We start from the raw sequence: 70,783 nt of genomic DNA, 5'->3' as shown, positions 1-70,783 counted from the left end.
GATTGAAAGACAATTTTAGATGGTAGGGTGTCTCACCATTGATTAAGGTGTGAGAAGATAATCATTGAAAATAAATTGAAATCTTCTCTCTTTTCTTTGAAGTTTATTTTAAAAAAATTCAAATTTATCCTAATAGACTTAATCTTTGTAGGAAGTTTTTAGTTGGTATCTTTCAATTAAAAATGTTTTGATTTATTTTAAATTGTTTCTCTTTTTATGAGCAAGAATGTGAGAATTTACAAACAAAATAAACTGAAAATTAAGGGAGGGAAGTTTAAAGGACACATGACACTCCTAGATTTTTTTTTGCCTTTTAAATTGACTCAAAGAAATTAACCCATCTAAGGGGCACCCTCCCATCTATCCATCTATTCTCTTTCACATCTTTATCTCATTTCTCATATCTCTTATCATAATATCATCTCTCAATTTATTTGTTCAACTTTGAATTGTTAGAAGAAAATCAAGAAATGATATGTGCTATAAAGAGAAATGAGAATTCAAAAGGAATCAATGTACAAATATTTGTTAGGTTTAACATCTTTTTTTCTTCTTATAATTTATTAATAACAAGAGATGAAAGAGTACTTGCTTGCATGTTAAAGAATAATAATAGTAGGGGAGTAAGTAGTGTAATTGAGTAAATTCGGACATTTTTAATTTATTTTTTTAATATGAGAGGAAATAAAAGAATATTATGAAAGTTGATTGTTAATATAAGAATAAGTAGGATTACTAGCTTGAAATGATTACAAGTGTTATTTCCTTAAACATCAAATGAGTAAAAATTGATACAATGATAAGGTTGTGAGCATTGCATGAGCATGAAATGAATGTGTGGTACTTCATGTGATTATGAGAATTGTGTGGAGCAAGTAGGACATATGCCCTTGGTTGCAAAACCCTAAAGCCTTCAAGGAAGGCCCTGGAATGGGGTAGTTGCGGTTTCGCCAAATCAGGGATAAAATGGCCGAATTGAATATGGTGGTTTAGCCAAATTAAAGGTAAAATGGTTAAAATTAATGATAAGAAAATTGTTATGTGATTTTGTTATTTATAAAGTGTTAAATTAATTGTTTTGTATTAATTGTTATTATATCATGTGCTCTTAATTTTATATTATTATTGAATCATTGGAAGAAGAATGTTATGTTTTCCTATTAGGCTTTGTGGCTCATCCTTTCAATATTCCAGATTTAATTAAATGAAGGCAGCAAGGATTAGAGAACCCAAATCAAAGGAAACTTTACATTTTTCAATTTTAGAAGATATTCACGATTTTACTGTGGATGTATGAGGATTAAAAAAGAGATTATATGATTAATTATTATTATTATTTTTTTTTTTTTTTTGTAAGAAAAAAAATAAACTCTTACATTTGATGAGCATAGATGTTGTATTAATGAAAAAAAACTTCAATTTATTTAGTATTTTTAATTTTACTTTCACACTCCGGATTTTGGACCACGGGTGGATAATGGATAATAGACTAGTTCATGGATTCCAAAAATCGGGGTGTGACATATATCATTTTTGAGTCGTGATTATCTGACTTAGGCATGTGGCATAATCAATCGACTTACCTGACGTGACAAGCTCGGAAACCGTAGATTTGCTCTCTTTGAGATACAAAACTGCACCTTTTTATGGGAAACCGTAGTTTTGTATCCGAAGGAAAGCACATCTACGGTTCCCGAGCCTGTCACGTCAAATAAGTCGATTGAATTACCACGTGCCTAAGTCAAACTATCAACACTCATCATTTTTTGTAATAAAAGTTTAAGTAAAAATGGATAAATCATCCTTCAAAGTTAAGATTTTTAAAATGTATCCGAATATGTAAATGAATGAAGTTTTATACACGTTTTCATAATTCTTCCTAGAAGAATTTCATGAACTGGTTATATCCTTGCATTAACCTTTTAGCAAGAGTAAGAAGAATGGTTTATAATAATAATAATAATAATAAAAGATGAGGAAAAAAATTAAATCAATCAAATGCATCTACTTAGTACTTCGAGGGAAATTTATGGTTTACCTGTACACCATGATTTGGGCTCCGAAAGTACACTTGTTGCCCTCTTCCTTTTCCTCTCTTAAGCCTCTCTTAAGCTTGGTAGTCTTCACTCGTACCGGTGAGATATCTTCCAAAGATCCTCTAAATCTCAAGTCAAATAGAAGATTTAATCATGTACGTAATCGAATTTTATATGTTTTTTCAAAGGTGGATAGCTTAATGCACCCTTACTTCACGGATGTGGGCTGTTAAGGCCTAATGTCTTCTCACACATGCTCATAGAGTTTTTAGGTTATTAATGTTAGTTTGATTCATTCCCACCTGCAAATGGGTTTTGTGGGCAGTTAATGCCCATGTTTACTACCTTCACACACTCATGCTAACTTTTGGATAATTATTGTTTTCTAATCATGGGTCTTTTGTGTAGTTATGCCTCCATGATTCTTATGATCGTGGAGTTTTGTAGGCAATCAATACCTTCATGGTGTTTATCCGAGTTTCTTTTCTTATTAAAGAGTTTAATGGTTTTATCTAACTTTTCTTTAAAAACAACTTGTCATCCAAGATCGGATATATGCTCATGGGTATCTCTAAGTGATGTGGCAAAATTTGGGCAAAAGATCACGGTATCTATTATCAGTTAAAAGAAACGATACAAATGAAAAAAAGAAGTTTAAAAAATGAGAAAGAACAATAAAATGTAAATAATAAAAAAAGGCAGGAAAATGATGAAAAATAGGCCACACAAGAAAAGAAGAGCTTGCCATATATTATATAGAAAAGCCTAGTAAAAGTTTTATTTTTTATTTTTTTGATAAGAAGAAGATGAGCAGAATCTTCAAAAGAGGCAGATGATGAAGTTGTAGAAGCAAAGGTTGCCAAGGCGTCAGCAACAGAGTTTCCTTCCCTAAAAACATGCCAAATCTCCCAAACAATGAATAGAAGAATCTTCTTGATCTCATACCAAGTTGATTCAAGATTCCAAGGGATTTTGGAGCTCTTAAAGGTGTCAACAATAAAAGTTGAGTCTGATTCTATGATCAATTTTTTATCAACCGAAGGCATCAAAAGAAGGCCATGAAGAAGAACTTTAAGTTCAGCAAAATTATTAGTGGCTACACCAATAAACTCGCACCCAGCAGTAACCATGGACCCTTGATCGTCTTGAATAATGTAGCCTGTACCAGCTATGCCTGGATTTCCTCGGCTGTATCCATCAACATTAAATTTTAGTCAACCACTCCATGGTTTTTCCCAACTGATCTGAATGATCTTTTGGTTCATAGAAGGAGAAGGAAGTAAAGAATTAAGATCAAACAACAGCCCCCTTATTTTTGAAATAACTGAAGATGAATTCCAGAGAGATCCTTCAAAGATAATATGATTCCTTGTAATCCAAATAAACCAAAAGGCAACCCAAGGAAAAGCAGCCCAAGGAGTTTTGCTATATTTGCACCATAAGATATATAATGGAAGATAAGCATCGAAAATGGGAAATTGAAAGCCTCAACTCCCTACAAAGACTAATCCAAGCTTCCACAATTGAACCACATAAGAAGAAAAGATGCTTCAAGGCCTCCTCCTCCTTCTTACAGTTGCAACATATGGAAGAAAAAGTAAAACCCCATCTTCTTCGAACTGCATCAACCAGAATTGATTTATGCATGAGTTTCCAACAAAAGGTATGGTTCTTTAAATCGTCATTAATGAAGTCGAATTTGTAAGATTTGACTGAAATTCATCAAACTATGGTTTCTCAGATGTAAGAGAGTGTAAATTTTCTTGGTTTCGTACTTTATACTGCATTCTTAGTGTTCTTCCAACTGGACGTAGTTGCTACTGTCCTTCAACCTGAATTTGGCACCAAAGAAAGTTAAGTATACATCACCTACAAGAGGAACAAAAGAATTAGATAGGAAAAAATAAAGAAGGAAAACGAGGCATATATAGATAATTAAAAATTAAAGTTTAGAAGCCCATGTTTTTGTAATGATTCATCCAAATAGAAGATTAAAAATGAAAAAAAATTCAGAGTTTGCCGCTAAAGCAACCAAATTAGTCATACAACCCAAAGATAAATCAATTCTAATTAAATAAAGGCATAGACAACCTTGGAAAAGAAAGCATCATCGTCAAAGCCCTGTACCAATTATTTGGAATTTGCTATAAATGCATCATATTGATAATCCATTCATTCTATCTAAAGCTATATCCCTTTTCCTTACTGGTAAGCTGGGATTGTATGGCTGGCAAACCTTTTATTTTTTTGATGAGAATAATTATAAGTTACATCGTCATAAACTATCCTCACTAACTCTTGAGGAATAGCAATTGAATCCTCTATTTCAAAGAAAACCCTCTCAATAGCTCGGTTGGATTCCCTCCAATACAATTCTAAAAAGCAAGTGATAAAATAATTTGCCTCTTTCCGAATCTCCCTTGCAAGTTCATATTTATTTCCCTTTTTAATTCCAATGTCTTCATATTGCTCTTAATATTTCCATCTATATCATTTTTGTTGGCTTTCCTCCTCATCTTTTATAAACTTCCACTCATGCTTTCCTTTGTAAGAGAGTTGAAAGAAAAAGAATTCATGCATAAAATAAAACTCATTAATATGAACTGGTTATATCACATATTAATTAATTCTTAAGTTGAAAGAGTACGAACATGTTACAACAATGAAAGATGAGGAAGAACACTGAAATGTGAATAGGAATAGATTTTTTATTTTTATTTTTTTGAAAAAAAGGATCTAAGGAAAACTGCTTGACAAAAAAAAATGTATCTTATAATTAGTATGTGGGGGAAATTTTTGTTTACCTGTTACCACAAGATTTGGGTTCCAAACTATTGCATGCCGACCTCTTCCTCCCTTTAGTATGTGGCAGGTTGCTCTTGAACTAATGAGATACCAACGCTCAAGTCAAATGAGATTTAATTATTTAAATAACCGAGTTCTCTACTTTTCCCCCTTCTACATATATTTTTTCTTTGCGAGTGTGTGTGTGTGGGTGGGGGGGGTAATGTTATGCACCCTTGGTTCACAGTTGTGGGCTGTTAAGCCCTTTTAAGGTCTTCTCACATATGCTCATAGAGTTTTGTAGGTTTTAATGCCAGTTTGATTCATTTTCACCTTACAGTCTAGTTTTATGGGAAATTTTTAATGCCCATTTAATTTACTTCCTTCCTGCATGGTAATTTTTGGACAAATAATTTCTTCCCACCATGGAGTTTTATGGGTAATGCTAGTTTGATGCATTCTTAGCTTAAGCTCCCAGTGTTTTCTAGGCAATTAATGCCTACTTAGTGCCTTCATACGCTCATGGTGTTAAAAGAACAACTTGTCCAACCTCACAACGATTGGATGCTAATGTCTATCTCAAAGTGAAACGTCAAAATTTGCCCGAAAGCCAAATTTTGTTCCCATATTATCTATTATAGGTTAAAGGAAAAGAAAGTACAAGAAAAATAAGAAATGAACAACAAAATGGAAAAAAAGGCCAGAAAATAATTGAGCATGGTGAAAAGTAGGCAGCACAAGAGCTTGTCATCTATTCTTTTGGGGAAAAAATTGTAGGAGAAAAACCTAGCTATTACTCAGGTTATGATTCTTTAGTTCATCATTGAAGTCCAGTTTTCTAAGATTTAACTATGAAAGTGATAAAATTATCATTGCCCATCATGCGTAAGAAATGATAAATTTTCTTACCTAATACTGGATTTTTCGACAAGTTGATATGGTCTTCCAACTGGTCTTAGTTGCTGCTGCTCTTCTTCAACCTGAATTTGCCAATCAACAAACTCAAGTATATCAGCTGCATGAGGAAATCGTGCCATTTTAAAGTGTCCCTGCACCATAACCTCATTCAAATTAAAACCTCATGTTAAAAACCATCTTATATTGTAAATTGGAATAGTTGGTTGTTCGTTTTAACAAGTATTGTCGTCCACCGCAGCATAACGGGCAAAACTACATATGCAGACAGGGCCAACATCGAAGATTGCTAGACAATCCTTTTCAAGAAGCAATTTCCACTAATCTGCAAGTTGTTGCGTTAACAAATCTAAAAAAGCATAAGTCTTCCTTCAAAATACCTTATTAAGGTTTTTGTATTTGTGGATACCTATCGAATTCGAAGAAGACAAACCTTTTGATATCTTAAGGTGAGTTTCACATGAAAGAGATATGTCACCCAATGAATCATCATTGTTGATCGTCATCAAAACCTCATCCCAAAGTATTCCACTAAAACATAATAGGAAGGATGGAAAAGGAAAGTGCCTTTATGCAATTTTTATGTTAGAATAATTAAGAAGCTGTACATATGTCTTAACAGTCTCTTCTCACCGTCGTTATTATTTTTAATTATTACTTCTATCATTTGTGATTTGTGTTCTTAAAGTTACTCACAGAAGATACACACTAGAGCATGATGGTTTAAGATACAAATTAACAACACTCAAAAGAAAATACATTTGATAAAATTCAAGGTGCATAATGTTAAAACTCAAAAGAAAATACATTTGGAATTTACTCAGACCTACATTTTCTGATGATACATGTAAATGGTTTTTTTATTCGATCTCTATGCATCTGATGGGCCATCGCTGTTCAGAACCCTAAAAATGTAAAACTTTCTTTGAGACAAGCCATCACTTCCTCAAGTTTTCCAAACCGAGCTTCCATTTCAATCCCTGCCCTAAAAATGCAAAACTTTCTTTGAGACTAGTCATCACTTCCTCAAGTTTGCCAAGCCGAGCTTCCGATTCAATCCCCGGCAGCGGAACAATTTCATCCACATTATTATCTGTTGGATTTGTAGGTATCTCCTTTAAACCATTTTCTTTTTCTATATCTGAAGACAAAGGACGAGTGTTGGAAGCTGATGTTCAGAGAGTGGTGGCATCTTGGTCTTTGAAGTGCTTCAACCTTTTTGAGAGGGTGATACGATCATCATCATCCCTCAAATTTTTACACTCCCAGCGTTTCAGAGAAATTCCTGAAGGAGGAGAAAAATGGCCCTCAGATTCATTTTCATCTGTATCATCTGGTAATTTTTCAAGATCTATCGACCTTTTCTTATGTTTCAATAAGACATTTTGATGAATCAAATCTTGTCTTGCCAGTGAGCATTGATTCCACCATTCGAAATATCGATGAGTGACCTTCGGCTCAACATCACTAGCTTGGCGATAGTAAAGGACATCAGTGTTAGGCTTGATATATGTCATCCAAGCAGCTTTCCAGTTTGCGTTGGCTCGGGTGAAATGGCCCGGAAGATCTTGGTCCATTCCGAATTGCATTCACACGCGGTGTGGGAGATACTGTTCAATACAGTTTAGACCAACAAGCTCACAAGTCATCATGCTACGACAAAATGATTGTAATTCCTCGCTAAGATTTTTGCTAGCCAAAACCCATCCTCCTTGCTCTTCACAATAGTATGAAGGTCGTGTTCAATTATCCACATCGCAGGAGTAAGGGCGAAATACAAAATTTTCAATTGAGCTCATAGTCGACCTGACTAACTCAATTTTCAATTTGGAACTGATTTTGTTGATTTGGTGCCACCGAGCAGCTCTTGGCACATCGTGATCTAGGAAATTCGGTTCCAGTCGTAAATTGGGAAAATGCTCCCAAGCCCATAACTGCATAATTTGGAATGGTGCCCATAGACTAAGACGTGGATCATTAGTACTACTGCTGCTTCCTGTAGTATTGACTGAAGCAACTACAAAATGTTGCTTCAACACACGAAAGTCTCTATAAAGACTTCCGAGAACCGCTGGCGCTAGAGCAATTTGAGTTGCATGAGATAATTGGATTGCGATCAGAAAATTTTCCTTACATACAGTTTCATTTGGGTAGGTGGGGAGGACAAACCTTGACAACCACAAGCAAAGAAAGGCAATATGTTCCAACTCACTATTGCTATTCCTGAAGCGCTTGATCCATTCCGACTGGCATGGCTTCGCCACTTTGTATTTCCAGAATTTGCTATGCTCTTCCGTTATTTTTTCTTCAATTTCCAATAATTCTCCTGTGAGAGGACGAGTCACTGGTTCTCGAATCACTGAAAAACCTCCAAGAATCAACATATCTTCGAGCGTAATCGTTGCTTCTCCCCATGGAAATACAAAGGTGTTGGTCTCAGGACACCAATACTCCGTTAACCCGAATACTAATTCCTTATCTTTTCGGATTTCATACGTTGTAGAGATGATGGCATCGTAAATGCCAGCTTGCTTCCAAATGGGTTGGTAAAGTAGAGTCATCTGATCGACCCATTCCTTCCATTTTCTCTGTTGGAATTTCCACCCATTGAAGTTAACTTTAGATGGCCAGTTAAAGATCTGTTTGTGAGCAGAGAAATGGACTCCATCGGCTTGATCTATGCAGGTTACAGAGGGTTTAATAAATCTAGCAATTCTGAGCATTGGGTTTTTACCTGAAGGAGTTACCATCTTCTCCTCTCTCTCCTCTACAATTTGTTCTACGACTTGAACCATAGTTTTTGTTTTGGAGAAGACTGAAGAGAGGAAGTGAGAAGATTGAAAACCAAAACCTAAAGTTTTCTTTTAGGGTTAAGCTTAGAATCGCTTGCTTTATGCGGATGCCATTGCAAAACCACGTCCAAAGGATGAGAATCCACTCTGTTGGTACTGTGTACTGTGTAATGTGACAGGTCACTAAGTATTCCAAAATTTACTGTCTTAAATGTAATATTTAATTTAGTGAATCAAAACTGACATAAGCCAACCTATCCTGACTAACTTAGTAGGATTTCAAATCATACTAAGGGTGGTGAGCTCACATTTTGAATCCAAAAACATGATCAAATGCCACATGGATGTAGAGGAAATATTTTTAATAACTTTGAAAAGAAAAAATTTGGAGGAAATTTTTTCTTTTATTTCATCGTTGTATTTTAATTTTAAATTTAGGAGTTCAGTAGCCATCTTTTTTCAACACTTTCGATTGATCTCAAAATATAATTTTTTTTATATGAGCTTTTTTATAAAATCTAGAAGGCTGCTGTGGTTGATTGCCAAAGTGGTAATCCATGTGAGCCCAACAACCCTTAGTAAGATTTGAAATGTTACTAAGTTAGTAATGAAAAGCTTTTTCCATTTGATATTTCTCAGCTCTTTGGCAAATTTGGAAAGTATTAGGTAAGAGCGTGAGGTTCGATGAGGATTATCAATGGGTCCCACCGATTTTTTATTTACTAATTACATAATGCACCCTGTTGGAGGGACTTATTTCTATATCCCCCATAATTTTTCCAAAGAAACTTGATGGTCCACTTTTAATTAATGTCCCTCTCAATAGGTGAGATGGATGATTCAAATTGTCCACATTGACAACTCAAATCATTGAGATCTACCTTTGTTCTTTGTCAAGATCAGTCAAAGATTTTAATATGCCAATCTCGACATTTGCCAATGAATCATTGAGATCAGTATTCAAATCATTAAGAGCAACCTTGTTAAAAACGTCAATCTCCATGTTTCAAGATAAATCATTGAGATCAATGATTAAAATTTGTGAGATCAACAATTTTGAATTGTTGATCTGAATGATTTGAATTGTCAATCTCGATAATTTGAGTTCAACGTGAGATGCATTAAGAGAAAAAGACCTTATTAGCTGGGTTTCTAATATATCACCCCAAAACTCAAATGTTCATTTAGAAAGACGTTCATCTCATAGGTCTATTAAGTAATTTTTCCTCTCTTTTTTTCAACGTGAGTCATCTCTATGAGTGTTGATCCAATACTCCCGAGGCTAGAGTACGTTACCTGACTCACTGGTCCCACATGCCAACAATAAAATCTGATTGGCTGTTTCAAACGACTGGATTTGAAGGATTCGAGGTGGCACTTCAAGTTAGATTGTAGCGATCCAATTAAATTAAATGGGTTTCTAAGGATATTAGTCACTTTGTCCCTAGTCTTCTAATGAGAGGCAAGGTGTTCGTTGACCTTTCCAACAAAGACCATCTCAACAAACCTGCTAGGTAGGTGAGATCTATAATGTGTGCCATATTACAAATTTTATAGTGAAATTTACCAAAATGGAGCACCGATTTGGATAAAATATTCCCAAATAATGATGTACGACAACATCCAAATTAACAATAACAGTTAGTTATATTGAAGAAAAAATAAATTATTTTCTATTTTTTGCTAAGGAAATGAAGATTTATTAATTTAAAGAGAAGAATTACAGAATTCTGTATTTGGGAGACCCAATTGATCACCAACAAACGCCCTCTTGACTAAAAATAGATGATTATGTACAGAATCAAAAATTTCAGAAGAACCCGAGAGGATGCATAAACAACTAAATCGTCCGCAAAGTTGTTTCCTTCTCTAAAAATTAATTTGATTCTTGTCATCAACCACTCTATTTTATTGTTTTTGTTTACAATTATAAGCTTCGAATCGTTTGTGCCACTTCATCAATGGTAGGAAGGATCTTTTGCAGTGTAGGTAACTATGGTGTATGAACCCATCTTTTGAACATTGGATGGATTTTCAGGGTTACCATTACAATTGTGTGCTCATGGAATTTGTAGAGAGGAGATTAGTTCTTGCAATATGCCATCATCTTCGTCATCAAAGCCTTATGTTATATTTTGTGTATTGTGATCGTGCTGATCTACACAAGGATATATGTACTGTTAATTTAGAGTTTTAATAATTTTATGTAGGTAGGATTCTAACCATAGTTTGTTAGGTGTATTTATAATTGTTTTCTAAAGGAGAAAGATTTGGATTATTTTGTCCTTTTTGAGCATATTGAATATTGGTGTGGATCCATATTTTTTCCAATTTAGCATTTTTCAAATAAGTTGTGTGTTGTGATTGATTTCTTTTCCAGAAATTCCAACATGATACTCCAAAAACCTAAGATACTATTTAATTTGAGATCACGCACACTTTGTTCTTGTCAATCGTGAATTTTTAGTCATAGAAAGGAAAAAAAGGAAAGAAAAAAAGCATATATAAAATAAAACTGATCATGAGGTGATTATATCCGTACATATAGTAATTTTCTAGTTGAAGGAATAAGGAGAAATTTTTGAAAAATAAAATGATCTTATAAAAATAGTTTGATAAAAAAACATGTAATGCTTTGTGAAGGCTGATGGTACCAGTCAACTAGGAGTTAGTTGGTCGGCAAAATCATAATTTTGCATTTGTAGGTTATTAACCCTAATTCATTAGAGGTATTTATAGTAATTTCCCCTGGGGAAACATTGTATTCTTCTTTTTATTGCTAAAAGGGCAACATTGTTTTCTATAAGTCATGTTTGCATCTTTGGTCTCTTTATTTTATTTTTTAGTTCATGCTTTTCTCTTTTATTATTTTTGTGATCGTTTCGTTATATAATAAAATGTATCTTATTAACATCGGCAGTGATCTATAAAAAAATAAAAATAAAAGCATTTTGGTTTATCTCATTACTTGAGATTTGGACTTTGAACTATTTCACATTGACCTCTTCCACTTCTTCAAACTAACTGAATTATCTACTTTTTCTTGCATATCCTCTTTTGGCTAATTAAGGCCATTCTAATGCCTTCTCGCATACTCTCTTGGATTCTTGTGGGCTAGTAATGCTCATTTGATTCAGACTCACCTTATGCTCGTGGGTTTTGTGGTTGTTGGTGCCATTTAGTGCATTGGGCACTTGTGTATTTTGTGGATAACTAATGTCTTCTCTTCATGAGGTTTTCTGGGCAATTAGTGCTCATTTAATACATTCTAATTTTACGCTATGGTAGTTGTGTGAGCAATTAATGATCATTTTATTACGAAAAAAAGTGCAACCAAACCAAGAAAACGAATCGAAAAATAAACATAAGACAAGATGCAATCACATAAAAAAAACACAAAGATTTTACATGATTCCTTCAAGATTGAGGTACATCCACGGATCACACCGATTCAACTACGAAGAAAAAACTTGTAGTTACGGATTACAACCTTTCACCAAAAACGAGAAATATAAATACTCCAAGAAACCTAGCTAGACTGACGTGAACACATGACTTGATTTACAGTACCTCCTTATTGATCAGAACCATTAGGCTCCACAAACCACACCACAACACATTTAGCGCCTTTGAGTATTCATGGTGTTGCCACCCCCCCCCCCCCCCTCTGTAATTATCAGTTAAAGGAAAATTAATAATCACAATAAAAAATATTAACAAAACCGTGACAATGGGAAAAAATTTTGAAAGGTTGAATAAGGTGAAATTTTGCAACACAGCAAATGAGAGCTTGTCTTCTATTATTTTAGGAAATATATATAAGAGGAAAACGTGACACAATCAGCTACAATGTTGTTGCTTCTTTTATCAAAGGGGTTTTAAGGAGACCTTGCCCTTCATTTAAAATCATGAAAAACCATTCTAATCAAATGTAATTGCAAGATACATCATCACTGAGAACAGATGAAAACTCAGAAGGAGCAAGCAGGTCGAAAAACAATCAAGATACCTCTAAATCTTGTCCTCATCTTTTGCCAAAAAAAATAAATGCCCGATTAGCTTGCCGCAAATAAAATTCAAAAGTGCACAAACTAAAACACCAGCCAAGTTCCCTCATCTGCACTTCATCCTAGCATAAAGACATATAATTTAGATGAAGTTTTTGACTCGACTCCGCATCAATGCTCTAGATAGTATAATATGAATCCGCATTGATAACCATTCAATTGATATTTTGTTACTTTACCAAATAAATTTATTTGGACTGTGCATGACCAGCACTCCACACCCCAATTAAAACAAAAACAAAAAAAATACTCAATTCTACCTGGAAAAAACGCAATAACCACATCAAAACTCCTCAAACATCCTCCAAAACCATTATCAACACAACTGTTTTATGGAACAAGTATAGATCGTATGCGCCCAAGGTGGAGGATTGAAACCCTCCTCCCACACCTCAACACATGCCATGTAAGCCAAAAGCCAAGGAAATTTAGTCATTATTTCCTTGTCTTATGGCTTACATGGCATGTTGTGCGTACGATCTTGACTCTGCATGGAGCATTTATTCTCAAATATCCGCCCATTCGTACCATATTTGGTAGATAGTAGCAACAAATGCCACACTCAACATGTCATGGACAGGCATCATAGAACACATCAAAAAGTTAAATGTAAACCTCTTTTATGTAAATTTTTCCCCATGAGCAACTTTCTATATACAGCCAACCAAGCTTTGAAAGAATGCAAGGAATTCAATGTCTTCCCATTCCAGATGACATTTTTCAAAGCCTCATTCTTTATCAGTCTTAATTAAGGACTTCCACGCGTTTTCAAGACTGAAATTGCCTTTAGGATTTGGAGTCCAAACACCTATATCTTCCACATCTCCACTTGGTAAGGGATGAGAATGAACAAGGCTAACGATCGCCTACATTGTATCGTTGTTTGCTCTATTATTTGTTAAAAGAAACGATACAAATGAAACAAAGAAGTATAAAAAATAAGAAAGAACAATAAAATGTATATATATATATTAAGAAAAAAAAGGCAGGAAAATGTTGAATATGGTGAAAAATAGGCCACAGAAGAAAAGAAGCGCTTGTCCTATATTATTTAGAAAAACCAAGTAAAAGTTATGGTTCTTTAAATCATCATCATTGAAGAAGTTGAATTTGTAAGATTTGGCTATGAAAGTCATCAAATTATGGTTGCTTAACATGTAAGAGAATGTAAATTTTCTTGGTTTCTTACTTTATACTGCATTCTTAGTGTTAATCTTCCAACTGGACTTAGTTGTTGCTGCTCTTCTTCAACCTGAATTTTGCACCAAAGAAAGTCAAATATATATCACCTACATGAGGAACAAAAGAATTAGATAGGAAAAAATAAAGAAGGAAAACTAGGCATAGATAATTAAAACTTAAAGTTTAGAAGCCCATGTTTTTGTAATGATTCATGCATGATTCATCCAAATAGAAGATTAAAAATGAAAAAAAAATTCAGAATTCACCGCTAGTGCAACCAAATTAGTCATACAAACAAAAGAAAAACCAATTCTAACTAAATAAAGGTATAGAAAACCTTGGAATAGAAAGCATTATCATCAAAGCCCTATACAAATTATTTGAAATTTTCTATAAATGTATCGTATTGATCCTCCATTCATTCTATCTAAAGCTATATCCCGTTTTTTTATCGGTAAGCTAGGATTGTATTGTCAACCACCCTTTTATTTGTTCAACGAGAATAATTACAATTTATATCATCATAAACTATCCTCCCTAACTCTTGAGGAATAAAAATTGAATCCTCTATTAAAAAGAAATCACTAAAAAATATGAGATTTTTTTAGGCGGTTTTAAACTACCACCAATTTCATGGAAACCACCTCCAATATATATAAGGGTAGTTTAGTCAAATGCCCACTATACGTCGCCAATTACTTTTAGCAATTAAGTAAAGGCGGTTTTAAAACAGTCTTTAAATAATGTGATTTAAGGGCGATTTTTATATTTTTGGAGGTGGTTTGAAAATCGTCTCTAATAATAGCAATTTAAGGGCGGTTTTAAAACCACCTCTAAATATTGTGATTTAAGGGTGATTTTTATATTTTTAAAGGCTGTTTAAAAATTGCCTCGAATTAATTTCTATAATTAAGTAGATGAACAATACCCGAAGGATTAAAATAACCCCTAATTACAATTTTTTTTAAATAAATATTATTTTAGACGGCTCAAAAATACCTCTAATGTTGTAAAAAAAAATTATTAAAATTTTCATTTCAAAATAAAACCTGCAATTATATAAAGAAAAAGAGTTTCTATTGGCACCCCAAATTTCACTTATCACACTTCAATTTCTTAAGAAATGCTATTGGCACCCCACATTTTACTTATTATACTTCAATTAATTATCACACCATAATTAAAATAAAATACAACATTCACATTACAAAACATACAAGGGCTAGTTCTTATAGTGACAAACCAAGTACTAATTGAACCACTAACATTGTAAACAAAGAAAATAAAAATAAAAAATCAACTACTCAAATGTAGTCCTTCAACATTGTTGTACTCCCATAGTAGTAATAGAGATAAAACTCTTGAAAATTCGGGTATCGACATTTCCTTGTCTCCATTCGCATTCCTTCAATCATGTCCTTGAAGGGCTACAACGCTCAAAATTCTAACTTTTTCAGTATAGAGTAAGCTTTGTACAATGAAAAAAGATATTAAATTAATTTTCTTAGTACCTTGATGAATAGGGGAATTGATAGACAGTATCAGTTAGTGTAGTATCAAGTATATCGTAAAAATGTTGGTTTCTTTGCTTCAACCTACAAAAGTGGCAAAACATAAATCCCTTATAAAATGCTTTCACCTTTGGTAACTCATTCATATGTTTAAGAATATGTAGAAGGTGAAAGAGCAAAGCACATAACCACCCAAACAAAGTCAATACTCATTCTGATTTTATTATTTATTACAAAAAAATCAATACTCATGTTGCAGCTAAACGTACACGAAGAAAAGCTGTGGTTAGCATGTTGTCTTGGTTGTGTTCACCAACTGAGATGCATGTGATATCAAGGCTTAGCATTTCGATCACCTGTTGCACTAGAACCAATGTTGCCATTGCCTTGTTGCAACTGATCTTCACCATGATCCTCTCTTTATCCAACATCTCACATTTTACCTACATATGTAGAATGATACTCAAACAACACACAAATAATTAATATGTTTCTTGTTAAGAGCTTTTCAAATAATTAAGGGTGTGTTAAAGGCATAACCAGATCAGACTCAAATATTAATACTCGTCGGTCCTGAAAGATGGATGACCACTTCAAGTATATTGGCAGTCAATAAATCTATTACCCATTGCACTAAAAATGTTGAATTGAAGTATTAAATTCATTGTATCTATGATATAGCTGGGAGAGCTGCAGAACCATCAAATTGTTGAGTTTGCACTGGTGGGGCTTCGTCCCTCACCAGGGAAGAAGTAGAATCTATGCAGGAGGAGTCATTGACCAAGGACAGCTTGTTTTTCTCTGTTTCCTTATCTATTTGGAGTGTAAATTGTAGCTAAGCAAGAACATCTATGAGTATCAATTGTCCATCAAAAATTACTATGGATACTTGACATAAAACACTCAATTACAGAAACAAAAATGGAGATGTAGAGCTTAACATCAACATCCGACAGTCAGAATTGTTTTTGCGCACTTTCATCCGATTGGAAGCTAGTCTGTATCTCAAAGTGAAATGTCAAAATTTGCCCGAAAGCCAAATTTTGTTCCATAATATCTATTATAGGGTAAAGGAAAAATAAGAAGAGAAAGTATAAGAAAAATAAGAAACGAACAACAAAATGGAAAAAAAGACTAGAAAATAATCGTGACATTATAACGTGTCCCTGTACCATAACCTCATTCAAATTAAAACCTCAAGTTAAAAACCATCTTACATTGTAAATTGGAATAGTTGGTTGTTCGTTTGTAACAGGAAGTATTGTCGTCCACCGCAGCATATCGGGCAAAACTACATATGCAGAAAGGGCCAACATTGAAGATTGCTAGACAATCCTTTTCCAGAAGCGATTTCCACTAATTGAAGTTGTTATTAAAAAACAAAATTAAACCAAAAAAGCAAAGTTTGTTCTAATACCTATTAAGGGTAGGAAAAATAAGAAGACAAACCTTTTGAATAAGAGTTTCACATGAAAAGATAGTCAAATAATCGTGATTATAACTCATCCCAAGTACCATAATAATCACTCAAAGGAAAATTCAAGAAAAACCAGGCCCAAGAATTGAAACTGAATAGCTGGACCGTCGTTTAAAAGAATTTTGACGGCTAGGACCGTCGAAATTCTAGATATTCCCAGATTTAACCGGCTTAGAGCTGTCGAATCTCTCATTTCATTAATTTGACAGTTTCTCTTCTCACCATTGTTATTATTTTTAATTGTTACTTCTATCATTTGTGATTTGTGTTCTTAAAGTTACTCACAGATACACACATGATGGTTTAAGATACAAATTAACAACACTCAAAATAAAATACATTTACTAAAATTAAAGGTGCATTAAAACTCAAAAGAAAATACATTTGGAATTAACTCAGACCCTACATTTTCTGATGATAAATGTAAATGGTTTTTTATTGCATCTCTGGCAGCGGAACAATTTAATCCACATGATTATCTGTTGGATTTGTTGGTATCTCCTTTAAAAGATTTTCTTTTTCTGTATCTGAAGACAAAGGACGAGTGTTGGAAGCTGATGCTGCAAAAGTGGTGGCGTCTTGGTCTTTGAAGTGCTTCAACCTTCGTGAGAAGGTGACACGATCATCATCATCATCCCCCAAATTTTTACACACCCACCAGCGTTTCCGAGAAATTCCTGAAGTAGGAGAGACATGGCCCTCAGATTCATTTCCATCTGTATCATCTGGTGATTTTTCAAGATCTAACGACCTTTTCTTCTGTTCCAATAAGACGTTTTGATGAATCAAATCTTGTCTTGCCAACAAGCATTGATTCCACCATTCGAAATATCGTTGAGTGACATTCGGCTCAACATGACTAGCTTGGAGATAGTAAAGGACATCTGTGTTAGGCTTGATATATGTCATCCAAGCAGCTTTCCAGTTTGCGTTGGCTCGGGTGAAATGGCCCGGAAGATCTTGGTCCATTCCGAATTGCATACACACTCGGTGTGGGAGATACTGTTCAATACAGTTTAGACCAAGAAGCTCACAAGTCGTCATGCTACGACAAAATGATTGTAATTCCTCGCTAAGATTTTTGCTATCCAAAACCCATCCTCCTTGCTCTTCACAATAGTATGAAGGTCGTCTCCAATTATCCACAACGCAGGAATAAGGGCAAAATACAAAATTTTCAATTGAGCTCATAGTTGACCTGACTAACTCGATTTTGGACTTGGAACTGATTTTGTTGATTTGGTGCCAACGAGCAGCTCTTGGCACGTCGTGATCTAGGAAGTTCGGTTCCAGTCGTAAATTTGGAAAATGCTCCCATACCCATAACTGCATAATTTGGAATGGTGCCCATAGACTAAGACACGGATCATTTGTACTACTGCTGCTTCCTGTAGTATTGATTGAAGCAAGTACAAAATGTTGCTTCAACACACGCAAGTCTCTATATAGACTTGCGAGAACCGCTGGTGCTAGAGCTATTTGAGTTGCCTTAGATAATTGGATCGCAATTGGAAAAATTTCCTTACATACATATTCATTTGGGTAGGTGGGGAGGACAAACCTTGACAACCACAAGCAAAGAAAGGCAATATGTTCCAACTCACTATTGCTATTCCTGAAGCGCTTGATCCATTCCGACTGGCATGGCTTCGCCACTTTGTATTTCCAGAATTTGCTATGCTCTTCCGTTATTTTTTCTTCAATCTCCAATAATTCTCCTGTGAGAGGACGAGTCACTGGTTCTCCGATCACCGAAAAACCTCCAAGAATCAACATATCTTCGAGCGTTAGCGTTGCTTCGCCCCATGGAAATACAAAGGTGTTGGTCTCTGGACACCAATACTCCGTTAACCCGAGTACTAATTCCTTATCTTTTCGGATTTCGTACTTTGTAGAGATGATGGCATCGTAAATCCCAGCTTGCTTCCAAATGGGTTCGTAAAGTAGAGTCATCTGATTGACCCATTCCTTCCATTTTCTCTGTTGGAATTTCCACCCATTGAAGTTAACTTTAGATGGCCAGATAAAAATCTGTTTGTGAGCAGAGAAATGGACTCCATCGGCTTGATCTATGCAGGTTACAGAGGGTTTAAGAAATCTAGCAATTCTGAGTGTTGGGTTTTTACCTGAAGGAGTCACCATCTTCTCCTCTCTCTCCTCTACAATTTGTTCTACGACTTGAACCATAGTTTTTGTTTTGGAGAAGACTGGAGAGGGGAAGTGAGAAGATTGAAAACCAAAACCTAAAGTTTTCTTTTAGGGTTAAGCTTTGAATCGCTTGCTTTATGCGGATGCCATTGCAAAACCACGTCCAAAGGATGAGAATCCACTCTGTTGGTACTGTGTACTGTGTAATATGACAGGTCACCAAGTATTCCAAAATTTACTGTCTTAAATGTAATATTTAATTCAGTGAATCAAAATTGATATGAGCTAGCCTATGCTGACTAACTTAGTAGGATTTCAAATCATACTAAGGGTTGTGAGCTCACATTTTCGCATCCAAAAACATGATCAGATACCAAATGACTGTAAAGGAAATATTTTTAATAACTTTGAAAAGAAAAAATTTCAAGGAAAATTTTTTTTGTCACCGTTGTATTTAAATTTTAAATTTAGGAGTTCAATAGCCATAAATTTTCAACACTTTCGATTGAGCTCAAAGTTTTTTTATTTTTTTTATTTTTAATATGAGTTTTTTCATAAAATCTAGAAGGCTTTTATGGTTGATTGCCATGGTTGTAATCCATATGGGCCCAACAATCCTTGGTAAGATTTGAAATCTTACTAAGTTAGTAACGAAAGTGTTTTTCATTTGATATTTCTCAGTTCATAGGCAAATTTGGAAAGTATTAGGATGGGCAAATTTGGAAAGTATCAGGTAAGAGCGTGAGGTTCGATGAGGATTATCAATGGGTCCCACCGACTTTTTTACTAAATTACATAATGCACCTTGTAAGAAGGACTTATTTCTAAATCTCCCATAATTTCTCCAAAGAAACTTGATGGTCCACTTTTAGTGAACTTTTTCTTTCTTAATATTCCTCTGAGTGGGTGAGATGGATGATTCAAATTGTCTAGATCGACCTTTGTTCCTATGTCAAGATCTGTCAAAGATTTTAATTCATCAATCTCGACTATTGCACATGAATTATTGAGATCAATATTCAAATCATTGAGATCAACCTTATTGGAAATGTCAATCTCAATCTTTCAAGACGAATCATTGAAATCAGTGATTAAAATTGGCAAGATTGACACTTTGAATTGTTGATCTGTATGAGTTGATTGTCAATCTCGATGATTTGAGTTCAACATGAGGGGCTTTCAGAGAGAAAGATTTTATTAGCTGGGTTGTTAATATATCACTCCAAAACTCACATTTAGAAAGACATCCCTCCCATTAATTTTTCCTTTTTTTTTTTCATCGTGAGTCATCTCTATGAGTGTTGATCCAATAAAATATGATTGGCTGTTTCAAATGACTGGATTTGTGGGATTGGAGGTGGCACATTAAGTTTGATTGTAGCAATCGGATTAAATTAAATGGGTCTCTATTAGGATAATAGTCACTTTGGCCCTACACTTGTGATGAGAGACAAGGTGTTTGTTGACCTTTCCAACAATCTCTTTGGATTAACTCTATTCAAACTTCCACTCTTGCCTTGCAAGGTGTTTATGGGTGAGATTTATAATGTGTTACATTACAAATTTTATTGAAAATTTTACCAAAATGGAGCACCAATTTGGATTAATTCCCAAATAATGAGGTAGGACGACAATGTACAAATGATGATGTATGAATATTCAGATTGTGCTCGATGATTGAATCATACGTGATCCCATTGCTGACCACATTAATGGTCAATTTTTTTTCACCATATGTTTGTATTCCAGCTAGGGTTTGGGGGTTGGAGGGTCAACCCAAGCTCACCCCGAGTTGTAGAACCCTCAAACCAAACTATCTGGTTAGAACTCATTAACCCAAGCTCAACCTGAGATTACGCTTCTAAAGTCGGATTGAGCTCGAGTTAATCCAAGTTAGATACTTTTGAGTGAGTTGGACTCATTGAACAAGTCTAATTTCATTTTGATAACACATAAATTTTATTTTATATGTTAAAAAATAAATACAATTTTAATACTAAAATCACTAATATATAAATTTGCACACAACCTCCAAATCCATTAATTTTTATATTATAAATTTTTTCATAAGTTTTACTTTTACAAATATATCTTGAAAAAGAAAACTAATGTTTTTTTAAATAAATAAAAATATTTATATGTAAATATATAACATCGCCCAGGCTCAACTCATTTTCCATGTAAGCCAACCCAGGATCGCCCATCAATCGGGTTGAGCACCTGTTGAGTTCGGGTTAGCCTACCCCAGTTGCAGCCCTAATTCCAGCTAGTTGATTTGACCTATTAACAATAACAGTTAGTTATGTTGAAGAAGATTAATTTGATTTTTATCATCAACCACTCTATTTTATTGTTTTTGTTTACAATTATAAGCTTCAAATCGTTTGTGTCACTTCATCAATGGTGAAGAAGGTCTTTTGCAGTGTAAGTAATTGTTCTTTTTAGTTAATTTCCGTACAAACCCACATAATTTCAACAGAAACGGTATTGGACGCTTAAGCTTGGCATTGGTAACTATGGAGTATGGACCCATCTTTTGATCATTGGATGGAATTTTAGGGTTACCATTACAATTATGTACGTGCTCATGGAATTTGGAGAGAGGAGATTAGTTCTTGCATTTCATCGTCTTCATCATCAAAGCCTTATGTTATATTTGGTGGATTAATCGTGCTGATCTATACAAGGATATAATTTGAGATCACACACACGTTGTTCATGTCAATCGTGAATTTTACTCTTGATAGGAAAAAGGGAAGGAAAACCAGACATATAAAAAGTTGAGAAGCCCGGATTTTTGTAATAATTCTTTCAGATATATAGAAGATTAACAATGAAAAGGTCAAAATAAGTGCACTAATGTGTCCAAATTATTTCCTTACGAACCGATAGAACAATCTATAGTGCAACTAACTAAATATACAGAAAACCATGTTAAAAGAAAGCATTATCAACCAAGATTATTTCCAATTATTGGGATTTGTTGAATGTGTTATTATGTTCATTCAACTCTCTATAAAGATATATTTCCATTAATTCCAATGTCCTCATATCAGCTCTTAATACCTCAATCTACATTAATGTTTTTGGCCTCCTCTTAATTACTAGTATCAACCTTAATATCTTTTAACCTTTGACGTGCGCTTTCCTTCTTACTAGTGTTAAGAGAAAATCAATTATTATATGAAAAAGTATATATATAAATAAAACTGATCATGAGGTGATTATATCGGTATAGTAATTTTTTAGATGAAGGAGTAAGGAGAACTTTTTGAAAAATAAAAGGATCTTATAAAAATAGTTTGATAAAAAATAAAAAACATGTGACGCTTTGTGAAGGCTGATGGTACTAGTCAACTAGAAGTTATTGTAAATCAAGCAGCAGTTTTTCGTTGGTCGGCAAAATCATAATTTTATGTCTGTATGTTATTAACCTAATTCATTAGAGGTATATATAGTAACTTCCCATGGGGAGACATTGTATTCTATGTGTCATGTTTTTATCTTCGATCTCTTAAAAAGAAAAATTCTTCATGTTTTACTCTTTTATTATTTTTGTGATCGTTTTGTTACATAATAAAATGTATCTTATTAACATTTGAGTGATCGATCAAGGAAAACAAAAAACATTGGGAGTGGGGGATTTTGGTTTATCTCATTACTTGAGATTTGGGTTTTGAACTATTTCACATTGACCTCTTCCACTTCTTCGAACTAATGGAACTATCTACTTGTTCTTGCATATCCTCTTTTGGATAACTAAGGCCATTCTAGTGCCTTCTCGCATACACTTGTGGATTCTTGTGGGCTACTAATGGTCATTTGATTCAGACTCGCCTGACGCTCATGGATTTTGTGGTTGTTGGTGCCCATTTAGTGCATACGTGCACTCATGTTTTTCTGGATAACTAATGTCTTCTCATCATGAGGTTTTGTGGGCAATTAGTGCTCGTTTGACGCATTCTAATTTTATGCTAAGGTAGTTGTCAGGGCAATTAATGTTCGTTTTGTTAAGAAAAAAAAAGTGCAATCCAACCAAAATGACAAATCAAAAAAACAAACACAAGACAAGACGTAATCATACAAAAGAAACACAGATTTTACGTGAATCCCTCAAAATTGAAGTACGTCCACGGATGACACTGATTCAACTATGAAGAGAAAACTAGTAGTTAGAGATTACAACCTTTCACCAAAAACGAGAAATATAAATACCCCATGAAGCCAAGTTCGACCAACATGAATACGTGACTTCATTTATAGTACCTCCTTGTTGATACTATCAGGCTCCATAAACCACAACACATTTAATGCCTTCAAACACTCATGGTGTTTTGCGAAAGCAAAGATTTGCCCCCTGATTGTAATTACCAGTTAAAGGAAAAATAATAATCACAATAGAAAATATTAACAAAACAGTGACAATGGGAAAAACAATAATTGAAAGGTTGAATAAGGTGAAAATTTTGCAACACAACATTGGGATTTACTGTGATTCTAAAATTTCTGACGTGGGGTGCGCACACAATTGTAAATGTGTTTCATCGAAATACATATACTATATATATATATATATATATATATATATATATATATATATATATATATAGGGTCACGTTCCTAAGACTCATATTGAGACTCACATTGCGACACACCGTTTTGTCTTATATGGGCAAAAATGTTTGGAATGAACTGATTTTTTTTTAGGATGATCTCTGTGATGAGGGGATCATCCTGGCAAAAAATCATCCAATTCCAAAACTTCTAACCCCATCAAAATTGATTTACAAAAATTGGGCGGTCTATAATTTTTCAACAAAAATTGGACGGTCTAGAAATTTCATAATGAGCTGATTTTTGGCAAGGATGATCTCCTCACCATAGAGATCATCCTCACAAAAAATCAGTCCATTCCAAATATTTTTGCCCATATAAGACAAAACGGTGTGTCGCAATGTGAGTCCCAATATGAGTCTTAGGAACGCTGTTCATATATATATATATATATATCAGGAGGAAAACCTAGTACAATCAGCTACAATATTATATATATATATATATATATATATATATATCAGGAGGAAAACCTAGTGCAATCAGCTACAATATTGCTGCTTCTTTTATCAGCCCCCTGGGGTTTTAAGGAGATCCCACCCTTCATTAAAAATCATGAAAAAACATTCTAATCAAATGTAATTGCAAGATACATCATCACTGAGAACAGATGAAAGCTCAGAAGGAACAAACAGATCATAAAAAATTAATAAAACTCATCTTCTCCTCATCTTGGCCAAAATAAATAAATTGCCTGATTAGCCTCCCCCTAATAAAACTCAAAAGTGCACGAACTAAAACACCGGCCAAGCTCCATCATTTGTACTTCGTCCTAGCATAAAGATGTATTTAGATGTAGTTTCTGACCCTGCATTCATGTTCTAGATGGCATAATACGAATCCGCATTGATAACAATTCAATTTATATTTTGTAACTTTACCTCAGCTCCCAGTACCCCCAAACATTAAGCAACCATCAGAATTATGCCCAATAAAATCTAAACTGCTGACCAAGCTACTAAAGATAGGAAGACATCCATGGTAATATTGGAAATTTTCACTTTGGGGTCCTCCAAAAAAATGATTTGGACTGTGCATGACCTGCACTCTACACCCCAAATATGAAAAAAAAAAAAAAAAAAAACACACACACACACACAATTGTACCTGAAAAAACGTAATAAAAAGCTACCACGTCAAAACTCGGAACAAGTCTAGATCGTATGCACCCAGGGTACTGGAGGATTGAAAACCTCCTCCCACGCCTCAACACATGCCATATAAGCCACAAGCCAAGGAAATTTAGGCATTAATTCCTCGGCTTGTGGCTTACGTGGCATGTTTTGAGGTGTGGGAGGATTTCGATCCTCCACCCTAGGTACATACAATCTGGACCCTTTATGGAACATTTATTCTCAAATATCAGCCCATTCATACCATATTTGGTAGAGAGTAGCAACAAATGCCACACTCACATGTCATGGACTGTCATCATAAAACACACCTAAAAGTTGAATGTAAACCTCTTTTCTGTCAATTTTCCCCCATGAGCAACTTTCTATTTACAGCCAACCAAGCTTTGAGAGATTACAAGGAATTCAATCTCTTCACGTTCTAGATGGCGTTTTTCCAAACCACATTCTCTATCGGTCTTAATTTAGGACTTCCACGCGTTTTCAAGACTGAAATTACCTTTAGGATTTGGAGTCCAAACAACTCTATCTTCCACATCTCCATTCGATCAGTAAGGGACGAGAATGAACAAGGCTCACAATCGCCTTCATTGTACCATTGTACACTTTATCCAACACCCAGCTATTCTCATTAACAAAGTCAGCAACTCAAGGGCATCCGAATGGCTCCCAAAGTGAAGAATAAACCCTCATTTACCTTTCAAATGATGATTATGTATGTTTCTTCCCCACAATTGATCCCATCTCAGGCTAAGTATCCCTCCATAAATAAGTTGAACCATCACCAATAATCATATGATGATTATGTATGTTTCTTCCCCTTCCTCAAGTTGATCATGGCACAAATAGATGGAGAGGACGACTTGAGGTGGATATAGTCCCAACGATTTCACAGAACAAATCTGATAACAGTAAAAACAGAATCATCATTATCAACATCAAAGCCTTATCCCAAAAATTTGGAAAAATATAAAACAGAATCAAAAGGATTGAAAGGGAAAAGAGCATTCTATGTAAATTTAAAAGTAACAATAAGAAGCTGTTTATATTTCTTTACACTACATATTTCTTTGATCCATCGTAGAGCAGGATCATTTAAGCTGGAAACAACATACAAAAGGCAATTCTTTCCTATAATTTAAAGTTCAAAATGGTATATTTTGGGTGTTTTCAAACACATCTACATAACAGAATCTGTTTTTGGAATTCGGATACTACATTTGGAGGATACAAGTAACGATTCAGCAATCAGCATTGCATCTCTATTAATGAGATAGGCCTTCGTTGCTCAACTTCATGGCAACCATGGAACCAAACAAAAATTTAAGCTCAGCAACTACTTTCTCAAGTGTGTTAATCCGAGCTTCCAATTCCATCCCTGGCACCAGGATTTCATCCATATTGCTCTCTCCCTTGTTGACAAGTGTGTCTAACGAGTTATTATCTGAATCCATGGAAACTTTGTTGTGTACATTGTTCTCCGTCGGATCCACCACCATCTTCTTTACAGCAATTTCTCTTTCTGTTGTTGAAGATGGACATTGAACTTGAGTGCTTGAAGATGGCTTATGGGTACTATCTCCTCTGTTCTTGGAAGTGTTGCTGTCTTCAAACTGATTAAACCTTTTCAAGAGTGTCATATTGTCGTGGTCGCTCGAACTTTGCAATTCCCACCAACATTTCCTAGGAAACCCAGGAGGAGGAGCTACTTGGCACTCTAATTCATTTCCATCTGAAGTATCTTGTGATTTCTTAAGTCTTTTCGAACTTTGCTTCTGCTCCAAGATGTTTTGACTTGTATCTTGTCTAGCTAATCCGTGTTGCTTCCATTCAAAATATCGTTCAGTGACATTTGGTTCAACGACACATGGTGGGATATAGAATCTGACATTTCTATTGGGCTTGTCATACGTCCTCCAAGCAACTTCCCATGTTGCATTGGCACGGACAAAATGACCCGGAAGATCTTGATCCATTCCAAATTGCATCCCCACTCGGTGTGGGAGATACTGTTACAGTCTAGTCCAACAAGCTCACAAGCCATTATGCAACAGCAAAATGATTGTAACTCATCATTAATATTTGGGCTATTAGATATCCATCTTCCTTCTTCTTCGTAAAAGGAAGGTCTACGCCAATTATCCACAATATCGGCATAAGGGCGCAATTTAAAATTCTCAATCGAATTCATAATTGACCTTAATGACTCGAGTTTCAACTTGTAAATGTTCTTACGGATTTTGAGCCACCGAGCCGCTCTAGGCTCACCATGATTGAGGAAATTTGGATTCGGTCGCAATGTTGGCAAATGCTCCCAAGCCCATAGCAACATAACTTGAAATGGTGCCCAGACACTAAGATGCAACTCATTACAACCACTACAACTTGCCGTAATTGAAGAAAATATATGTTGCTTCAACACTCTCAAGTCTCTGTAGATGCTCGCAAGGACCGCCGGTGCTAGAGCTACCCGTGTTGCCCGAGACAAATGTATGGCAATTGGAAATATTTTCTTGCTCATAATTTCTTCAGGGTAGGTAGGAAGGACATACCTTGACAACCACAATGAAAGAAACCCAACATGTTCTAACTCACTATTGCTATCCATGAAATGTTTCATCCATGCTAAGTGTGATGGCTTTGCCCTTGTGGATTTCGAAACTTTATTATGCTCTTCTATTAATTTTTGTTCAATAGCTGATAAATCTTCTATAAGAGGATCAGTCAATGGTTCTCCAATGACCGAAAACCCTCCCAGAACATACATGTCTTCAAGTGTCAATGTTGCTTCTCCCCAAGGAAATACAAATGTGTTAGTCTCAGGACACCAAAACTCTGTTAACCCAAGAACATATTCTGTATCTTTTCTAAATGAGTAACTCGAAACGATGATGGAGTCGTAAATGCCCGCTTTCTTCCATATGGATTCATATTTTGGACTCATCTGATCAACCCATTCCTTCCATTTAAACTGTGGGCATCTCCAACCTTTGAATTGAACTTGAGAGGACCATTTTCCAAGCTCGTTGAGATCAAACAGAGGGATTTCAGTAACTTGGTTGATGCAAGTGACTGAGGGTTTGAGAAATCTTGCAGTTCTAACTGTTGGGTTTTCACCCAAAGGAGTCACCATCTTCTCTTTTCTCTCATCTACCATGAATATCTCTTGTTGGTCTTCTTCTTGTTGTGCCACTGTTGTTGTTTAGTAAATAGTAACTGAGAGGGGAAAAAAAAAGCATCTATTTTAGGAAAGACACATTCCAACAAGAAAATCACAAAATAAGGGGGGGAAATGGTTAAAGTTGAGTGTTTCAAAGCCTATATGCATACCAGCATAACTGTACGAGTGTTGATAACTGTGTGTGGGGAAGGGGTTCGTGGGGACTCACCAAACAAAGTACGGACGTGTCCTAATTACCCTGTTTTCCAACATAGGCTTCTTGAAAAAGAAAGCCCATAGTTTCCAAACCCAATGTGTCATCTCCTCTCGTCACTCACCTTGACCGAGTTGACTTATTTTATACAATTGGTTCAGCAAAGCACAGTGATAGAGAAAGAAAGAGATGTTTAGGGTTTGTATTTAGGTGCAAAAACTATGCTGATTCTAGGGTTTTGGAAGACTGGTTCTGTAGAACGCAGTGAGACAGATGAAAGGATCAGGAAAAAAATGGGTAATTGAGCCACACAGGTTTGACTTTGAAAGCTTTTTGTGATTATAGTTTTGAAGTGGGTTTCCAAGAAATATTTAGGGTTTCTATTTTGATGAAACAGCTATGCAAATTCTAGGGTTTTGTAAAACTAGTTCAGTAGAGAACGGGTTTCTGATGCTTCAATAAAGCAGGATTCATCGTCATCAAAGCTTTAATTATAAAGTAGACTTAGAAGGGGGAAAGGGGAAATTAATAAATAAAACAGACCCATTTTGTATAATTTTAATATGAGAATAAGAAAGAATTTATGTTTAGGACCACTTCTCACCAATTTTATATTTGTTAGATGTATCATTTGTGGGTCAATAAAGTTGAAGATCAGCTGTTGGAGCAAATTCTTAGGTTATGTTTGGTAACATTTTTCTGAAGTCAGAAAATTAGAAATCAAACTTCAGAAGTTTCATCTAATGTCCCCTTATCATTGGTTCAAAACTTTTGAATTTCAATTTTGAAGTCTTAAATCTAAAACGAAATAAACGGAAATAAAACTTTGAAATCTGAATTTTAAAGATTTTCCACCTCCATTAAATAGGATGTAGGCCCAACACACACTATCAACAATCAAATTCTTATCAAACAATGAATAAAAAGACAATGCTTTTGCTAAATTTAATATTCAAATTGGTAAATTTGGATGTGAATTTTCAGATACATTTGCATTACAAAATCCATCTTTATAATTCAAATCTTACATTATTTTTAAGGATATAACTAGTATTGCATTGCATTTCTATGCAATACTATTTTCGCCCGCTTTCTTGAGCAGATAATCAAAATCTTTTTTCAGCCTAGCAACCACTTTCTCGAGTTTGCTAATTCAAGCTTTCAATTTCTTCACGAAAGGCGGAATTTCATCCACATTGCGTTCTCCATCATAGATAATTGAATCTTCAGACACTACGTTGTCTGAATTGTTCTCCATCAGATGCTTGATGAAGGCTTATGGACACTAGTTACTTTGTTCTTGGTGGTATTATTATCTTCAAATTGCTTAAACCTTTGCGAGATAGGTTAGAAGTACATTAAAGAAGATTCTCTTTTATATATTTTCCTTTTACGCATACAACCTCTTTTATAGAAATAATGATGCAAATACGGTAGGTTTCTGAACCTTATCAATATGTAACAGACGAGCGTTATTTTTCTTAACCTAGACGTGGATCCTCTATAGCACACGGTTCCTGGAGCAACCCTGTAGCACATTTTAATGGTCTAAAGAGCTTCACATTAGCGATAAAATAAAATCTCACACTTAAAATCTGTGGAGTTTAGTGGTCGTTCATTTTTAAAGACATAGATCTACATCAAAAAACTTATTTTTTTGAATTATTTTTTTTAATCAAATCTAAGTCATGATCACAAGAAGTTGAGATGTTAAAAAAAAAAAATTTTAATACCTCTCTCTCATCCTTTGAAAGTGTGTTACAGGGTGGTTATAGGAACGTGTGCTACAGGGTTGCCATAGGAACATGTGCTACAAAGGATATGCTTCCTCTTACCCCTTACCAGTCTGTAATGCTCAACAACAAATGAGTGTTACATTTCTTAGCCATACCTAACAGATGAGCATTAAATGTGATCTGGCAATGGATTTTAGTACCCTTGAATGGCTAGAACAATAACAATGGGGCATAAAATCGGTTGGAGTCGGGTCGGACAATAAATATGTCTATATTCATTTCCAAATTTTTTATATTTAGTTGGATTTGAATCTATATTTGATTTGGATCCTACTAATTAAAATCATATCCAGATCCAACTGGGATGATTCGAGTCGGGTGATACTGGAATGTTGGCATTTTATTTCCTATTTTATTTTGTTGAAAATTTATATTAAGACCAGATTTTCAAAGTAGGTAAAATGAGGAAGATAATAAAATTGGATGAGTATTATTGAAAAAGGGGATAAGAGAAAAGCATGTCTATAAGATTGAAAGAAGAATATTCTTGGAAAGGGAGATAAAAGAGGAAAAAAAAAACTTGAGAGTATTTTTTAATAGGAGAAAAAAAAAATGCAATAAAATTTAGAAGTTCTCATCAAGATACGTTCTTACAAGGATAAAGATTGAGGTAAAAGAGGGGGAACAACCATCCTATTTTATTTTACCATTTTTACTATTTCATTTTGTGAGATCACATGTGATAGAAAAATGATATTTTGTAACTTAAAAATATAGCTGTCAAAGTAAAATATCATTCTGACATTGACGAATCTAGGAATGGATCTGTATCCGACTTGATCTGCGTTAGGCCCAGGAGACATCAAACCTTCTTGACCAATTCTTTTATTTGAACCTACTCCAACGATCCAAACCTGCTAAATACGATTTTCAATTTTTCATATCATTTAGATTTTGGGTCAATTTTATGACAGAAATAGCGGTGTACAGCCCGCTTCAAATTTTCAAAAAAACCCCTCTTTTTAATTTATTTCATGCCCTTAAATTTTCCCAAAATTTTGAAATACGTCTTTGAAAATGCCTCGTGTAATCCAATGGAGAGGGTTTCTTCAAACTTTTGAAGCGGGCTGCCCGCTTCAAAGTTCCTTCCTTCGAGGAGGGATTCTCTCTTATGAGTGTTATTCTCTGCTCCCTAGGTGCTGAACGTTACCCAACTCGGTAGCTTCAAATGTTTGGATCTGAGGGGGAATTTTGAAGAACTTCTATTGCCACACTGGTTTTGATTATAGCACTCCAATAATAAAATTAGAGAGATTCTATTGCCACATCAACTTTTGCTAAGAGCACTCCAATTCATATGAAATCACCCAAGAATTAGAACCCCTATAAAATTATAAAGATGTAAGTTTCAGTTCAATTCCACATATACCCAAAATTGAAACCTAAATAAAACATCGATTTTGGTTCTTATCGATTTTTGTTGAGATGGAATGCTTGGAAGCATAACCATCCGAACAAATACCCAAATCTGCACTTGAAAGTTGATACTTGGAGTCTTTGTATTTGAGATTGAAAAAGAATGGGAAATTGGTAAGATATACAAGTATGAATAAGGCCACAATCACTCTTACTCTATCGTTCTACGGAAGACTAACACACACCCAACCAAGAAGATAGGAAAATCCTTCCATTAGAATATAAGAAAATGAGAAAGATGATCATCTTGACAGAGACCACATTGACTTGACAAAGCTTCTTGGCTTGATTCATTAATTGCAACCAAAAATCAAAGGAGTTGAAATACATTCCATGAACCCCACTTAATCCAAACACAAAGTACAGAAGCAACCAATTTGAAATAAAAGAAAATCAACAAAATCTCATTTAATTCTATAATATGCTTTCGTGAATATATGTTTGCAAGATACCCAAATGCATATATAATAATAGCTAATCAGACTCCCGGATTAAAACATTTTCAGAATTTAGATACTACATTTGCAGGATATAAAAAATAATTCACCATTGCATCTCTATGCATGAGATGGACTTTCGTTGCTCATCTCTGCGGCAAACATGGAACCAAAACTTTTTTTAAGCATGTCAAACACTTCCTCAAGTTTGCTAATCCGAGCTTCCAATTCCATCCCTGGCAGTGGAATTTCATCCCCATTGCTCTCTCCTCGGTAATCTTGCGTGTCTATCGAATTATTAACTGAATTCCCAGAAACCTTGACTTGTACTCTAGTTTCCATTTGATTTGTCAATATCTTCTTTACGCCAATTTCTTTTTCTGTAGTTGAGGATGGAGGACTCTGAACTTGGGTGCTTGAAGTACGCTTGTGGGCTCTAGCTGCTCTGTTCTTGGCAGCGTTGATGTCTCGAATACGCTTAAGGCTTTGTGAGAGTGGGATATTGTCATCGTCGCTCGAACTATGCAATTCCCACCAACATTTCCGAGGAAACCCAGGAGGAGGAGAGCATTGGCTCTCTAATTCATTCTCATCTGAAGCATCTTGTGATTTCTCTAGACTTTTAGAGCTATGCTCGTTTTCCAAGATGTTATGAACCGCATCTTGTCTGGCTGACCCACATTGCTTCCACCATTCAAAGTATCGTGCGGTGACATTCGGTTCAACGAGACAGGGTGGGAGATAGAATCTGATGTTTCTATGGGGCTTGTCGTACGTCCTCCAAGCTACTTCCCATGTTGCATTGGCACGGACGAAATGACCCGGCAGATCTTGATCCATTCCAAATTGCATCCCCACTCGGTGTGGGAGATATTGTTCTATACAGTCTAGTCCAACAAGCTCGCAAGCCATTATGCAACGGCAATATGTCTGTAACTCATAATTAACATTTGGGCTATCAAATACCCATCCTCCTCGCTCTTCGTAAAACAAAGGTCTTCGCCAATTACCCACAACGTAGGAATAAGGCCGGAATTCAAAAGATTTAATTGTATTCATAGTCGATCTTACTGACTTGAATTCCGACTTGGAACTGATTTTATGCCACCGAGTCACTCTTGGCTCACCATGATTGAGAGAATTTGGTTTCGGACGCAAAGTTGGTAAATGCTCCCAAGCCCATATCTGCATAATTTGGAATGGTGCCCAAACACTAAGCTGCGGCTCAGTAGTAGTGCTACTACTACTATCATCTTTAGTAGTGATTGAAGCAACATTGCCTTGCTTCAAGACTCTCAAGTCTCTATAAATGCTCGCGAGGACCGTGGGTGCTAGAGCAACCCGTGTTCCTTGAGACAAATGTATGGCAATTGGAAACATTTGCGTACTCATAGTTTCTTCAGGGTAGGTGGGGAGTACATACCTTGACAACCACAAGGATATAAAGGCAACATGTTCTAATTCACAATTGCTATCCATGAACCGTTTGATCCATGCGGAGTGACACGGTTTTCCTACTTTGTGTTTCCAAAACTTCTTGTGCTCTTTTAGTAATTTTTCTTCGATATTTGATAAGTCTTCTGCAATAGGATTAGTAATTGGTTCTCCAATTACCGAAAACCCACCAAGAATAAACATATCTTCAAGTGTCAATGTTGCTTCTCCCCATGGAAATACAAATGTATTGGTCTCAGGACACCAAAACTCTGTTAACCCAAGAACCAATTCTCTATTTTTTCTAAGTTCGTATGTGGAAGCAATGATGGAGTCGTAAATGTTGGCTTTTTTCCATATGGGTTCATATATTGGACTCATTTGATCAACCCATTGTTTCCATTTTTTTTGTGGGTATCTCCACCCTTTGAAGTGAACCTCAGATGACCATTTTATAGGCTTATTGTGAACAAATGAAGGGATTTCAAAGACTTGGTTGGTACAAGTAACAGAGTGTTTAAGAAATCTAGCAATTCTGAGTGTTGGGTTTTTACCTGAAGGAGTCACCATCTTCTCTTCTCTCTCCTCTACAATGGATACCCACTCATCTACTTCTTCTTGGCCTTGGGCCATTGTTGTTGTTGTTTTCGAACTGAGAAGAAGGCCAAGTTCCAACAAGAGAACTATATGTTGTTTGTTGGGTTTGAGAATCACAAACGTCCAGAGAAAGAGAAGGAGAAGGAGAAGGAGAATAGTCCTCTGGTGGTACTGCCGACTATCCAATGACTGATTGCTGGAATTTAAGGAGAGGTGCTATTGGCACCCCAACTTTTACTTATTACACCCTCAATTTTTATTCATCCCAACCCAATCAAAAATTAAAATATACCATTCAAATATTACAATAATTTGACACAAATTATTGTTTAAGCATTATAAAACATTATAACATTCATTCAAATAATTTAAACAATTATTTAAAATTGTGATTAGGCTCATATAAAATCTTAAACTCAAATAATAGAAATCTAGAATAAAAATGAGAAAGAGTTATATTGACACCCTAACTTTTACTTATAGAAAAAGTAAAAATTGGGGTGCCAATAACAGCTGTCAATTTAAATTTTAATTGAGTTTGCCAAAACTATTCGTTTCTTGTTGGTAAGGCAAATTTGGGAGAAAGTCAGAGAAGTCGTGGGATGGTTCAAAGGTGGGGTGGGGCCCATTGGAGTGTTTATCCTCTGCTACGGAGGGTGCTGAATGTTATCCTACTCACTGGTCCCACATGCCAACATCAAACGTGATTGGTATCTTCACTATTGAAAGAGTATTATTGGATTTTCTTTTTTTCTTTTTTTTTATAATTTAGTAAAGACTCCTGTTAAATTGGCCATATCCCTTTTGTTCAGAAATTAACAATGAAATTGGGTTTTTTTTCGTCCTTAAATTATTAAATAATAATTTATTAAAACTTAAATTATTAAATAATAAAATCAAACTTTCACCCATTAATTCGTCAAAAAAAAAAAAAAATTTCAGCTCTAGGGGTAAACCTAATCTTGTAGTGTGTTATATAAAAAAAAAAAAGAAAAAGGGAATATCTTTTGACTTCATCCAAGACTTTGAAAATGATGGTCGACAAATTTGTAAACTTAAAGCTAAAATTCCATATTAAAAAATTACTTTTTTTTAAATAAAGTAAAAAAATAAAATTTTGAAAATTATTAAATATTACAATTTTACACTTTACGGCATCTTATCATGTTTTCATGCCCATCAAGAAAACTTTTCAAACTAACTTACGCCGTGATTGGATAATAAAGTAAAAAAGTAGAAAGTAACTGTGGAAGATACTTGGTTTGGGAAAAAAAGTAATTTTTAAAAAGTGAATGAAGTTTTCATTTGCTTTTTAAAATGTTAAGAATTTTATTTTTTTTTAAGTATTTTTTTTAATGAGAGTATTGCCACACCCAACTTTTGCTAATGCCGCCCCAAGATGTGGTGCTAATTCTTTGGTGATTGGGATTTTTTCAAAATTTGTACAACTTAAGTTCAAGTCCCAGTTTCAATACACGGGTCATTTTAATTCTCAAAACATGCATTTCGAGTGTATTTATCACTTTTATAATCAATGAATTCGATGGTATGTCTATGAATTTGTAGATATTTAAAGTGAGTGAAGAACTCACGAGTTAATAGATTATAAAAATGACGTGTACATGTTTTGGAATTAAAATGAACAATTTACCAAACTCAAAATTTCGTCATATTCAACACACTAAATGGAGATTCACCCTTGATGATTTACAGATGAATTGGGGTGGCATTAGCAAAGTTGGTGTGACAATAGAATCTCTCTTTTTAAAACTATCCGAACGAGCTCTTAGTCAGGAAAGTGTTTTTTTGAATTTTGCTAAGAGTAAGCTTAGCGTGACTATCTTACTAAGAGCCATGGTGCCCACCAGCCATCTAGATTTCATTGTATAAATCAGAATTTAAATTTTAAAAAAAATAAATAAATAAATAAATTAGCCTGATCAAAGGTTTTGAAAATGTATGGGTAGTCCTTTGAACTCAAGTCTTCTATGATAAATCGACATAAAATAACCTGAATGCCCTCATAACGCACCACAATTATTTGCACCTGTTTGGTGCTCGGTAGCAGTCGTCACAACTTAAATTGCACAAATTTTTGTAAGCTTAATTCGGAAAAACAAAAAACAAAAAAAAACGAAAAAAAAAATCAACTTCAAAGATCCTATCTTTCTTATTTCTCGAATCCTAAATTCAAAGTGAGAAGAGAAAGAAACACCACTGCACAGGACAATATGTTCAATCTTTGATATTCACAATGGGCCTAAAAATGCTATCTATTTTATAAAGGGAGCCAAGAGGACTTATATAAGGTTATGAAATTATCCACACTACATATTTGAGATACAAAACTGGTATGGTTACGACGATTAAGTACATTAACATCAAAAGTGTGCCTCTCACCTCTGTACACCCCTAAAATTATTTGGGGAGGAAGGAAGATCGAGATCAGCAATGGCCACATCCCACCAGTCTTGTTCCCCTGGAGATTTTATTGATCTTGGTTAACTTCCTGTTCAAGTGGAGCAGCAAACCTCACATTTGCCGGTCGAGTCACCAAAACAGTGTCATCGGCAAACAAGGATTTGATAAATGTGGGTGTCCTTAGTGGGCGTCGTCCTGTCATCCGTGGATACACATCTTCGAGAAAATAATATGCATGACCAGCTATCATTCCCTGAAACATACATACATGATTTTCTATTTTTATGAACAGACAACGATAACAATTTAAACATAAGAGCGTTATAGTTCCTTGTTAAAAGTAAAATGTGTAAAAACACAAGATTCTATTTGAGTGAGATTATGCACAATAAGTAAACTCCATATGTGTAAATATTAAATAACAAATATTATGCTTTGACGATATCACATTGCAAGCCATTGACATTATTATTGTCTACACCAAATCCCAGTTACTAGGGTCGGACTAATGAATCCTATTTTACTAACTCTACTATAAACCATAACTTCAGTTGAGGCAAGGTTCTTCCTACACCACCATGATTTTAAATCTCGTCCAAAACCGAGACGACTCATGCGATACGTCTCGGTATCGTCCACCAACGAGACGGATAGACAAGTCAAACGTATCAGATGAGATTTAAAACCATAGTTCATTCGTCTCATTGTTGAACGAGACAACTCAAACGTATCGGAAAATTCATCCGAGACGACTCGGTCTTGTTCATGGATGAGACGAGATGTCAAAAGGAGTTTTAAAACCATGTTCACCACTGATGATAAAATTATAGTGTAGTATCAACTGGCCCCACTATTGCCAGTTAAGCCTGTTGTCAATAACTAACTATATTCCTGACACAGATTCTTCATGAGAAATCACGGCGCAAGAGCTCCCAATTAGCAAAATAAATTTACGTCTAATATTTATTACCATTAGCTCTAACTACCAAGAAACCTACCAGAAGATCCACCCAAGCACTGGTACCAACAACAAGTACAGAGAATCCCAGAAGAACCTGAAATTGAAGCAAAATGAAACCTGGGCATTAGTATTACAAATGATCCATAGAATGCAAACTCAAGACAGGTTGCAGCTAATTGCAAACCTATTTCAGACAAACATTATTGCAAACCAATAATGCATCCTTCCCACACTCCTCAATAAGCTTTCCATAATCACAATTATTAAATAAACCACCTTCTACTGATTAAGAAAAAAACCCACTTTTTGGAAGCATTTTGTTCAGTAAGTATGAGATTTTGTTTTTTGACTTCCTCAAGGGAGGTAATTTAAACCTCAGATTCCTTGGTAATTAACGTGTCATCATGGCTTCAGAACAAAAAAAAGGAATGATTCACAGTTAAGCTCATGTCATGAGCTCACAGAAACTATAAATCTGCTATTTGGAAAGGTAGGAAAAAGTGATAAGTGAAAGGAAGCAAGCATGTTGAGGGGGTGGAAGGATGTGTCAAGATTTTTTAAGTGCTACTCTTACAACCCTTTATGTTAGGGCCATCAAAGGAATGAATATGAGGTTATCCAGTCTCAGAATAAAATACAAACATGTGATGTATTTAGAGGTTCGGCAACTCACCCATGGTAGATAAGCTGCTGTAAAAGTAAAGAGGCCCAAGAAACTCATAGGGATAAAGGGGTTCTGCTTGCTCCATACATAAACCTATAGAACAGAAAATCATAGAGAATTAACAAATTGGAAATCACCAAAAACACAATTCTGCATGGAAAAAATGAATATGTGGTAACCGACCATCATGAAGGTCAACGAATTGCTAAGGAAGATAATCTTGGCAAAAGACACTGATACATAAGGTACCATCCCTCCGACAAGAACAATTCCAGTTAGGACAGTGGCACCAAATAGGAGCATGTAAAAGAAATCAGCAGTCCTTCCTCTAAATGAGTTCTCTTCAAGAAGCTTGCAGTATCGAGCAAGGAAGAACATGTGAAATAAAAAATCCAAGTCTGTCAACACCAAAAAAACAATTAAGATTAATAGTGACCTTGAAATGCACATTAAAAGTATGATTCTAAGATCAGTGAAAAAGGGAGTAATTAAAAATTTGAAGCAATGTCTGCCAAAAAAATTTAAAAAAAAAATCTGTAGAAAATTCATCATCAAAGCCTTGTCACAAAATTTGGGGCTGAAAAAATTTTGTACATTCCTCAAAATTTAGAATCCTCTTCTCATAATCATTTGCACTAGACGAGTCTCCAAAAAATCAGAGTTCAATATTTTTGCCCGTATTGAGCAATTATATTTTCTTTGAAATTTCTTTCATGCAATGTTTGAGTTTGGATCCCTACACTACCTAAGAGTGGTCCTTTGATGTGAACACAGCCCTATTCTCAACATACACCCGACTTCTTGACTTCTGATGGACCCCCAACTTTCTCCCCATCAAATGTTGGATTTTGGAGCCCTACACTATCAAAGAGTGAGCATTTGATTTGAAACACAGTGATTGGGAGCATCAACCCTATTCTCAACAGACACCCGACTTCTTGACTTCTGATGAACACTCCACTTTCTCACATTTCAAATGGCTCTCTGAGGATTCCAAATCAACGGAATAATTGTTTCATTGCTAAAAATGGAATCAAATTACATAAATTCAATTTGACTCCACCAACCTCCCAGGACATCTTTAATCCAAAACCCCAAAGTTTAATTTTAGGGGGGCATCCCCCCTCGCGACGTATACACTATAACTATTGCACATTTGACGACATATATACTATATAATCTTTTAGTCATTTTCTAAGACCTCACTTGAATTAGAAATTTCATTCAAGACAAAGAAATCAAAATAAATAGTTTCATATCCTTCCACTTGATGATATACTTGACTGACCAGGGTTAGCATTTCTCCATTTTCAAAATCCCAAACTCGCATTCTAGAACATGGGTTGTCTAAAATATGTTGTCCCATCTTCGGATTTGTTTTAAGGTAAGCTTTTTGACGATTTGAAAGTCCTCCCAAGTCCCATCAATGCAATGACCAAGAATAACAATCCCACTAATGATCCTTTGCTAAAGCACACCGTTTATTTATAAAATCTAGATATTTTTCCAAAAAAGAAAACTACCAAATTTTAAATTGCTTCCCCATCTCCCCACTTCTAACTTAAAGTAGAATCCTCACAAGACATGTACTTGCCACTTTGATTGGAAGTAGCCAAGGTTCCTCCAACCACTTACAATGGAGCCATTAATAAGAACACCAATCCATGGATTGCCACGCCATCCAATAGTGGTGAAAAGGAAATGACAAGATTGGGGCTACATTAAAATTTTCATTGGTGGGTCTTAAACTTACTATTGTTCAAAAGGCAGATCAGGCGCCTAAAAAATCAAAAGATAATACATTACTTCTGAAATTGAAAAAAAAAAAAAAAAACACATAAATATACTTATCTTGATGTTAGACTCGAATGGTAAAATTTATTGAAAATGGAAATGAACTTTGATCTATATTAAAAAAGGAAAACACTTGATATGTGTGGAGGATGTTTTCCGTTGCATACCAAGGGGTGACACGTGGCACCTAAGGATTCAAATTAAACACCAAGATCTGAGTCAACTCGTCAGAGGGTAAGCTTGGTGGCTCAGTCACAAACCAACCATGGGTTTGAGCCTCGGTTGGTTGGGGAAATATTGGGTTAAGGATGCATAGTAGAGCCGTTCAATCAGCCCAAATCCCTAAAAATCAGGGATTAGATTAAAAGTGATTAAAATCTTAGTGAGCGAAAATCTCAAGGAAGAAGGAATATATGAAGATGGGATATTGACTAGATACGTTCCAAAATCACCAATTAAGATCTCCTTCTAAATTGGATAAGGGTAAAATCAGTAACAAGATCTAAAGAGATCCAAGGGTTTCATCTCTATAAATAGATTGACAGAAGTACTAAAAGGTAGGAGTTCTCCCCCCTCTAAATTTTACACTATTTGTGTACTAAGATTCTGACTTTGCGTCGAAGAGGTGTTGTTGCAGGCACACCCAGGGGAACGAGAAGAGAAAATCGCGAGGTATCATCACAAATCTCAAGGTAGTGCAAGTTTTTGCATCTACAATTTGACGTCGTCTATAGGAATCTTACAATGAGAAACGACCAAACTCTACCAACCATGGTCAATTTGGAGTAAGGATTTTCAATTTGATTTTGTTAAGGGACGCATCACGGATTGTCGATCTGGTTTTTAGATTGCAGGTGATGTTCGAAAACTAGCGATAAGGGATAATCCATCGTTGAATCTGATTTGGGTTCTCTTAAAACCCTAGATTCGTATACAGATCTAGATGGATTAGGGCACAAAGAAGATCAGGTTCCGTGTACCCAAACACCACACAGATATGTTATTGTTTCTCATGATTGGATCCCCAAACTATGGAGATACTGTTAGAAAAAGTCCATAAAGGAACCGATCCTTCGAAGGTTGCAATGGAATTGGGTTCCCCATAATTGGGTTCCCCATAATTGGGTCATTGGAGCAAGTGTGGGTCACGACACAGTTGGCGGTTCAATTGATGGGCTTGGTTCAGATCGATGACTAAAGTGTCGATCATAACTTATTTCTTAGTTGGGACTCCCATAAGCAACTAAATTTTTGGCCAAAATGGAATCGGTTGGATGGAACATAGGGATTCCTCAAACTCAAAAGTTGGCATTTCTCCTCTTTGAAAGAATTCTGACTACTCAATCAATATAGAACACCATAATTAAGATCAAAGAATGGGATGATTAAGATATATCAAATGTACCAAAACCCGTCCCAATTTAGCATCAGAACAGAAAATCAGAAGACATATAATAAATTTAACAAAAAAATTAATTCATCCAAAATGAGATGAGAAGGCACTTCAAGGTACAAGATAAAACTTACCCATTTTACGGAAGTACAAGAAATTTGTGATGAGACGCCAGAATTCATAATGCCGAATGACCAGAATAGGATTTAAATACAAATGATAAGGAGAAATTATCTGCAAAAGAAAGAAAGAAAGAAAGAAATCATCAAAACAAAGATAAAAATCAGACTGTTGGTTTCGTTAATTTCAATAAAGCCCAGAGCATCATAATTTCGCAAAGTTAAAAACAGCCCAATTGAAATAAAACCAAATCAATCAAACCCAATTACACAAAAACATCCAAACTTTGTCCCGAAAAAACCAAAGTTTCTTAAAAAGTGTAGGGTTTAAATACAAATGATAAGGAGAAATTATCTGCAAAAGAAAGAAGGAAACCATAAAAACAAAGATAAAAAATCAGCCCTATAGCTTATTTAATTTCCAAGAAAACCCAAAGCATCTTAATTTCTCAAAATTAAAACAGCCCAATAGAAATAAAACTAAATCAATCAAACCCAATTACACAAAAACCAAACTTTGTCTTGAAAACCCAAATTTCCTAAAAATAATCGTAACTAAAATGAAAATCCAAAACCCTAGAATAAACAAAAACAATGAGAATATTTGATAGTCAAAATAAATACCAAAAATTGAAAAAAAATCTAACAAATTTGTACCTCGAGCGAGCATCCGATGGTGGTAATAATTGATGCTGTGATATACGAACGAGTAATAATTGGCATCTGTTTGTACCACTCCTCAACTGCTTGAGCCATTTCTCAGATTCCTGATTCAACCCAAATCCCTAACCCTAATTTCTCACAGAGAAGCCCAGAGAGCGAGAGAGAGATCGAAGGCAGCTTGTTACAGGCTTAACGCAGCTGCATACCGGCTTTATAGCTGTGAATTTAATATAATACCCTTCGAGTCACTTGGAGATTGCCTTCACAGTAAAGGAAATACCTATTTTGTGAGGGTATATTCGTCATTTCGATGGTTGTCATGTTTTTCACAATCCAACGCTTCTCTCGGCAAGTACAACACATTCAACCAATCAGACTTTACAACTTATTTGGGCCACTGAGATTAAAGTCAGCTATAAATATAAATCCCTTTGAACAACACGGTAGGTTGGTAGGTAGGCCTCAAATCATATGTAGCACTTTATAAAGTTCGATAAGGATTTAAAAAATATATAAAATAATCCAAAATACTTTTGGAAAATTTAGAATAATCTAGAATACTCTATACCACAACATAACAACATAACATTTTTAATTTGTATTAGACGATGGCATCGGCAAAGGCGCATGTATTTGAAGGATTTATTTGTAATTTAATATTTTAATTAAAATGATTTTTGTTGGAGTGTAGACACCCGAATTTGGGCGGGCCCTCGACGCAAGATGCCCTCAAAAATCGAAAATTGGAATGGGCCCCGAAGCCCAAACCTACAAAAAATCCAACACATTTCAATTAATAAATGTCCGAGGCCACTCACGTATCCCATGGACCGGCACACCTCACCACCCTCCTACATCCTTAAATTCAACCCAATACTATTCTAACCAAGCCCAATCACTCTTCTTAAAACCCAAGTCCATCCTCATCACTATTCAATCCCCTATCTAAGCCCAAAACCCTACCCAATCTACTACTAAAGCCCAAAGCCCAATTCACTACCCAAATCCAATCCAACCCATCATCATCACATCAAACCAATCACCAAGAGATGACACATGTCATCATCTCCTTCCACCTCTCTCATCTAATCAACTCAACCCATAACCCTACCCTAACCTAACCTATTTCCCATCCTCTCATCATCAGCAACCAACAACTCAACCCATACCCTATACACCCTAACCTATTCCCCATTCTTTAACAACCCACATCATAACTCATATCTCTCACACATCAAACAATCACTTTTCCTTAAAACACTCCCAGAAAATCACCTCAACCCATACCTCCCACCACCACCCCCATACTCTTCTCTCTAATCAACCAACCACCATCACCAATCAACCCATCTCTTCATCTCTTCGTTTGCCACATGTCATCATCCATTCAATCCTCTCAAAATCAAACCAATCACTACCCATCCCCCCAAATCAAACACCTTACCTCTTCAACCATCTCAACACTCCTTCTCCAAACAACTCCCTTACACCACCATTCCTCCCATCAACCATCACTCATCTCACCCCACCAAACACTCTACCCAAATGGATTTGGGTAAGATCCAAACCATTTGGGTTAAAACACAACCCATTGCCCTCATTACAAAACTACCCTCATTTTCATCTCAAATTTCACACTCTTTCCCTCTAAAACCCATGTCATTATCCACTATTCTCATCCCTCACCCCATTATACCCTTAAAATACCTCCCCAACCTCTATAAAAATCCCTCCATTCTCCCCTTACAACAACTAATGAAAATTTGACAAAAAAATCCTTAAAAAGATAACTCTCACTCCTTACTACTCTTAACCTTCAACTCACCTCACTACACTCAACCCTCTCTCATCCCATACTCAAAACTCTACTCTCAATCTTCTAAAAAGTCTACAACTCAACTCAATCTTTTACAACCTCAAGCAAGTCCAAGTCAACTCAAAGAAGAACATCAAGAAAAGTCTTGAAGATCAAGATTGGGACAAGGTGGGTTTGAAAAAGGACCATCCCCTCTAACCCCCCTCTTCTACTCTCCCTTTTCCCACACATTTACACACACCACCATGGGTTAAATCACCAAAGGGCCCCTTCTTCATAAGGATGCCCTTAATGATTGAAATCAATATTGAAAGGCCCTCACACTTGAGGGCACATATCGAATTTTTCTTCGATTTTATTTTATTTTAAAAAATCGAATCCGAGGTTACCACATTACGTGGATGGAGTAGGGTGCCTAACACCTTCCTTACTCCATAAATGGACCCCCTTACCTTGAATCAAGGTTGGGCCACGTGCATTATCCAACGAGAGTCATCAAACATACAAAATGTATGATTTTTCGAAAAATGTGACATCAGGTGACCATTCACACCCTTTTACAAATTTGAATGGTGGCGACTCCAAAACACCCTAAAGTGGAGGGATGTTTCGAAAATATTAAAAATCCCGTGTCCACATGGAGAATTGTCATGAATTTTATCTGATTTCTTGATGATTCATTTTGTTTGGATTTTGATTGAATCCGTTTTCTATTATTTATAACCCTAAGTATATAAAGGGTATTTTTTAGGATTCTTTATTAATGAGTAAGAAGGAGTCATTAGAGAGAGAGTGGACAAAGAAGTGTAATAGTGGATTAGGGTTTCTGACGAACTTTGTAAAATTTTGATAGAGATAGTGGATTGATCATCGTTAACCGTGGACATAGGCATTTTGTCGAATCATGTAAATCGTATCTTCTATTTTTTATTTTTTTTCTCTATTTTCGTTTGCATTCAATTTCTTGCTCATTGTTCATTTTATTTGTTGCACGTTTTCGCACAATAGTTTTAAAGATTATATAATATAAAAATAAAAATAAAAAAATTGTAATTTAAAATAATAACCAATGTTATTTTAAGGATGTGTATTTGATATATATATATATATATATATATATATATATATATGTATAAGGAGCGATTCGGCAGCCCAAAAGTTTGCTAAGTTTGGTGTCAAACATTTTTTTGTAAATCACTTTTGATGGGGTTAGAAGTTTTGGAATAGACTGATTTTTTGTGAGCATGATCTCTACGATGAAGAGATCATCCTCACAAAAAATCAGCTCATTTTGAAACTTCTAACCCTAGTTTTCAAGTTGAAGAATCGTGAACCGTCCAAATTTTGTAAATCACTTTTGATGAGGTTAGAAGTTTTGGAATATGCTGATTTTTGGTAAGGTGATCTCTCATCGTAGAGATCATCCTCACAAAAAATCACCTCATTCCAAAGCTTCTAACCCATATTTTGAAAAATGTTTAGCACCAAACTAGGCAAACTTTATATTTTACTAAAATAAACCTAATTATATTAAGTTTAAGTGGGGGCATTTTTGAAATCCAAATTTTAGTGTTGAACTACTTCTACTTGAACTTCTCTCATTATAATAATAAAGATTTTGAAAAATGTAGTTGGTGATTTTTTAGAAAAAAAAAAAAAATCCCAACTCCATGAGAGAATAATCATTGATATATGTAATCACCCCTTTAAGAATGTGAGTAAATTTTTTAAGTAAAAGTGCCTTAAAGAGTTGGAGGATTCATTAGATACATTGAGAAGGTTGACTTTGAATGGTTGAGTGTGGGTTATGTGACAAGCATGGTTTTAAAACTTGTTTTGATGTCACGTCTCACCTCATCTAGCCCATGAACAAGACTCAACCGTCTTGGATTTGAGTTGTCCGATTTACTGGACTTGTCTAATTCGATAATGACACAATGGATTGACTTTTAATAAACACACCAGGTTTGAGACAATTTGTCAATCCATCTCGTTGGTGGATGATACTGAGATAAATCAAACGAGTTGTCTCGACCTTGGACGAGATTTAAAACATGGTGACAAGTGATTAGGTTGACAAAGAACTTGCTTGGAATACGTTATTGGCACATAATTTTAGTGGCATTATCATTTGTTGGCGTAACTCATACATTTTCTCAAATAAATTCATTTCTAATTTTTAACATTCAACCCTATCAAGCATAATTTGTATTACCATTGTCGTCTAAATTTTTTTTAAACTTGATTAGCATGCATTTATCGCATACTACTTCAGAACATAGTGACAAAGTCGAGGTTTGGGAATAACTCAACAAGAGAAAGCTTTGAAAAAAGTCGATAAAAATTGGATAAATTAAAAAGGTAAAAATAATTATTTTGAGTATAAAAAATGAAAAATAATACTTAAAAAAGGATAAAAACAAAAATAATCCCTGATTTTTTCAAGAAAAAAAGGGATTAAATCATGATTAATCGTTTATAAATTCGAGGTAAATAGTTTATCTTGATACGAGATGACTCGGTATCCTCCATGAACAAGGCGAGACCATAAACCGAGATTTGAAAATTGAAGGTTAAACCTGCCTAGGGTTCTTGCCTTGTCTCGCACTCTCGCTTTTATACTACGCGTTCGAGTACTATAGAAATTTAGGGTTTCTATCAATCTATCCACTTTGCTGAAAATCAATTCATTTGCAGATATTTAGGGTTTTTTCTCTCTTCGCTGACTCTAACTAGGGTTTTCTGGTTTCATGGTCTGACATTCGGCAATGCTTGTTGGTTTTCGGACCATAAACCTGTTTCGATCATCTAAGAAAACTTTCTGGATCGTTTCTAACCCTAGATTCAATCAAAGATTTAATTTTTCTCAAACCCTAACCCTCGGAATGGGAACTGAGGCCCCTCCAAAGAGACCCTTCTGTCCTTCGTGCTCGAAACCCGCTCGTCTCTGTCTCTGCTCTCGCTTCAAGACCCAATTGATCGACAATTCGATTGCTGTTACGATCCTGCAACACAACCATGAGAGAAACCATCCTCTTAATTCAACGAGAATTGCTACACTAGGGCTCAAGAATCTCACTGTAGCAACAGTTTCTGATGTCCATTTCGAAGCCCAATTCCACATTCGGCTTCTGAAACCAGATTCCGAAAGTTGGCAGGTGTTAGAACAGAATAAAGATCAAAACTTTGCAGAGAAACAAGATTTTGATCAAAATTTAAGGTCTCAAGTCCTCCAAAAACCAGTCTATGAGGTAGACCTTAAAGCCCCTAATGTTGGGTCCAATTTGAGGAATGGGTGTGTTGATAGTGTTACCAATGCTGAGATTTCTCAAAACAATGAGAAAAAATCAGATTTTGAGCGAATTCTGAGGTACCCAGAAAAGAAGAATAGTGTGGAACAAGTTCATGCTAATGATGTTAATGTGGGCGAAGAACGAATTTCAGCCTTATTGAAATGCAATAATTTGGTTTTAGAGATAGAACATAAAAGCACGAGTAAACGTGGTTCTATACAGAAACAATTAGAGGAGTCGGCAAAGGAGATGGTATTAGATACCCAAACTATTATTATGGACGACAATCAAGTCCCGAAACCAGTATTTGTTCAAATGGAATCGAACCCAATTGGTGAAGAAGAAGAACCTTTCATCACTGCCACCATTGCCAAATGTGGTTTCACCTGTTCTCTTACCCATCTCCGAACCCGTCAAAATGACTTGGAAAATCCCTCTTTTGATCAGCTTTTAGCCTCTCAGGTAGGACAAGATGCCATCTCAAATGGGTTCATTGTGAAAAAGTTGCAGAGGAAACAATTGGTTGGAAGTATGGAATTTGAAGAGTATAAAGAGTATGAAATTGTGGTTCCTCCAGGATCAGCCCTACTCTTCCCAACCAAGAAATCAATTGGGTTAGAGGATGTCACTTTTTTGGTGAAGCATTTGATTGTTTTAGATGGTACATGGGACAAGGCGAAGCGAATGTACCACGAGAATCCTTGGTTGAAGCTTTTGCCACACTTGAAATTGGATCCAAACAAGAGTAGCTTGTACAGTGAAGTGAGACATCAGCCAAAGATTGGATGTGTGTCCACCATTGAGAGCGTTGTGTGTGCATTGAAGGCATATGGGGATGATTGTGAGGGGTTGGATGATCTTTTGGATGTGTTCAAGTCCATGGTCGAGGATCAGAGGCGATGTAAAGATGAGAGATTGAGCAAAATCTCGCCAGCTTGAGACCTTTATCGCACATAAAATTATTATTGATTCTTGATTGATGTAATCTGAGTGTATCATGTAGGCAAAAGGAAGAAAAATGTTACAACTTTTGATTGATTATTATGTTGATGTTTTTGGTAAGAGACTCCCTTCTTAATTTATGTTTGGTAGAACTTTTTTTCCATATATTTTGCTTCATGAACTTGTGTCATAAAATCCTAGCTTATCGATTAAAAAAAAAGGATGATGATCGATGATCAATCAGAATGATAATTAATTCCATTTCAAGCTAGGCATTGACCCCATGGTTTTACAGAATTTTGTCCTCTGCAGCCCTTAGGCTAGTCGAACTTTTTGACATTTTATAGTCGTTGTTAAGAGACAATCGTTTTTGTTAACGGTTTGATCGAGTCAACTAATGTCCAAATCATCTATTTGAGGGGGGGGGGGGGGGTGGTTTAAATACCCTTCTCTTAACTTAAATCCACAACACACATTTTTACCTAAAAATAGAGAGCTGTTATTGCTTTATTGGCACAACAACTTCAACTAATTACATCCCAATTTCTTAATTTATTAATGGCACTCTAATTAAATATTAAAACACACCATTCAAACATTACAAAGTTTTTGTTCAAATTATTATCTCAACATTATAACACTTTGTTAAAAAAAAAAAAAAAAAATGGTAGTAGTCTACAGTTATGATTAGGCTCATTTGAAATCTTAAACCCAAAATATCGAAATCTAGCAACAAAAAAAAAAAAATTAAAGAAAACTTTAATAGGCACCTCAACTTTTACTTAGCCCCAATTATTTTTTTATTATTTTTAATTGGGCTGTAATAAGTAAAAGTTGAGGTGCCAATAGCAGCTATCTAAAAATATTCCCTCCAAGTTTTTCAAACTGATTACATATAACTTTTGACCGTACCACACATTGGGGTTAGAAGTTTAGAAATGGGTTGATTTTTTGTGAGGTTCATCTCCTCACCATAGATCATCCTCACCAAAACACAGTTCATTTCAAAACTTTTAATCCTTACAAGACAAAAAAATAAAAAATAAAAATTGACTATGGTGTGAGGTGCCCTTATTAATAATTGGGGTGCTTATAACACTACCCAATTGTAAATCAGACAGGCTCGGAGCACAAGCTGAGCCAATTCCAAGTGTAAGAGTCTGTTTTGATACACTTAAAATTGTTTGTTTTTTTTTTTTACTTTTACAAGTTGAAAACGTTAAAAATTTATTTGGATTAATTTTAATAAATTACTTTTAAAAATTAAAAATCTTTGACTCCTTAGAAAGCGAAAGAAAACTACCTTCTACTTTCTCCTTTCTCCTAAAGTTACTTTCTTTCAAAATCACTTTCTATTTTGTATCCAAATGAGCTATAAATTTGATAATATCATGTGCTCGAGCTAAGTACCAGCTGTTGAATGAATATACAAACGAATGCCTAAGTATCTCAAAATACAACCTAACAATAGAGTGTTTAATGGGACGTCTAGCTCTTAAGAATTCGATTAATCCACATGGAAACAGCACAAGGTTGGGCTTGAACAAAACTACAAGGGTCTGCATGATTGCAGAAAAACTAAGTTTTTTCCTTTCCAGACCAACAACATTGAAAGAAACGACAACTAAAAATACGGGAATATTATGGCAATAGTCGTGATAATCTGACTCACTTTGGATTCTCTCTTCACGTAACCATTATAATCACCAAAGTCGTCGATTTTTTCAAAAAAATCATGTTTAAATTACGATTTTAAAGACTGGTGATTAAATCACTGACTTTTTGAAAAAATCGCAATTTAAATGCGATTTAATCCCGACCTTTTGAAAAAGTCAAAATTTAAACAAAAAAATGTATTTTTTTTTTTTCGAACAAGCTATTTTAAAAAGGTTTTTTCAAAGACCATTTATTCTTAAGTTAAAAATAGGATTTGATGATATAAATAATAATATCACTTAGTAGAAAAAAATATATTGTCTTAACACTATTTTGATTTTTTCCTGATTTTTTCAACTTTTTCCCTTGCCGACTTATTCCTGAATCCCGACTTGGTGACTATGGTAACCGTAGATCACTTTTCCTTTACTTCAGGATACACAAAAACAGATATTTATGGATGAGTATAAATGATTACGTATGTAAATAAGGATAAGTGCTTTTCATTAATTATTCTTAATCTTGAAAGCCAATACAATAATACCTAAACTGGTCCAGTAGTTTAGTTCCAACTCCAGAATGACTCTGTTAAATACAAAATCCTATAAACGACTATAGTAGATTCTTATACTATAGCTAGCTATATACATGTGCTTGTGTCGAATAAACATTATACCTTGTAGTAAAGGGCAGTCCTGAGATGTTCCCAATTATAGGGCGCTGTGAAGATCCTCATAAACTAGTGCCTCTTGTCCTTGAGACATCCTGATGAAGCCAACGAGGTAATCCATGTTTGATCTGATCTTACTGGCTCATCATCATCGTTCCTGTGCCAACTCCAGAATGCATGTGTAGAATTCAAAATCTTGAGCTCACCATGACCAAAGCTTGCTTCACGGAATATTGACCATTCTGGGGCCGGGTTTAGATATCTGTCAATTCATTTGAGGCATTTGAGAAAGACAGATTAAATGTGTTCCATTAAACTAAGAGTTTCTGTATTTCTCCTAGAATCTGCTTCTTTAGCTTGCTTTGTTGTTTTTTGAAAGAAAATGAAAAACAAACTTACTTGGAGGTGTTTCTTCATTAAAATCAGTTTCTTGGATGCTTGCAACTTCTCAAACCATGATTCAGAAGTTCTATAACCCCAAATAAACAGGAAAGAGTGCAAATTCCAGAATGGAAATTTAAATAAAGAGTCATGATAATCTGACTACCCCACTCGATTCCCCGATGTGAAATGTACTAGAACCGTAGATCTGTACTCCTCATGAGACACAACTGCACATCTCCATAAAAAGTGCAGTTGTGTATCCCGAGGAGTACAAATCTATGGTTCTAGCACATGTCACGTCAGGGGGTGTCGATTGAGTATGCCATGTGGGGTAGTCAGATTATCACGGTTCTTAAATAAATGAAAGCTAACAAGAAAAAAGTTAATACTGATTTGCTAGGCCTTCTCTGTTGCCTCCATCCCCAATAGTTATGTGGACAGCTCCGCATGGATCAGGTTTTCCATTGTTGACATGTTTCTGCCACTCGACGAATCAGATTACAGAAGGCAACATACCATATAAAGATTAAAGGCAAGGAAGATCCAGCTTACCGAACGTTCATATGCGTGTACATGACCTGAAATCATGATATCCACTCCAGCAGCGTGAAGCAATGGTTCCATTGTTGCCATCATGCTGTTTCCTTCGCCTTGATGAGCCTTATTACTGTTATACCATGGCACGTGGAATAGTGCTAGCAGCCATGGTGTCCTTTGTCGATTCACTTTTGAAAGATCAGTCTGTTTATCCAATTACAACATACAAGATGCAACTCTCTTCGTATAAGAAAAATAAACCTTCTTTCCCTTTATTTTGCTGGTAATCAAGTAAGACAGGAAATAATTTCTTCAATCGATGTATTTTATTAAATAATCTAAATATTCTGGTTTCTTTTACTACATTGAACTAACAATCTAAACATTCTCGTGGTGTTTTCGGAGTTCGTTTCTTCTTGCCTTTCAAAGATGGAGACCTCCATTCATGCATGGAAGAGAGGTTCCTTTTGCAGTCTGTTGGACCATGTGGAAGGAAAGGGATGGGAGAATCTTTGATGGGAAGGAACAGTCACTCCAGGAAAATTATCTTTTGTGAGTTGGGAGTTACTTTCTATTGGTGTAAGCAAAAATATTATTTCAGAGGGTTTTCTTTTTAGGACTTCTTGTTTAGGTGAGGCCTCTAGTTTGTGAGAAGAGAGATTAGTCGTTGTACTTCTTTCGAGGACACCTTGTCCTCCTTTAATACAATTTCAAATTTATCAAAAAAAAATAATCATTCATGGTTCCTAAGCATCTGAAAGGGAACTGCAAATGGTTTGCCATGAATGATTTACAAATGCTTGGTAACCATTGGGAAATCTCTTGTGATTTATTATTTTATTTATTTATTATTTTTTGCTGTTGTTGTAATTGGTTAATCTTTGCAATAAAAAAAATTAGTGTGATTTTGCAAATGATTTGCAGTACTTTTTGTGCCGCAAAACATGTGCTGAAATTTCTTAAGAATTTAGGTGATCCATGCAAATTTTTTGCAAAGCAAATCATTTGTATTGTGTAACCAAGCACTAGTAAAATTGATTTCAGAAAATGATTTGCATCTGCAAATGATTTGCATCATACCAAGCAGGGACTAAAGTAAAATTAACTGACCTTTAGCCAGCTATATTGATCTGAGTACTCGTCATGATCTGCATAGGACCCAAGCATGACAACATGAACTCCAGCAACTTCAAAAGAGTAATACAGATTTGAACTAGACCCACTCTCCTCAAAAGGCATCTTCCACCTGGCATTGTAAGATTCAAACCCATCTTTGAGTAGTGGAATACTCTCCTTCTCATGGTTCCCTTCCGTTACCATCCACGGCCGTGTACTTGCAAGCGGCTGCACCAGCTCACCAAATGTATCCCATTGTTTCTGCCAGTAATCAGCATAAGATAGGTCCCCTGGCAGCAAATGCAGGTCATATTTGCATTGCCCAATGTGGTCTAGAGTCGATGAAGTCCAGCCTGTCTGACCAAGGTCACCAGCCACAGCAAGAGTAATTGGGAATTGTGATGGAGGTGTCTTAAGGTTGAACTCAGGACTTTGTCCTCCACATCGATAAAAGTAAACCGTGTTGTCTTCCAAAGGTCCAATGACAGTATGGTGTATCTTTCCCGAGCTATAGAATAAATAGCTATAGGATGTGCTTTCTCCTTGTGACTGTATGGTGTATGCCCCGGGTGACTTCCCATATTCAACCACTGAAGGAGATGATTTATCTTCAGTGATCCATGTGATGCGCATGTGCTTATCTCCTGCCAAAGAGATGTGAACCTGCATGTAATTTAGGGCCGCCCTGTGAAGTGAGTCAAACTAACAACCAACCTATGAAGCAGTAGATGAGGCTAAGTACCAGAGAAAAAAACAACATGACAAGGGCACAACCATTAAAAAAAAGTTGACCAAATCAACACCCTCAAATACCTTTGGTCATTCATGGTTCTTATGGCTTGCATTTTATTCAGTAATTCACTATCAGGGGAATTCTGTTACAAATTAAATTTTCCCATCAAAATATAGATCTTATATAACCTGCCCAAGCGGAAGCCTGGTTTTATACCTGTGCCAGGTGTTTAGATTCTGCTCAGTGATCCTCCTATGGTTGGGTAGGTGAGGCGGGGGGGCGGCGGCAACCTGGTTATTGCACTCTCTAAAATCAAGTTAATCTCAAATATCCCAACAGTGCCACAACTTAAATGGGCTCCGCACAAGTAAAATGCTCGAGACAATCAAAATTAGAGAAGGTGAAGGCATAGAAAATAATGATATTGAAGAAGTAAAGGAAATCCTCTATCCACATAAAAGGACGTGATATGTTGGTCCGACAAGAATCCAAGGCGAATATGAGTGAGCAAATGGAAATCTTCTATTATGAGTTCACCATCATTCTATTTGTGTCATAAACAAAATAAATTTGAAACATTGTTACCAAATAAGGCCCGAGTAATGCATATTCAGATCTTTAGAACTCTAAATAGATTAAGATATAATGATTTGGAATTCATGTGAAGTGATTAGGAAAAAGTTTCATTTTTATGAAGCTTCCTCTGTCACTTGGATTCTCTTAAGACTTCCAGTCCAATTTTTAGTTGCACAAAAAGAGAAGTGGGTGTGGGTAGGAGGCTTGTGTGTTAGGGGGATAAGGTGGATCTTTTTTTTTTTTTTTTTGGGATCGATTGAGAAGGTAAATCTTGCAAACCTGGTTTAATTCAAATTATTATTTTATAAAAGCAAAAAGAGGGCGAGGGAGAGAGAAAAGGAAGGGTACCTATTATATAAGGTTCTTGGAACTAAGCCCCAAGAGAATATCAAAATAACTTATTCTCATTACTACTTAATGTAATTTTAGATAATAAGATGCATAAGATAGATTGTATCATTGTTAGTGTATCTTATCACAAATAGAAGGTTGTGTTGGAGAATTATACACTTAGTAATATCAATTAGTATTTTCTACATTATAAAGTATTGGTAATTAAGGTACCCATTTTCACTACCATTTGCGTTTCCAATTAAATTGAAAAGATGTAATTTGATTAGTATGAGCCACGATAGAATCTTATATGCATCATGAGGTACCATAATATTTTTTTTTTTTTCCAGGTGGGGGGAGTTCTAGATTTGACATGGGACGATTTCGTATTTCTTCATTCATTCCTATCTAGTTGAAAGAGGTTTGAAGTGACTGTTCAGAACAGACGAAGGGACACCAAGTAACACCCACATGAGGTTTAAATCCGAGATTTGCACCCCCTTTACTCCACCCATTAAGGTTTTCGGACCAATGGATCCAAATTCTAATTGGAATCTTGGATTTTCCTCTTGGACCCCGTGAGCCCGTCCGCTACCTCTATCAACTTTAAAACTAATAGAAGTTCAATCATATAAGAGTTGCAAATCAACTCTACTCCTAGTCGATATGAGACTAAAATGACACAAGAAAAAAAATACAACACCCAACTAAAGCAAAAAAGTAAAAAAGTAAAAAGCAAAAAGTGGGATTTAATTTTTACCCTAAGATCAATACCCAAAGAATTTTAAAGGGTTTTCAAATTCAGCCCTCTAAAATTCCAACAAATTCAACATTTTGATTCTATATAATATAATGATTTTCTGATACCTCTCTCTGACATACCCCCATCATAGAACCGTAGATCATTTGCCTTGGGATATGCATAAAAGTCTTGTTTTTGTGTATCCCGAGGCAAATGATCTATGTCAGAGAGAGGCATCATAATATCACGACTCTTCTATATATTTTCACATATAGGATTTACTTCACATGCACAACTACAACATACAATCATAATTGCCAATACTTCCTAATGTAGAAAATACTAATGTGGATTGGGTTCGAACACTCAAGAAATAACACATAATTTTTTAAAAGATAGAAATAACACATAATCTTAATCGTTTAATTGCAAAATTCAATAGTTGGGAATTATTGTCGAGATAAGTATCACTGAGATATGTATAAAATCCCAACCATTGAATGTTGTGCTTACACGGTCAAGATCGTGTGTAATTTTTTGATTCAATGTAACCCAAGTCACTCCATATAATTCTCCATCATAAATTACTGGATTTCATTGTTTATAAACAGATCGGCTACTAAAAAAGATCCATTTTGTTAGTACAAACATAAATGACCATCCAAACAGGCCATAATGTTGGAATGGCCACATCAAATTCTCCATTAAAACTCTAAATTGTAGATCGAAACATAAAATTCTTTAAAAAAAATTCAAACGTAACATAGAAAAAGAGAGAAAATCTAAGAAAGTGAACTTTAATTACCTGTTGTGGAAGAGACGAATGCTTTCGCTTCCATGGAAAATCTAGCATTTTTCGAGGCTTTGGTCGAACGTAATCGGCCATTACAGTTGCAGATACCATAAAAACCGCCATTAAAGCGATCTTTAGCTCCATTTTTTTTTCTCCTCAATTTCTCTACAACTGGATCATTTTGGTTTCTTCGAGTTTTATAAAATAATCCAGTACAGTTCGTGTGGATAGAGTGTGGTTCACTATCAATAGGCCCACTTCACTTGGTAAGCTTTGATTGAGTGTTTAAACATGATCGTTTGTTTTGATTGTGACACATGTATGAACGGTTTGAATTGCTTACTATAAAGTAAAGTCGAATCGAATCGAATCGAGTATCATTTTGACCCTTTTTTCACATTTACACCTCTTTTTCCGGATAATTCGGGTTAATTTAATACCTTTTCTAATTAATTATTGACCGAGTTCTATCAACTTCAATACCCAAACAGTTATAAGAATTGATGTGAAGCTCCAACAAATGAACACGTCGGCAAAATAAATAATCTAAAACTTAATTTGTTGTTTTCTAAATTATAAAGTTTCATGTAACTCGAAATGAAGATCCAATATGGCACGTTCAATCGGGGCCTATAACCACACGATGTTCACGGGATATTTATTAGACCAATAAACCAAAAAACATGTTATAAAAAATCATAATTATTTTCTATTTAACAACTATAAGACATTAGTATAATTGATTATTTGTGTAGGATGAAACAAAAAATCTTATATGGGATTGTGGGTTCAACTTAGTATCACAAGGCTTTTTTAAAGGAAGGACATCAAAGTCTTTGTACAAAAAAAATATCAAATCCATAGAATAGAAATGATGTCTACATGGGGATGTGGTGTGTGTTTGGTAAGAGTTTACGACACGTTGGTTATTGACTAAGTCGATTTTTTCTTTATGGCATGCAGCACAATGTGTTTGTCCTTCAATAAACACGTGCCACGCTAGATACCTTGTTTTCTTATAGGAATAGAAACCATTCTTATCATGACTCTTTTTATTAATCTCTACAAGGAGCAAGGTGTTAGTTGGGCTTAATAGCGCACTCCGCCCCGTAAAACTAGGGTTATAATCTTGATATTGAGCTCTTAAGATCCAATCTTGATAAACCCATAAGTCTTTTGTCATATTGGATTGAATGTGTCGACCAGAGTGGCGTCTTTGGTCTCAAATGAGACATTCGAATTAACTTGAATGAAGCAATCATCTCTTGTAAAGAAGTAATTTTCAATTTTCAAAATGTCTTGCTTCCGTACTTGTGATAAAAAGTGTGAGTGTTTGGGTTTGGATATAGAACTATATTACAATGATGATGTGGATAAGGTCTTTTGTTCACATTAGACATCAAATAACATCGACATATAAGTGGAGTAAAATGCAAAGGTGATCCTAAAATTTTATCTAAACCAAGTCAATGATCATTTGAAGATTGTTAAAATTAAAAGAAGATGAAATTAGAGGCAAAATATCCCAATTACATGTGAAAAATGACACGATGGATAAGAAATAAGCATTTGAGACTTTTAAGAGTGCTCATCGAGTATTTATGTCACTCTTGTTCGAAAATAAGATATATTACATTTTAATTCTATAATACTCAAATCAACGGTGATCAATGATTAATGTGAATTTATTGAAACGAAAGCCTTTAAACAATACCCTATAATTATTGTTTTAAATCTTATTCAAGATGGATAGACACAACATTTAAATTGTGCCAAATCTCGGGAGATAAACGAGATGACTATGGTGATATTTTGAAAATCTTGTTTGAATCAGTAAAATTCAACCTAGTTAATTAGGATTTTGTATATTTTAATTAAAATAATACTTATTTAGAATTTCAATATTTACTATATAAATATAAAATAATTTTATAACTAAACATCTTCTAGTTATCTTATTTTATAAAAATGTTTTTTAATTATTTCCATATAAATATATATGAATAGATCATCTTAGACCGAGTTAAATTGTTTATCTCATTTGAGACAATTTGACTTAAACTATGCTTATAATACCCTCCAACGCTAGAATTGTCGAAGAAGTGTTTTAACATGATTTCAAAACTCAGTTTGACGTCTCATCTTGTGCATAGATGAGATCTAGTTGTCTCAAATGAGTCAACTCATTTCGGATTAGATAAACCTTTCAACTTGGTTTAAAATAATTTATTTATATATATTTAAATAAATAAAAAACTTATAATTTTTTTAATAAAATGAGAGAGATTGGAAGATGTTTAGTCATTAAATCATGTTTTATTTATATAATAAATATTTAAATATTTAAAAAATAAATTATTTTAATCATAATTTACAAAATTTTCGATTGACTCGATTGAGATTTTCAAAATATCTGAGACATCTCATTTATCTTGCGAGATGATGTGAAGACCGAGATATCGTGTATAGGGGTGCAACTTAATTTGATTCATGCAATTTGGATTGGTTTGGTTCGGTTTCAATTGTTACTGGTTCGGTTTCGGGTTTAAAAAATGAAGAACCGATGAATTCAGTTCGGTTATCGGTTCAGATAATATAAAAAACCAAACCAAACCAAACCGAAAACCGAACCACTGTTAATATAAAATAAAATATTAAATTTATAAATATTTTTATTTTTTAATAAAACCTAAACTCTTAACATATTTCGATTCCCACTTTCTCCACTTTCTCTCTTTTGTTACTTGCAGCGATCGTGCGGCTACGGGCTCAACTCCGACTGTCGGAGGTCACCCCTCCATCTCTCTCTCTCTTTCATCTCTTACCATTTGTGCAACTGTGCGACAACGCGGTTGTGTTTGCATCTCAACTCCGACGATCGACTGTAGTTCGCTCTTTCTCTCTCTCTCTCTCATCCTGAGGTAAGGCTGCATCTCGCTCTCTCGGTGTGCGGTTAGGGGCGTACGACCGCATGCGTGTGGCTGGCTGGCTGTAGGTGGCTGGTGGATCCTCTCTCTCTCTCTCTTGGCGTGCAGTTGGGGTATGCGACAACTTGCGTGTGGCTGGTTGTAGGTGGCCGGCGGGTCCTCTCTCTCTCTCTCTCTCTCTCGGCGTGCAGTTGTAGGTACTCTCGACTCTCATGGGAACTCATTTTGTTTTGGTTTTGGGATGGGTTTGGATTTTGGAGAAAAATTAATTTTTTCGATAATTTTTAGAAACTAAATTTTTTTTTGTTGAAATTAATCTAATTTTTTATGTGATCTCATAATCTTGTTTTTGGATTTTTAATTTTTCAATTTTCATAATTCATATGTTTACATAATTTTTGATAAATTTTGTGTAAATTTTTTTTTTTACAATCCATGGAACCGAATCGAACCAAACCGAATTAAGGTCAGTTTGGGTTGATTCGATTCTAAGTCAAATCGGTTTCGGTTCTGGTTCTTATATAATGGAATCGACCTTGGTCGGTTCAGTTATGATTTTACTCTAAATCGAACCAACCCAGACCAAGTTGCACCCCTAATTGTGTATATCCATCTCGTTGCTTCGACTCGGTCTCGGACGAGCTTTGGCTGTTAATGCCATTATGAATTGTTGTTGAATTCTGCTTTGGCAAATGAGGAGTAAATAGTTCAATTCAAACTCAACCAACTCGTATTGGAATCGCCCGAGTTAAAACACGTCTCCTTATCCGCTTCTCGTCGTATTCTAGAGCTTTGTTATCTTACAAACCAAACACCTTTTTCTTTCCCTCTTTACCTTTATAGGGTTAGGGTTTCACCTCTCCCGTCTCCTTTCTCAAACCCTAATTTCCCGTATTTTTCAGTTTAGGGTTTCGATCTCACCTCTCTGTTAGGGTTAGAGTTATTGTTTGTTTAGGTTTTCAAAGATGATGCAACCTGCAACAGGCGTAGCTCCTCCTCCAATGGCGCAACCAACGATGGATCAACAACACCATCAGCATCAACAGCAACAGCAGCAGCAACAACAACAATGGATGATGATGCAGTCTCAGGCCCCACACATGTGGAACCAACAGCCACCGCAGCATCAACAAGTGCCACCTCAGCAATCTCAGCCACATCAGCATCAACAGTCGCAGTATCAGCCTGCGCAGCCAACGAACGCGAATGAGATCCGCACGCTTTGGATCGGGGACTTGCAGTACTGGATGGAGGAAACCTATATTAATGGCTGTTTCGGTCAATCAGGAGAGGTAATCTTGTCTTCCCATCTCTTGATGTTTCTAGATCTTTAATATAACTGTTTAGTGTTCTGAGTTGGTTCATCAAAGTTATTAATCTTGTTCGGGATTTTTGGTTTATTTGCGTTAGAGACCATGGAAGGACTAATTGGTTGTTTATGTCCGTCTTGACTTACAGTCGGATTGTTAACTTTTGGGGGAATGAAATTAGGTTTTTTTTTTTTAGGGGCAGAAAAATGAGCCTTTGGTTCACTGTTATGGTGATTTTATTTCAGTTGAGGTTAATCAGGTTGTGATTTGTGGATTTGGATTGAAGATTTGGCTGTATGGGGTTGCAATGTAACAGTTTTTGTATAAAAATAGGGTTCATCGGGTTAGTTGCGTGTCACATCACAGTTTAAAAGAATAAAGGGGATGGATATACTGCATGTCGCTAGATCCTGTAGAGGGACTATAACTGAAATAAATGAGAGATTCAAACAAAAACTTCTCATGATTCCGAACTGTGAAAATGTTAAAAAAAAAAAAAAACCCTACTTCCTAAAGATGTAGGAATTTGATCTTCACTCATTTCTCACGTTTCCTTTTCGCGTACTATACAACCCGTGAGTTACAAATTTACTTCCTTTAAATTAAAAGGAAACAGTGAATTTGATCTTCAATCACTTCTCATGTCTCTTTTTTGTGTGCTATACAACCCGTTAGTTAGAAATTTACTTCCTTTAAACTAAAGGAAACTGTGGGCTCATAAGTATGAGAAATTCAAAAATAAACATAGGCAGAATTTTAATTTTTTTTTAAACTCTTAAGACTGAAAGATGGATCCCCCATGCTGTTCCAGTGAGCTAGGTCAAAGCCCACTTTTAAGTGTTTGCTAGTTCCTATAGAGGCCTGGTTGGCGAGCTTAATTTAAGCTTCTTTCTGTTTCATACTACTTTCATTATTTCCTTTTGTTTTTAATCCTTCGTTCTTAGTTTCCAAAGTAGATGTTTCTGGTCTTAGCAAGCAATTTAGTGTTCCTCTCGCATTGTTGTTTAGGCACATGTACAAATATATTCTTTCATTCTTTCTGAGAGTAAATGATTATAAAAGAGAACTTCTATTGCCATACCAACTTTTAATTATTACAACCCAATTAAATCTAAAAATTAATAGGGTGACAATACCATTCTCTCACTTTAGGAAAGAACGTTAGGTCAAGAGGTCGGATTAGGCGATCGTTGTTGATGTCAACTTGTTCTTTTTGATGGGTTATTGTCGATTGTGGCATTTCATACCTTTTTTCCCCATCTTGTTCAAGTACTATGAAGTAAATTTTGATGTGGAAATGTTAATTCCTATTTTAAATGTTGTATATTAATTTTTATTTAGAAAGTGATAAATAATTTAAGTAATTGGGGTGTAATAAGTAAAAGTTGGGGCGCCGATAGAATTTCTCTTGGAAAAAGGAGGAAGCTGGTGATATGAAGTATTTAGGATGTCAATGGACTTCAGCTCCTTTTAGCATACTAGGGGGGGTCAAGAAGTTACCTTACAGAGGTGTTTGTCTGTTATTCTAGCATTTTTGATGTATAAGATTTACTAGTGAGTCACTTTTGTCATTTTAACGTAGCTTACAATGTGAATGTGTGATTTTGTGTCAGAGGTACACATTTTAAAATTTAAAACCTATATTTGACACATCTGATATAATTAACTTGCCATTATCAATTTGTGGGTAATTCTGTACGGTCTTGATAGATATTTGTTTTGAAGCTTGCATAAACGAGCAGATTTGATTTGCACTATTACAGTTTGTGATATCGTGACGTGAGCTGAGGCTATAATATGGTGGTTTTACTGACCAAGTGAATGTTAAAATTTTTTCATAGTATAGTTGCTTTGAATTATATTTAGATACTCTGTATGTTATTTTTGTATTTTCTATTCATGCTTTTGTATTCTATGATTGATGACATTGTATCTTTTGCGTTCAGGTTGTTTCAGTAAAAGTAATCCGCAACAAGCAAACTGGTCAATCGGAAGGTTATGGGTTTATAGAGTTTGCATCCCGTGCTGCCGCAGAAAGAGTTTTGCAGACATATAATGGCACACTTATGCCCAATGTTGAGCAAAATTTCAGATTGAATTGGGCTTCTTTTGGTGTGGGTGAGAAACGTCCGGATGAGAGTGCTGACTTTACTATTTTTGTTGGAGATTTGGCTTCTGATGTTACAGATTACTTGCTACAAGAGACATTCAGTGGTCACTATCCATCTGTCAAGGGTGCAAAAATTGTTACTGATAGAACCACTGGGCGTTCGAAGGGCTATGGGTTTGTTAGGTTTGGAGATGAAAGTGAACAGTTGCGTGCCATGACCGAAATGAATGGAATGTTCTGCTCTACGAGGCCTATGCGTATTGGCCCGGCTACTACCAAAAAGAATTTGGGTGCTCAACAACAGTATCCGAAAGGTATGTGTTGTAATAATGGACATACATATAATCTTATATAGCTGGAATTATAGTTTCTGGTAATGTTGTTTTAACTTGCTTAGGAGTTTTGGCATATTTAGAGGGAAAATATGTTCCTATTTGATGTTTATGTTTGAAACTAATGTTGATGTTATTCGTGTTCTATCCTACAATATTTTTTTATAAGTGTCTTTTGGGGATTTGGGTTGAATGCTTGGTTTTTCATTGCTTGAAGCTAAATCTTCTAAATGTTGTTCTTAGGCTTACTTTTCCTTCAGTTTTTTCACATGAAGATAAGCGGAAGTTTACAGTCATTTCCTTCCAGTACTTTCCTTTGTAAAGTTCGGCTAGTTTAATGTTGTTCAAAGTTGCAAATACTTATAAAAACTCATGTTGTCTCGAAGCAGGGTGCCGAGAGGCTCTCTCATATAGGGGCCTGGAACTGATTTCGGCTGAAATGCATTACCTTTAGTGGGTGGCCTCACGGTCAGTGTTTTCGTTTTTGTAATTATCCTTTATTCAAATTTCAGTGGCGTTTATGCTACGTTTTTGAATTAGTTTTTCCAATTCCTTATATTTCAAGAGCTGTCAGCCAAGTTAAATTTCTTTTTCTGTTTCAATTTTTTTTTTTCTTTGATCGCTTACTTTTTTGAAGTCATTCAAGAATCACTTCTTAGATTGTTGTGTATCAATTCGCTTGTGCAATTGCACTGTGTTGTTGAGTATGGGGATTTTTTTCTTCTTCCTCCCGTGTTCATTTACGTTTTCATTTCACTGGTGAAAAAGGCCATTCTGGAGTTCAGGTACAATTTTTGTTTCCAGAACTCCAATGGCTGAAACCATAACTAGCAGCCATTGTGTTTGCACATTCCTAGGTTATGTTTCTTTTGGTATATCTAACTTTCTTAGTTCCCTTTTTACATCATCGTCTACTTCCTCCATTGCGAGGGTGCTTCTTATAATGTGAAAAATACTTGCATTATTTCTAATTAATTATTGTTTTGTACTTATAACATTCTATGGTCCATAGCGAGTGTTGTGAACTTTAATTTGGTAGCTACACATGGATGTATATCTTTTGGATTTGGTTTCTAATGACATGAATCTTTGTTACATGGAGACAAACACCTGTGTCAGTGCCTGACTGGGTACGGGTGTTCGACACAACTAGTTTAACATGGTTGAAATACTGAGACATCCTTACACTTGAATTACAATAGGATAATTTCCCTATTTAACTTATAAGTTCGAAACGGAAAGAAGTATATAAAGTAAAAGATAAAACATTTCTTCTCACCATTATCAAGATGTGTCAAGTGTTTGTCCATCTGCCATTATGAAACTTGGTTATTTTTCTTTTCCCCCACTAATATATAGCGTAATCTTTGTTACTTAAGAAAAATCACGATCTGCAATGGAAAATATAAGGGTAACTAATTAGGTATAAGATATAGGATGGGTTGCAGGTCTTTACCGAGATGTGTTTATGTGAATACTCCAAGTTGTTCACATCTTTGCTAAAGCTAAAAATGCAATGACTCCTAATTGTTTACATCTTTTTTAAGTTTCCTTTTAGCTTTGAAACATAGGTTGTGATGATGAAAAATTGCTATAAGCTAGTGGGCATTTATGTTGTTTGGTTTCCTTTTAAAGTAGTCTTGACAATGAGAAGGTTGACCAAGTTATGCTTCTCTTTGTGAGTATTTGATGAATGAATTAGGTAGGTGAGTATGGATCTGGGTGAATCTATTCTCTGAGTTCCTAATGAAATCATGATTTGGCTCTTTTGGTAGTGGTCTTCTTTTATCCAATTCTAAGTACGGGAATCTCTTTTTATCCAATGTCTTCTTTATTTGATTATGCTCCCTGAAATAATGTGAGCAGTTGATCGTTCTCCTTCATTTCTTGAAGAATGGATTAGGTAGGTGGGTATGTAATTGGGGGAATTATTATTATTATTTATTTTTTGGCGTGTGTGTGGAAGTTTCTAGTGATATTGTGGTTTCGATTTTGTGTGTTAGTGTTGTTATGTCCATTGCTAAGTTTGAAATGCTCTTGTTCTTTTGAAAGTGACTTTTTTTTGCGTGGGCAGTGCTCTAGGAATAAAAGTTGAACCATTGACCATCTCATTCCTTCGTGATTCACAATGAATTAAGTGGATACTTTTATTGATATTTTAGTTCTATTGGTGAGTGAGCCACTTGGCCATGCATCCTATTGTATTGTTGTAAACTATATTTAAATGCATGCACAATGAATTAAGTTGAGAGTTTTATTTTTCATTCTATTGGAGAATTGGTCACTTGATAGTGCATCCCATACGACTATATCTACATGTGTGTAAGTATGTTATGTGAAAAAGTCGAAAAAGGGAATTATGCAAGTAAGGGGGATGCTCCTAAGATTGTCCAGAAGGTACTCTTTAGGGGCATGTAAAAAAATTCATTGATCATGGGGTTTAGGCTTAGATAAGATGTCACCGATCGTGCGTGATCCCAAGGGTAGGGTTTATGGTACGTCAAGACTCGGTCAAATCGAGGCAAATTGAGTCTAGGTTGATCTCGATCTGGTTGATGACAAGTTTAAAGTTGAGTTAGACTTGATTCAAGACCTTGTCCTAGCCAATCTTGGGTCTTCTGGTTGTTTGGGGTTGGTTGGTGCTAATAGCTATTATCATCAAATTCATCACTATTTTGTTTTTTTGCATTGGCTTGGGTTGCCATTTATTTGAGTGGTGGAACAACCTTCACATGTTGGTAAGTGTTGTTATCATTGTTTTTTTTACGATCATTTTCATTGTTATTATTTTAATTAAAGCATGCTAATAGACAAGAAATGGTGGGTGGTACACTTTATAAGTTTAATCATAAGGGATTAAAATTGTCTTGCATTTATTTTTCCATATTTAGAGAACTTCAATAATATTTAGGAAACAATATTAATAAATAAATAATTATTAATTATTTACAAATAATGTTTTTTTTTAAAAGGTAACAAACATGCAATGTGATTACCTGTTTACGAAATCAACTGATAGAGTTCAATGTTTAAAAAAAAAAAAGTTAGACATCGAAAATACCTAGGGTTGACAATGGATTGATTTGGTACCAAATTAGTACTACTAACCCTACCAATCCGAAACTTTTGTCCCGAGTTCTAGATCCGATCCGATTAACAAAGTGTTTAATTGAAATCAATCCGATTAAAAACTCAAGCAATCCACAACCGATCCAATCTTGAAAACTTGATTTTTCTTCCTCAAAATTCAGCTAACTATACACTTCCATAGGGAAAGATGGAGAGGGGGAGGAAGATGAAGATAGAGAGGGAAAAAACCTAAACCTCAACTTGATTTTCTTACCTATAATGGTTTTGTTGGTGCCTTTAATGGTGTAGGAGTCTAGGGTTTGTGTTGGTGTTGGAGCATTCGCCACAACCTTCAGAATGAAGCAAATTCATGGAGAGAGAGAGAACTTGGGTCACATCTTCTCCTAGGTTGCGGCCATGGTTCCCCAGTGATTATCTACACTCCATAATCTTCCATTATTGATCAATCTCCATGATTGCCATCACCAAACCCTAGATTTATTTTTATAGAGAGAGAAAGGAAAGAGAAGATGATGGGTTTTGGGGAGGAATAGGTTTTAGAAGACAAAGAGGTGAGGGTGATGAGTTAGGTTAGAGAAAATTATTTTTTTTTTAGGAAAAAAAATTCCCACCTTATTTCATAAATAAAAATTGGTGAAAAATTGTTTCAAGTATTTTTTGGAGTGGGTTGAGGTGACATCCGACACCGATCCAAAATTTATTGGATCTGTAAAACTCAATCAAAATCTGATCCAAAAATCCAAATCCTATTTTTTTGGATTGAATCGGATCAGATATTTGATAAAGCTCGGATCATTGCCAGCCCTAAAAATACCCTTATACATGCATACCTATCCCAACAAAGCATTATAATTGGATGTTTTAGAAAAAAGTTATATGTTGAAAATACCCCATCACATGCATGCCTACCCCAATCAGATGCTAAAACTGGATGTTTTAACCACTCCTGAACCTTTTGTCCTTTTTTTGTCTTGCGCCATGTGATCCCTACACTCTTTCCTCTTGTGCGTGTGCCCATGTGACTCTAATGTTGACCGTGGTTAACCTTCCATGAAAATAAGCTATACAAACACCTGGTTTCACATGAAATCGTGCACTTCTAGCACCTGTTTTCATTCTTTATACCTACCACACCACAACCTAGCCCCGCCCTACACACTTCTCTCCCTACCCAGTCCTCCACACACTTCTCTTATCTAGCCAATCCCACACCCTTCTACGCACTTCTCTTCATGGTTTAAAATATCAGAATGATTGGTCACTACATATCGATATCAGCCAAGACCAATACGAAACATTGACTCCAAAACAATGAATATTTTGCGAATGTATCGAATGTTTCAATTGGTATTTTAAACCATGCTCCTCTTACAGGTAAAAGTTGCACTCAATCACTATCTTTAATTGTCGTTTCGATCTTTTGTATCATCATTTTTTTCCCTTACATTTAAAATTTATTATATAAATGACAATCTAATTACCATTGATTTAATTTATGTGAAAATTCACCTTGTATCAATTACTCTAATGATATTGCATATCATCCTCATCCACTGATAGTTGTAGTGTGGTTGTTGATACAATTATGTTGTTGGGAGGTTAATTGCGTAAGAAATTATTTACTCATGATTGCTTGCAAATAAAAATACAGAAGAGTTTGATTTTCTTATGATTTGAGGGTGAGGAGAAATCATGAGGGAAAGTTGCTAGGACTTTTCTTTGGAATAACAAGATTGGGAATAGGAAGCATCAGTTGGTTAATTGGAAACTTATTTGCGCCCAAAGAGGAATGAAGGTTTGGGAATTAGAGGTCTGGATTAACAAATAAGGCAATCTTGGGCAAGTGGTTATAGTGGTTTGGGGAGGAAAGAGAGAGCTTAGGGAATGGTTATCAAAGAAAGTATGGGCCGAGAAGTTTGGAGTGAGAAAGTGGAGAAGCAAAATCTTCCTATGGTTGTAGTATGTGGAAAGGTGTTTTGAAGGAGCCTCAACAGTTTAACATGGAGATAAAGTTCAAAGTGGGTGAGGGATGTGGTTTTGGGAGGACAGGTGGTGTGGCAGATCAACACGATTTCCTTCCCTTTATACGACATCTCTAAAGAAAAATATGGCTGTGAAAGATTGTTTTATTCGCAGTGGGAGAGATTTCACTTGGGATTTGGGCTTTAGAAGAAACTTCAACGATTGAGAGATTATCGAGGTGGCATCTCTTCTAGATATCCTCAAATCTATTCTTCTTGAGGGCATTGAGGAAGATAGAGGGGGGTGAAGCATTAGTAAGGACAAGAAATTTTATGTTCGCTCTTTTCTTAAAGGATGAAGATAGGCGTTAGAAGTGCCTGTTTCACATGAAACCCAATGCTTGTAGAGCATGCTTTCCTAGTTGGTTAACTATTGTCAATATTAGTTACATGGGCACAAGAAGACAGAAAATTTCAGGGTTAGGTATGCATGTGTGAGGGTGTTTTACTATTTTTTTTTTTTTTGTTGAAAAAAATCCAGTTCTAGTGCCTGGTTGGGGTAGGTATGCATGTATGAGGGTATTTTCAGTATTTTTTGTTGTTGAAAATATCCAGTTCTAACGCCTGGTTGGGTTAGGTGCGCATGTGGGGGATATTTTTGGTATTTAACTTTTTTTTTAAACATCCAGTTCCACCGGCTGATTTCGTATACCGAAGATCACTATTACCTTTTTAGTTTTTTTAAAAAACTGTTATTTTTAATAAATAATAAATATTTCTTCCTAATATTTATTCGTTTTGAAGATTTTTTAGGTGCTCATTTAAATTTATCTATTATAAAGGTAGTTTTATTGAGTTATTTTTTGCTTTATATGTTTTTGTTAGGTATTTGTTTTAACTCTTTTGATGGAATGCTTTGATTAGACCATAGACACATAGGATTCTGCGTTTCTATGATGTTTTGAATATGCATACTCTGAAATTTTATTTCAAGTCATTTACCTTGGGATTTGACATTTTATCCATATTTTCTCAATCTACTCAGTATGATGTTTTATTTAAGCTTGCCATGGGGTTTCTTATGTAATTAGTGTGATACTGTTCTACCCATGTTCTTGTACTTTCTTTGTATTTAATTGTGCAATTTTATGTGCTTATTGTTTTTGTTTTTCTTACATTAGGTTTTTTTTTTTGGTACTAGTTATTGCCGAGCGTGATAATCAATTGTAATAATTATATTAGTTTCAAGCATCATAAAAAATTGCCGTCTTCTTTAGGTTGATTTAAGGTGTCAAATATTACTGAAGAGCTTTTTCCTGATTCTTTTGACTTGTTAGAGTTGATGCTAACTTAAATCTTATTTAGGGGTGTCCCTGCGTTTGGTTTTGGGTACGCTCAAAATATTGTGTGGCTTTGTGTGTGAGCCATTGTCATGGAAAATGGTTGTAACAACTATACTAGTCATGATTGTGACTTGTGAGGTATCATCTGTGAAAAAAACGTGTGCCGATGATGAAAACAGTTATTATCATGAACCTCATCATCATATAATGGCCACGACCCTATTTGCTAGCTCCATAAGGCATATATTCTGTTTGGCTCATGACATAGTACCATAAGGATCATTCATTGTTAAGAGGTGACTCTGCCCTATTGGGTATTCGTCTTGTCTTCTTATATTCTATGAACCCCACTAAATCTCATGTAAACACCATTATCTTTTGATTGGTTGTTTTTTTACCTGCATTTGTTATTTGCAGTTCCTTACCAGAATAATCAAGCATCTCAGAGCGAGAATGATCCAAATAATACAACTGTGGGTATTTTTCTGTATTTTATTTGTGGGAGCAATTTAAACAACATGAATGTGACTTGTACATTTTTTTTTTGGTTGTAGATATTTGTTGGTGGTTTGGATTCAAATGTTACTGATGACCATTTGAGACAAGTTTTTAGCCAATTTGGGGAATTGGATCATGTGAAAATACCAGTAGGAAAACGTTGTGGCTTTGTTCAATTTTCTAACAGGTAAGCAATTATTTCCTTATCTTATCCAAGTTGTAGAGAATATCATAACCTTCAATTTTTTTGATACTTAATGTTTTTCCTATATGTTGTGCTTTAGAGCTTGTGCAGAGGAGGCTTTATTGATGTTGAATGGAACTCAATTGGGAGGCCAAAGCATTCGACTTTCGTGGGGCCGTAGTCCTAACAAACAGGTTAGTTATAGATTATACCTAACTTCCAACCTTACTTTTTTAGATTTATATTCGTTTAAATGTAATATCTTCTAATGATTCTGAAAATTTTACAGGAATCATCTGTTGGAGTGGTTCAGCCACAACCAGATCCAAACCAGTGGAATGGCGGATACTATGGATACAGTCAAGGCTACGAGGCTTATTCATATGCCCCACCTCCCCAAGATCCTAACATGTATGCTTATGGAGCATATCCAGGATATGCAAATTATCAACAACAACAACAGGTATGAGCCATATGTGTCTGCTTGCTTTTTTCCAGTAATTGTGAAGTACCAAACATTTCTGCTAATGGTTCTGTCTGCCCATGGAGATTATGTAGGCAGAATCATGAAGAAAAAACTCGATCGTCGTAGTTAAAAAGGACAGTTATTGTTCTAGTCAATTGCTTCCAATTGCAAAATTTGGTTGACTGTTTATTTGGGTGTGATGACGGGTTGTTACCCGATCGCTTCACTTCTATTTCCGTTTAGATACTTTCCTGTGCATATATAGTTTTTTAACTTAAATCACATCTACTTTGCAGTGAATATGCTACTGTCTTTGAGCAGCCAGAAGTCATTGGTAGCCTGATCGTCATATCTATGTGTATTTAGAGGGAGAGGAGGGAACGGGAATTATCAGGTTGATTGTGATCTGTTTTGCTGCTGTTGATTCTGCTCTTCTTTGGTTTAGCTAGACCTTTCGAATTCTCTACCCCTGAAGCTGCTATTAACACCTTATACTGATTGTTTTATGCATTCGTGCTTATTTGTTTTTTTATTTCCTTTTCTATGATTTTGGGAGTGAGTTTTAAGAATTAAAAGACCGAACAAATGGAGACACACTTTGGTTGTGATTATGGAAGTTATCTATAACCTATGAAGACGTTTAATGACTATAATCTGTGTTTAATTTGGTTTCTGGTGCTTAGCTTATATCTGATTGGTAGAAATACAGATGAGTTGACTTGATTGGATTTTGGAAAAAAATACACTGAGTCGGTTAAAATTTAATTGAATTATAGTTAATATCTGTTTTTCGGAAAATTTTTTTTTCTTTGTTCTAAAATACCAATGTATCTAATATGTATTTGACTGACTTGCGTGTGTCATCTCTTGAGCCCTCAGTTATAATGGTGTTGAAACTCTTGTGATTTCAAGGGTATTAATTTGTATCGGCAATGTCATGTAGAGGGAGCACTACAGGTGGAGACATGGTTTGGCTTGTCAAAAGGTTGGAAGAAATGTTAAAATTGAAAGCTCTAAAAAGAGTCCTAAAGAACTTGAATGGGTGGTAGGGAAGCCCCATGTTCTTGGACCGATGAAGACTCCCCATTACGCGAACTGGCCAAAATCTCTTTATCTTCAATCTTGATTGAAAAGCCCATGGATTTTCTCTTGAAAAATTTCTCTAAAATCACTTTGGGGGTAATTCTTCTTTCATGGACTTTAACCTTTTGTTGAAAACCCTTGATTTTTCTATAAAAAAACA

At 35.3% G+C, this 70,783-nt stretch overlaps 9 protein-coding genes across 10 annotated transcripts; 2 read left to right on the top strand and 7 right to left on the bottom strand.

The window, feature by feature from the left end:
- Positions 1-6,383: 6,383 nt before the first annotated feature.
- Positions 6,384-8,654, bottom strand: LOC147390217 (uncharacterized). Its single transcript, XM_086459586.1, has one exon. It carries the CDS (start codon positions 8,528-8,530, stop codon positions 7,478-7,480), a length of 1,053 nt encoding a protein of 350 aa, XP_086315712.1. The 5' UTR covers positions 8,531-8,654; the 3' UTR covers positions 6,384-7,477.
- Positions 8,655-14,058: 5,404 nt separating this feature from the next.
- Positions 14,059-16,642, bottom strand: LOC147390216 (uncharacterized). The gene is made up of 3 exons (XM_086417086.1): positions 16,505-16,642; positions 15,557-15,730; positions 14,059-15,371 (listed from the first exon to the last, which is right to left on the bottom strand). The coding sequence occupies exons 1-3, from the start codon at positions 16,601-16,603 to the stop codon at positions 15,333-15,335; spliced, it is 312 nt and encodes a 103-aa protein (XP_086273212.1). The 5' UTR covers positions 16,604-16,642; the 3' UTR covers positions 14,059-15,332.
- Positions 16,643-17,079: 437 nt separating this feature from the next.
- LOC147390215 (uncharacterized) lies at positions 17,080-19,093 on the bottom strand. The gene has a single exon (XM_086459512.1). The coding sequence runs from the start codon at positions 18,949-18,951 to the stop codon at positions 17,227-17,229; it is 1,725 nt and encodes a 574-aa protein (XP_086315638.1). The 5' UTR covers positions 18,952-19,093; the 3' UTR covers positions 17,080-17,226.
- Positions 19,094-24,677: 5,584 nt separating this feature from the next.
- Positions 24,678-28,497, bottom strand: LOC147390214 (uncharacterized). Of its 2 annotated transcripts, none has more exons than XM_086417431.1 (2): positions 27,990-28,497; positions 24,678-27,875 (listed from the first exon to the last, which is right to left on the bottom strand). In XM_086417431.1, the coding sequence occupies exon 2, from the start codon at positions 27,814-27,816 to the stop codon at positions 26,470-26,472; it is 1,347 nt and encodes a 448-aa protein (XP_086273557.1). In that variant the 5' UTR covers positions 27,817-27,875; positions 27,990-28,497; the 3' UTR covers positions 24,678-26,469. The 2 variants fall into 2 exon arrangements, with proteins under 2 accessions (XP_086273557.1, XP_086273559.1); XM_086417433.1 differs by having other exon boundaries at positions 28,049-28,497.
- Positions 28,498-31,613: 3,116 nt separating this feature from the next.
- Positions 31,614-33,865, bottom strand: LOC147390213 (uncharacterized). Its single transcript, XM_086457324.1, has one exon. The coding sequence runs from the start codon at positions 33,747-33,749 to the stop codon at positions 31,803-31,805; it is 1,947 nt and encodes a 648-aa protein (XP_086313450.1). The 5' UTR covers positions 33,750-33,865; the 3' UTR covers positions 31,614-31,802.
- A 1,983-nt stretch (positions 33,866-35,848) lies between these two features.
- Positions 35,849-42,077, bottom strand: LOC147390212 (derlin-2.2-like). Its single transcript, XM_086459795.1, has 6 exons — positions 41,723-42,077; positions 41,081-41,180; positions 37,943-38,157; positions 37,769-37,852; positions 37,133-37,189; positions 35,849-36,387 (listed from the first exon to the last, which is right to left on the bottom strand). The coding sequence occupies exons 1-6, from the start codon at positions 41,819-41,821 to the stop codon at positions 36,202-36,204; spliced, it is 741 nt and encodes a 246-aa protein (XP_086315921.1). The 5' UTR covers positions 41,822-42,077; the 3' UTR covers positions 35,849-36,201.
- A 4,015-nt stretch (positions 42,078-46,092) lies between these two features.
- Positions 46,093-47,881, top strand: LOC147390211 (DTW domain-containing protein). Its single transcript, XM_086417446.1, has one exon. The coding sequence runs from the start codon at positions 46,313-46,315 to the stop codon at positions 47,774-47,776; it is 1,464 nt and encodes a 487-aa protein (XP_086273572.1). The 5' UTR covers positions 46,093-46,312; the 3' UTR covers positions 47,777-47,881.
- Positions 47,882-49,914: 2,033 nt separating this feature from the next.
- On the bottom strand, positions 49,915-55,506 carry LOC147390210 (purple acid phosphatase 18-like). Its single transcript, XM_086458899.1, has 5 exons — positions 55,332-55,506; positions 52,137-52,805; positions 51,042-51,230; positions 50,879-50,967; positions 49,915-50,367 (listed from the first exon to the last, which is right to left on the bottom strand). The coding sequence occupies exons 1-5, from the start codon at positions 55,461-55,463 to the stop codon at positions 50,175-50,177; spliced, it is 1,272 nt and encodes a 423-aa protein (XP_086315025.1). The 5' UTR covers positions 55,464-55,506; the 3' UTR covers positions 49,915-50,174.
- Positions 55,507-59,066: 3,560 nt separating this feature from the next.
- LOC147390209 (polyadenylate-binding protein RBP45-like) lies at positions 59,067-70,193 on the top strand. Its single transcript, XM_086417236.1, has 7 exons — positions 59,067-59,538; positions 61,503-61,980; positions 68,810-68,865; positions 68,947-69,077; positions 69,175-69,268; positions 69,364-69,537; positions 69,837-70,193. The coding sequence occupies exons 1-7, from the start codon at positions 59,212-59,214 to the stop codon at positions 69,837-69,839; spliced, it is 1,263 nt and encodes a 420-aa protein (XP_086273362.1). The 5' UTR covers positions 59,067-59,211; the 3' UTR covers positions 69,840-70,193.
- The last annotated feature ends 590 nt before the right edge of the window (positions 70,194-70,783 follow it).

The sequence above is a fragment of the Akebia trifoliata genome, chromosome 11, assembly GCF_017979445.1.
Source record: "Akebia trifoliata isolate Shusen 1 chromosome 11, ASM1797944v1, whole genome shotgun sequence".
Lineage (NCBI taxonomy): Eukaryota > Viridiplantae > Streptophyta > Magnoliopsida > Ranunculales > Lardizabalaceae > Akebia > Akebia trifoliata.
This window is presented reverse-complemented; position numbering and strand designations above follow the sequence as displayed.

Coding starts and splice junctions, on each gene's coding strand:
- LOC147390210 (XM_086458899.1), bottom strand. CDS start 55,463: ATGGAGCTAAAGATCGCTTTAATGGCGGTTTTTATGGTATCTGCAACT. Junction 51,231..52,136: donor ATCAATATAGCTGGCTAAAG/GTCAGTTAATTT, acceptor TTGGATAAACAG/ACTGATCTTTCAAAAGTGAA. Junction 50,368..50,878: donor AGAGAAGGCCTAGCAAATCA/GTATTAACTTTT, acceptor ATGAATTGACAG/ATATCTAAACCCGGCCCCAG.
- LOC147390212 (XM_086459795.1), bottom strand. CDS start 41,821: ATGGCTCAAGCAGTTGAGGAGTGGTACAAACAGATGCCAATTATTACT. Junction 41,181..41,722: donor CCATCGGATGCTCGCTCGAG/GTACAAATTTGT, acceptor TTTCTTTTGCAG/ATAATTTCTCCTTATCATTT. Junction 38,158..41,080: donor CTTGTACTTCCGTAAAATGG/GTAAGTTTTATC, acceptor TGGTGTTGACAG/ACTTGGATTTTTTATTTCAC.
- LOC147390215 (XM_086459512.1), bottom strand. CDS start 18,951: ATGGTTCAAGTCGTAGAACAAATTGTAGAGGAGAGAGAGGAGAAGATG.
- LOC147390209 (XM_086417236.1), top strand. CDS start 59,212: ATGATGCAACCTGCAACAGGCGTAGCTCCTCCTCCAATGGCGCAACCA. Junction 69,078..69,174: donor TTTGTTCAATTTTCTAACAG/GTAAGCAATTAT, acceptor GTTGTGCTTTAG/AGCTTGTGCAGAGGAGGCTT. Junction 69,269..69,363: donor GCCGTAGTCCTAACAAACAG/GTTAGTTATAGA, acceptor AAAATTTTACAG/GAATCATCTGTTGGAGTGGT.
- LOC147390213 (XM_086457324.1), bottom strand. CDS start 33,749: ATGGCCCAAGGCCAAGAAGAAGTAGATGAGTGGGTATCCATTGTAGAG.
- LOC147390214 (XM_086417431.1), bottom strand. CDS start 27,816: ATGGTAGATGAGAGAAAAGAGAAGATGGTGACTCCTTTGGGTGAAAAC.
- LOC147390217 (XM_086459586.1), bottom strand. CDS start 8,530: ATGGTTCAAGTCGTAGAACAAATTGTAGAGGAGAGAGAGGAGAAGATG.
- LOC147390211 (XM_086417446.1), top strand. CDS start 46,313: ATGCTTGTTGGTTTTCGGACCATAAACCTGTTTCGATCATCTAAGAAA.
- LOC147390216 (XM_086417086.1), bottom strand. CDS start 16,603: ATGTTGGCCCTTTCTGCATATGTAGTTTTGCCCGATATGCTGCGGTGG. Junction 15,731..16,504: donor CAACTATTCCAATTTACAAT/GTAAGATGGTTT, acceptor CTACATATGTAG/GTAAAATGTGAGATGTTGGA. Junction 15,372..15,556: donor TAACCACAGCTTTTCTTCGT/GTACGTTTAGCT, acceptor CCACTTTTGTAG/GTTGAAGCAAAGAAACCAAC.